This window comes from Castanea sativa, chromosome 6 (assembly GCF_040712315.1).
Source record: "Castanea sativa cultivar Marrone di Chiusa Pesio chromosome 6, ASM4071231v1".
Lineage (NCBI taxonomy): Eukaryota > Viridiplantae > Streptophyta > Magnoliopsida > Fagales > Fagaceae > Castanea > Castanea sativa.
The window spans coordinates 61,286,927-61,341,901 of NC_134018.1; the positions used below are offsets into that span (position 1 = coordinate 61,286,927).

At 34.9% G+C, this 54,975-nt stretch overlaps 1 protein-coding gene and 2 long non-coding RNA genes across 4 annotated transcripts; 1 reads left to right on the top strand and 2 right to left on the bottom strand.

Annotated features, from left to right (window-relative positions):
• Window positions 1-18,675: 18,675 nt before the first annotated feature.
• LOC142641605 (uncharacterized) lies at window positions 18,676-20,209 on the bottom strand. The gene is made up of 2 exons (XR_012845429.1): window positions 20,069-20,209; window positions 18,676-19,160 (listed from the first exon to the last, which is right to left on the bottom strand). It is a non-coding gene; the product is annotated as an uncharacterized LOC142641605 (long non-coding RNA).
• A 17,303-nt stretch (window positions 20,210-37,512) lies between these two features.
• Window positions 37,513-42,121, top strand: LOC142638866 (uncharacterized). 2 transcript variants are annotated; one of them, XM_075812931.1, is made up of 4 exons: window positions 37,513-37,782; window positions 39,488-39,651; window positions 41,286-41,761; window positions 41,891-42,121. In XM_075812931.1, exons 1-4 carry the CDS (start codon window positions 37,620-37,622, stop codon window positions 41,928-41,930), a joined length of 843 nt encoding a protein of 280 aa, XP_075669046.1. In that variant the 5' UTR covers window positions 37,513-37,619; the 3' UTR covers window positions 41,931-42,121. The 2 variants fall into 2 exon arrangements, with proteins under 2 accessions (XP_075669046.1, XP_075669045.1); XM_075812930.1 differs by having other exon boundaries at window positions 37,516-37,782; window positions 39,452-39,651.
• An 8,153-nt stretch (window positions 42,122-50,274) lies between these two features.
• Window positions 50,275-51,890, bottom strand: LOC142641743 (uncharacterized). The gene is made up of 4 exons (XR_012845453.1): window positions 51,871-51,890; window positions 51,611-51,790; window positions 50,997-51,320; window positions 50,275-50,501 (listed from the first exon to the last, which is right to left on the bottom strand). It is a non-coding gene; the product is annotated as an uncharacterized LOC142641743 (long non-coding RNA).
• Between the last annotated feature and the right edge of the window lie 3,085 nt (window positions 51,891-54,975).

The window sequence follows — 54,975 nt, forward strand, 5'->3', positions numbered from 1 at the left end:
AATTCTTTTTGTTAATATACATATTAGTATTTTTTTTCAAAGGTTTGGTGGGGGGGGGGGGGATGGCCCCCTCAGCCCTTGAGTAGTTCCGTCCCTAATAATTAGCGATTATTATATATTAAAAAAAATTATATGATTAGCGATTGCTCTATTTATGCAAGTTGAGATGTGTTTAATATTTTTTTATTAAAATTACATTCATATTATGGAGAAACAAACAGAATTTTTTTTTTAATGTAGGACTTGATATTGAATTTTTTTTTTTTATAGAAAGTTTCAATCTATGACGTCTGTTCCTGAGATCTCTTATTTAACTATCAAATTTTTTATCAGTTGATCTATTATTCCTTAACAATACCTAATATGTTATGTTTTCATACAAGTACAATTTTTTTTTTTTGAGAGAAAGTATAGCTATTATATAAAATGAGAAATAACTTCTCCTCAAGAAAAAAGAGAGGAATAACTATACCTTTTAATGTAATAACTATTCCTTAAGCTACCAAATAGGGTTCTAAAAAAATAAACACAAACATACCTAATAATAGCATGTAGTTTACCATGTGTATCTAAAGTGTACCATTCTTTTGTTAGAGAAGTGTTACGTCCACAAAATTTTCACAACAAATCATAATTGGTAAGTTTTTATAAGGTTTTAATTTGAATCCACCGCTGAAATTACTTTCTTGCCCATTAATAATAGCTGGTAACAATCTGCTACATAAGATTTGTTGTGAAAGTGGTGTAAAAATATTGTGGACATAGCATTTCTTCTTTTGTAATGTTTTTTTTTTATTTTAAAAAATATTGGTTCAATAATTAGTGTTGATTTAAATGATTTTTTTTCCTTGTAAAGATGCATGGTTGGAATACTTAGCCATATTTGTGATTATACTAAAATAGAACTAGTAAATTATAATTGGGATTCCTTGCAATCACTTATTAGCTCACTTCAGGCTACCTAAATGCCCAATGAAAGACTCAACATACTTCCACATAACACACACATCCAATCCACATAAGTCCTCATTAGGTCTCACGTTGTGTTACAGTGCCCCTAATGCTAGTCACATCTACAATTATATCCCAAAATGACTAGTCAAGTTGCTATTAGGAATATAATCCTCATAATACTTAAATAGCCCAATTCAACTTAGTAAAGGCTTAATGTGGGACTAAGTATACATTCGCACAATACACACTTATTCAATCTCATCCACATAATTTGTGGTATCATAATTACTCAGGTTACTCTGAGCCTTTAATACTATTTGTAGCGACTTAAGAAAAACATCAATCACATCTATACTTATAAGCCGAAAAGATTAGTTAATTTACAATAAAAAAATCATTTTTTTCCTGAAAAGATTTTATTTTGAAACCATTTTCATTAGAAAATATTTTTAATTGAAAAAAGTGGAACATTTTTTTTTTGAAAACAAACTGTCATTCATGTATTCATTAAGAGTGAATCCTGGTACATAGCTTCCAAGGCAATCAGAGGTGCATCCTTCATCCAAATACATATTCTCAACTAAATTTCTAGCATGTCTTGCTAGCACATGAGCTACCCTATTGCCACCCCTCTTAATACAACTAGTGGAAGCCCTCCTTAACCCATAGAGATGACATTGAATATCTACAGTCACATTTCCAAGCATAGACAGGTTTGGAGTTGATGAAGAAATAGCTCTCATAACATTAACATTATCTCCTTCAACCACTAGCTCTAAGAAGCCCGCATCAATAGAAAATTCCAAGGCTTTCTTGCAAGCCATTGTCTCAGCCTTTGCACTACAGGTTACTGATGGCCTTATGGCAGGCATTGCAAGCATCACCTCTCCTTGTTCATTCTGGATCACAACACCAAATCCAAACCGATTACTCTCTTTAAAGATGGCAAGATCAAAGTTCAGTTTGAAGAGTGACTGAGGGGGCGGATGCCACACATTCCCATCAGACTACCTCGATGGAACAAATAAGTGCTCTTGTGCCTACTTAAACTCCACCAGATACTCCGCAGCACGTTTGTTCAGCCACCCTGGATCCTTAAGCTTCCCTCCATGTAGCACGCCATTCCTTTGATTCTAAATAATCCAAGCTTGAACCAAGAATAATTCAACATCCTCTAAAGCCAGTCTATCCATCAGATATTCAAATAGATGTAGCATGTCTTGTTGACCGAGAGAGCATTTCTGCAACTTAATTAGACTCCCAGCCCACACATCCTGAGCTACAACGCAATCCCATATAACATGTATCTCGATCTCAGGAAATTGAGTACAGATTGGGCAAACATTACCACCAATAATTTTTTTCTTTTTAATAAATTAACCCATGTTGGCAGAATTTTGTGGCATACTCTTCAAACAAAAACTTTAATCTTATTTAGAACTCTCAATTTCCACAATGCTTTCCATACCTTCTATACTTCACATCCCCTAGAACTCTCTGCCCAATTCTCATTCTTTAGGACTTGTCTTGCCACATGATAACCGGATTTAACGAAGTATCCTCCATTCCTACTGTGTAGCCACACTATGGAGTTAGCAACCTGTCTACAGCTTAAAGGGATTCAACAAATAGCCTATATATCCTCTCTATGGAACACTGTCATGATGAGATCTCGTCTCCACTAGTTCAAATCCGGATCAATGAGGTATGAAACCATCCAATTCTCCACATCTTCATTGGCCGAGTAAAGGACCTTATTAGTTGGATGATTTGGAATCCATCTATCTGAGTGAACTTTTATGGTTGATCCATCTCCAACTCTCCAATAGCAACCAAACTTTAGAATGGGTAGGGCTGCCTTGATGCTTCTCCAAACATAGGAACATTAGGTGACTCATCAGTATGAAGAAAATGAGAACGTGGAAAATATCTGGCTAAAAAACATTTGCAAAGAGGCAAATTCTTTTCTTGTAGCAGTCTCCATCCTTGTTTGGCTAGCATAACTAGGTTGAAAGTCCTCAACTCTTGAAACCCCATCCCACCCTCATTCTTTGTAGTAGTTAATTTATCCAAACTTTTCCAATGAATCTTCTTGTCATTCCCCACCTGTCCCCACCAGAATCTTGCATGCATTGAGTTTAGCTCTTCATACAATTTCATTGGTAGTTGGAACACTCTCATAGTGTAAGTGAGAATAGATTGATCTACTGCGTTAATGATGACTTCCTTACCAACCCTAGACAACAGCATGCCTTTCCATCCCTGTAATTTTCTCCAAACTCTATCCTTTGAAAAAGAAAAAGTTTGGTACTAATGTTCCACTTATTTCCCAATTCAATACTAATGTTCCACTTATTATATTGAGAAATAAGTGGAACATTAGTATTGCATTATCCTATTTTCTAGAATCTATCTTAGTCTGAAAATTGGTTTAGTTAAGAAATGGATTTTGTGATGACTATGTTATCAATTTTTTATTATATATAGGCGGTAATTACAGACGCCCTTTACACACATTATGTCAAGGAAAAAATCAACTATACTAATATAACTATCTAATGATTATTAGTATACGATTGGCGATGAAATCTATAAACTTTTGTCTACTTTGATACCAGAAAAAGGCAAGAGATTGAAGAATCTTTATACAACAGAAATTAGCAATCTCTCAGCAAACTTTCTAAAAGTTGAGTTTTCTGCAGTTGGCTACTTTTTTATTTATTTATTTTTTAATGTTTTATTCTATATTGACTGGCTCTAATTAGTTTATTGAGAATTTATAGTTGATATCAAAATTTTGAAAATAAGGTTTTGTTGGAGAACTTAAAACGCAGTTGTTGCAAATTAACTAATTTTAAGCCAAGCTGGTTAGATAAATAAATTATGCTTTAAGTCTGTGATTATTTAGTCACACATCAATATTGCAAAAATAAATAATGTGGAGAGTATATTTAAAAGTTTATAGGAACCCTAGGCGTACCATACCATACGTAGTTCTTCAAAAGTTTATTTAAACATCCTATATGTGTCCTTTTATATTCTAGCAATTAGGCCATGAAATTCTAGAGATTAGATGACCTGTTAGGCATGATCTCCTGAAATCACAAGTCTCGATTGATTGATTGATTTAAGTAATGCAAGTATTGAAAATTGTCTCGACTGATTGACTATGTGTCGAAATTCTAGAAGCTTTAAATAGTTTTCGAGCTATTTTGAGCATAAATCTTGTTCAACAATTACACACTAAAAACATTCTACAAGACAAATTTTGATCATGGTTTGTTAACTTATAACTATGAACCTAACATATGCGCATTTTATGTGCAATATATATATATATATATATATATATATATATATATATATATATATATATATATATATATATTTGCACATTAAAAGGGCATATGTTAGAAATTTCATGCTAAAATTTTCTGATTTGGTTTTCTTATACAGAGGCCTATATTGCATAATTTGCTAAGGAATTGTAGTTAAGCATAATATATAGATTCTTATTAGGACAAAATTAAGATTCAAGAATTGACCACAACCCTATATTATTCTTCATAAAATGATTTTGTCACCATTCAGCTTATAAGTTGTAAAATGTGTTAAAATCACTTTTAACCTAATTCATGCCAAACCTATCCAAAAAACTTGTATGGTTGCCTAAGCAATGTGCAAAGCAATATTTGTCACTTAAGTCTTGCGGCCGCAAAAGTAATGTGATGACTGATGACCAGTACCGATATTAGAGATGTGGCGTGATCTTTGGTGTCAAAGAAATAATCATGGAATGTCTCCAGACTCCAGACCTTTATATCATTGTACTACTCGATTGCAAGAAATGGACTGAGATCATCCAACTAGATTGTGGTGGATGATCTACAATTAATATCAACTTTCTACATTCTGAAAAGTAAAATTCTAAACGATGACATGATCCTATACAGTGTTCAAAGGTTTGAGGGATTCTGGCATGGGGTATAAAAAAGGAAGATATTTGAGTGGCTCTCAACTCTTTACAATTAAGAATGGCGACGTGTCAAAGTTTAGAACAAAAAATAGTTTTTCAAACCTAAATACTCAACCCCTATCCGTTTATTCTTACCATGAATTGAGTCACACAAGTTGGATCAGAATGGTAGAAGAAGAGACATACTTATTTTTGTTATAGAAACCCTAATTTTTTGTGTAAAGAAAATTAATAATAGAGTTATTTTAGTAATTTAAACATATATATAATCGAATTGGGTTCAGACTTCAGATACTTAAAGGAATAACAACTACTTCCCAAACGCTAGCAAGTTCAAAAATGTAAACTCGAACCATTTCCCAACATAATAAGTTTAAAAATATGAATCCCAACCAATCCCATCCCATCCCATGTTTACTGTTCAAAATTTTTATTCCCATCCCCTTCATTATCTACCTATCAATGAAACAACATGAACCCCAACCCACCCCAAACCCATTTAATTATTTAAAAAAATCTCAAACTTCTATTAGCTAGAATCGGGTTGGGTTGAAAAAACCACCAAACCAAACTCTGTCATCCCTATGTATGATAATCCAATCTTTTAGAGATTTTAGCACCAATGGGGTTTAGCTTAACTAGTAAAATATTTTATTATTAAATAAAAAATTTAAAGTTTAAATACCGCATACGCTAAATAATTAGCAGGTTGAAATTCTATCATGAAGTAGTCTTGCTTTGATGATAAAGAATAATTATTATTAAACAATTCAATTATATCTAAATAATAATAATAATAACAAAAAATCAATTTTAGTACCAGACCAAGGACGCAATCTTATACACGTTTGGGAATCTAAAATAATCTTTAGATCATATTTCTGAATGGGGACATAGGTAATGAGTGAAAATGTGTCCAGTTTTGATGCATGATATTGATGGAATATTTTGAGTGGTGCAGCTTTTTGACAGGACAAAGGCCAAAAGATCTGTGCATATAGATCATAGAATAATGAACCCCCAATGAAGAGCATGAATATGTTGACATTTGTGTCCTTCGTATATGACATTCAGTATTGCACCTTGCATTGGCATTGAAGTCAATGGAGAGCAGGTTATCTGTTAGGTCTATGGGCAGTACAAAGCATCAAAACAGACATGGACATGTCTACAGAAGTAGGAAAATGAAGTTTGTTTTAAATACTCTTCTGCTGAGAAAATTTTTGTAAATCAGCAATAGATCTGCCATTGAGAAAGTATATTCCTTTTCAGCATTACAAAAAAATAAGAGCACAAGAATATTCCTGTGCATTTTTTTTATGTAATTCTAGATGATTAGGCGAGGTCCTTTAAGGTAGTTTACTTTTGGTAGATAAAATAACTTATTAACTGTACTAACTTGTAACCTTGTATATACACACAAAAGTCTTCAACAATAAACATACATACATATTAATAGTACTATTGGTGTTCATTTTTGAGTCTTGTCAACTCTTAAAAAACCTTATAAGGATATTATTTGGTTGAGTATACAAATTGTTAGTTCTTGATTGCTCTTTTGTTGCTAGAACAAAAGAAAAGGGCAATTTTCCATTTTAATTTAAAAGTAACTTTTGTTATTGTGATGCAATGAATTTATTTGATGCTTCTACTTTTCAAATAAGTTATGAGAATTGAGTAATTATGAAAATATATTAAAAACAAACAACCAATTTTTTAGAACTTGGTAAAAATTTTCATTGATATTTGTATTAATAAATGTTGGTAAGAAAATTTTGATTGGTTTCAATTAGATTAGAAATAATTTTAAATGAGCATTAGATATTTTTAATGAAGTTTTAATTGGTCTAGGACTAATTTCAACTTGAAGTGACACAAGACACATACTTAGAGCAAGTGAATCTTAATTAGAATGAAACTTGACACATAATTATAGTGAAATTAAAATCTAATATGTATTATTTATTGAGCTTCATACTTTAATATATTACGGCCAAAATGGGCAAATGCCCTTTTTGTGAAAAAAACCAACGTTTTGCCTCTTTTCCCAAACTAATTAAGGAAATGCATCTATTTTGAAATTCGATTATCTCAAAATCGAGTTTCAATATAAAACTCAATTTGTAGAAAATCGAGAATGGGGCGATCAAATTAAAAAAAAAAAAAAACTTGCATGGAACTCGAGTTCATGGAGCTCGAGTTCCATTTAAAACGCCGCTATAGAGTTTTAAAACGCCACTATAGGGATCTCTGAACGCAACTATATGATCAAACTTAAAAAAAAAAAAAAAAACTTGCATGGAACTCAAGTTCATGGAGCTCGAATTCCATTTAAAACGCCGTTATAGGGTTTTAAAATGCCATTATAGTGGTGTTTAGATGGAACTCAAGTTCATCCATGCAAGTTTTTTTTTTTAAATTTTTTTTTATTATTATTTTAAGTTTGATCGCTCCATACCTATAGCTTTCAGGAAGCCCTATAGTGGCGTTTTAAAACCCTATAGCGGCGTTTTAAATGTAACTCGAGCTCCATGAACTCAAGTTCCATGCAAGTTATTTATTTATTTATTTTTTTTTTATAAGTTTGATCGCCCCATACTCGATTTTCTACAAATCGAGTTTTACATTGAAACTCAATTTTGAAAAAATCGAGTTTCAAAATAGGGGCATTTCCCTAATTAGTTTGGGAAAGAGGGCAAAATATTGGATTTAAAAAATAAAAAAATGGCAAAAGCCCATTTTCCCCAATATATTACTAGTCAAATCATGCAATGTACTAGAAAGTTCATTAAAATATATTTTTATATTATATATGCTTAATTAATATAGGTATTAGTAAATAAAAGGTCAAGTTAGAGAATTTGAGGAGGGAAAAAATCAACTAATTTAACTGAACTTGTTTAGAAAAATCAAAACATTTTAATTAGAATTTTTTAATATAAGTTGTTTATTTTAAGTTCAAATTAATTTAAACTAACGTAGTTTAGGATTATTTATAAATTATAAATACTAAATTAATATATATATATATATATATATATGCATCATAGTTTTCAATTACTTTGTTTGAGTAATGCTCGAGATACAAATATTTTTATAAACTGTTAATGTGGTTAATTTGGTATTAGAAAATGAAAAAATGATGTTAATTGTGGGTTTAGATCAATAAGAAGTTGGACACATCAATAATTTGTAAAAATGTTGTAAAATAGTTTGTGACTGTAGCATTACTTATTTTGTTTAGGCAAAAATGCAAAAAAAAACCTAAAACAGAAACAAAAATTCTACAATTTGATCCCTTAAATGTGAGTGAATTTATTAAGGGAAAAAAAAAGTGTGAAGTCAGTTTACACCCCATCTTCATTAGCACGTTTTAGATGATGGGGGTATTATTTTTCTGGCTGTGAGTATGCACATAATTCCTGAACTGAACTGTATTTAAACAAAAACTTCAATATATAAATAATTTAAAAAGACAATTAATGAAATAAAAACATGAAACTCGGTGCCAAATTAAACGAATTTCTGTAGCAGTCCTAATTTAAACAATTACAAGGAGTTGGCCTAAAATTCCACTATTCCCATGTACAAAATATGTGAAGCATGCTTGTCCAAGAAAATGTTGTCTTTCTGATAAGAAAATGCAGAGAACAAAAACTTATAAAAGAGACAGTATAAACAAACATGATTGTTACTATATAAGCGTGTCTGAACGTATCTTATGAGTTGTATTGTCATGTTAGGCAAGGGAGTATTTCTGGTCTTTGTTATCATATCTTGCTCACCTAACCTACCAAGATTCTAAGGAAGACCAAGAAAAGGGAGGGAAAGAAATAAAAATGAGCAAAATCAGAGATATTACTAAATCATTAGTCCAAGAAAATGTCTGAAATATAATTTATACTAAATTAGGGAATATCTTAAAGTTTGCAATCAATGTCAACCAAGAAGCAGCTAAAATTATTTCAGAAATAGGCCAAGGGTTTGAATTTAATTATATATATATATTTGAATAGTTATTTGGAAGCTGTGTATCAAAGTTATTTGGAAGCTGACTTAAGAAAGAAAGCTCTTACACAGAAAAACGTTGAGTTCTCACTTGTTTTAGCAGACAATAATTCTATCAACTACGTAGGAAAGTCTAAGCAATTTAACCAATATGATGTAGAAAAGTACTAAACTAATAAGCAGTTGGTAAATATTGAGTAATATAATAGTCTTGGCTGGCCTTTGTGTTTATGTTAAACTAGAGGTGGTGTTTATGTTATTACTTATTGCCATTTGTTTAATTAAAACCCTTGATTTTATGTGAGCCATAGATTGAGTTGGGCTGTCATGTCTTTCTTTTTCTTTGTCAAAGTTTGGATGACATTCTAAATTAGGTCAGAGGCCAACTAATGATAATGTTTCCAAGTAATGACAATGTGTAATAGACACTTGCGGGTCCAATTGCACCAATGGTGCCCAATTTAAGCAGAACAATGTTGCCCCATTATCATCAGATGTGTTTACTTAAGCAAAAGGTCATTGATTATTCTATGTCTAGCTAGGTCAGTTCATTTAATTTGTGTGGTTAAATTTCAATGAAAGTCCAAGATCAAATGTGATTGGATTTTCAAATAACTAAGTTCTCTCTAATGTCAGAACCATTCATGAGCCTCCAACTACTAAAGTGTTTAATTAGACTGTAAGGGAATCTATTCAACCTAAGCTTTTCCACTGTATTTGTTTTTTTCCATATAAAAAACAATTTTTTTCTGAATCATTCAAACATCTGCTCCACCAATGAAGCTATTATTCTTTAGGGAGCAGACAAGGGAAAAAAGATAACGAAATATCAATAGGTTATTAAATTCTTATGTGAACCAGCAGAGCCAATTTATTGGACAATTTGACTATTCTTGGCTTAATACTCTAAGCCTAGGCTCACAAAGGTCAAAATTCACTTAAGACTGTTGTTTTTAGCAGTTTTAAAAAACAGTTCTTTGATTCCACCGGAACAAATTATTTATTGAGTTGGAGGGAGAAAGAGAGGCATCTTGACTTGGCTAACCCGTTTATGAATATTTTATAATGACATTCTATATTTATTTTTCATCCTTCCATAAAGAAAGAGATAGATCTTGACTTAGCATTATTGTTTCATAAGATTCCTCCTACAACATTCAGTTTAAATCCCTCTTTTAGGGATGACGAAAATTTCTTGTCTTGCTTAACCTACCTTATTCCACACATATGGGTTTTTTTTGCTCCATCTTGCCTCGACTTGTCTTGCTCCACCCAAATGGATACATATATGTTTTTAGTTTATATATATATATGGGTTCAAGTTACACCTGGTGTAACTCTACAAAAGTTACAACTTTTTTAGACCATAGATTTATAAAAAATCTAATGGTTAGAAAATCACTATAATCAATGTCATATTTAAAATTAATTGTTTTCCATATTAACTAACCTAATTAATTTGAGAGAATATTATCTTATATTGTTTATTATTTTCTTTCTCTCTCCTAATTAATTCATCCCTAACCTTGCACAAGTGCCTATTCTCAATTTTCTTTGAAATAAGTCTTTTTCCCGTGAGTTTCTGTAAAAAAAAGTCTTTTCCCCATGAGTCTTAAGGCTAGAGAATTTCTTGACTAGTCCTATACCACCTTGCATGTGCAAGAATTGTAAAATGATTCAACCGCTTGTTTATGTATAGTCCAATTAAATGTTAAATGCGTTTTGAAGTAACAATAGTGGTGACAATCATGCCAAAACGCAGAAAATGCGTTTGAAGTTTCAAAAGTATTTCCTCCATACTTGGAGTTGATGTACACTAGAAAATTGATTGTTGATTAGAAGCCCAAATGTAATTAAATTATAGGTATCTTCTCAATGGTTATCCAAAAAAAAAAAGTGTCTTCACAGTTCACAAACGTACAGCCTTTATGCAAATCTCTGCCTTCTTTGTCTTTATCATGTTCTCTACTTCCCTTTTTTATATTTATTTTTATTTATTCATAATTGTTTTGTTCTGTGTGTTACTGAGTTCGTAATAGAAATTTAACATATAGGTAATATATATATATATATATATATATATGAACTACTATTTGAAAATGAACTTGTTCTTCTCAATCGATCAAATAAAAAGTGAACTACTATTTCCAAGCACTTAGCTGAAGTTACTTGCCATTTTATTTCTCACCGATTATCTATTTCAGATATTTTTCTTGTATATTTTATTTTTTTTCAAATATAAAAATGCAAGTTGTTAAAAATGGCAATGAGCCCTTTAATCAAGAAAAAAACAATAAATAAGGAGAGAGAGAGAGAATATATTAGTATTAATTATGAATGAGATGAAAAGTAATATCATTTAATAATATTTTTTTAACCGTTAGATCATTTATAAATCTACGGTATAAAATTGTGTAATTTTACAAGAGTTATACCAAGTGTAACTTGAACCCATCTCATATATATATATATATAAATTATTTAAAGATATATAGTATTTTTTTTACACATATTCTATTTTTGAATATATATATATATATATATATATATATATATATATATATATATATTACATATTTTATTATCGTCCTCCAAAATACTTGCATTCTTCATCTCTTAGCACTCTCATGATTGCTCTTCTATTTTCTATTTTGCCTCTATCTCATTAGTGTTGAAGCCCACTCATTAGGGATGGAAAAAAAAAAAAAAAAAAACCATAACCCATACCTAACTTGAACCTATCCCACACATGTTTTTCTTATTCGAAAGAGGTAACGAGGTAGGGATGGGACACCCCTAATGTAACTTCACCTCACCCCATTGCCATCCTTAACTTTTTTTTTTTTTTTTTACTAGGAGATATACAAACACCTTTTTAAGGATGGCAAACATAGAAGTGTAAAAATGTGTTGTATTAAGGCAAAAAAAAAAAAAAAAAAAAACTCTAAACATAAAATGTCAAGAACTTTTGTACTTATGTATATCTTTCTTAAATTAACATGTTTTTTTTTACTTACTTTTTGAACATTGCGTTCTTTTTTTTTTCTTTTTTATTATTATTATTCTTATTATTATTATTATTATTATTGTTATTATTATTAGGGACAAATTTAGACCCACTTGTGCCAAATTACCAATTTTAAGACAAGTTAAATTAAATAACCAATTTTAATTAGATCTGTTTTGGTTAATCATTCACACACCATATTGTAAAGTATAAATAACAGAAAATTAAGAACATCGTGATATGATATGACGAAGAGAAAATCCAAGTTGAGAAAAACTCTCTAAAGGATTAAAAGCCAATTCCAGAGGAAAATAAATCCTCCAAGATAAAATGAAAGTTTTATAATAGATTAAATTCTATATCTATTGCTACCTAATCATGTAATACTTACTAACGTGACCCCATTCAACTTCAATTGGATCATTGAATTGTGAAGAGTCTTCAACTTTGACCTCTGGATGATGCTTTAAGAGAGCTTGAGTAACCCTAATCCTAGGTGTATAGTGTGCAACTCTCCAAAAGCCCTCTTTGATGTCCTCAAGGTTTTCTTTAATAAATTGGCTTTGGAGGCACTAAACCCTAAGAGTAGATGACTAATTAGGTTGGATTTGAAATCTGTCAGCACGATTCTTGATCTATTGACATGTATCAAGCCAGGTATTAATATATCAGAAATAGAAATTTTCTTGAACGGTCTTGGGGCAGAAGTCTTGGATTTCAACTAAAAATAAAACACACTCAAAAGACACAACATTTATAATATATCTTTTATATTAAACTTGAGTGGATCTTCAAGAGTTAGAATGAAGTTTAGATGGTTAAGCAATGGTGACTGTACTGACTTCACTGTAGAATAGAGCCATATGGCTGTTGGTGACAAATTAACATTTCGATGTCCTAATTTCCATAATTCACAAATGTATTAACGAAGCTTACAAGAATAATTAGTGATGCTTCATACATTAACCTTATTTTCATTATAAGCAAATTCAAGATTTTTTAATTAATTATTATTTAATTTGGATGAATAAAATATAAACGTAGTTGAGAGTTGAGACAAGCAATTTATTTTTTCTCTAGCATTCTATCGTGTCTGTCAATTGTTCATTTGTAATAAAGCATTAAAGATTTAAAAAAAAAAAAAAAAAACTACAAGTATGATAGCTTTGTAAAGATTTCTAATGACATTTTTTTTTTGGTGTGTTTTCAACAAGTCTGTCTAAGAGTTAAATTTTTCTCTCCCAATATATATATAAACAAAACCGTAATCATAGTCATAGTACAAAGAAACTTCAATTCTCAAACTAGAATGATAACTTCATGTTACCCCTTAAGCTTAATGTTCCAACAGGATATACCAAATAAGATGACTTCTTGTCAAGTCGTCAACTTCTAAATATGGACAACCAAGATATCTTCTTTTTTTTTTTTCAAGGGAGATATCTTTAGCTAAAAATATCTCCCTATAGGTTCAATTGAATCATGTAGTAAACGTCAAATCGCATGTATCTCTTTCTTATATATTATGATTAACGGTATATGACTATATTCTCTTTTCTAGATTCCTACTTTAGTTTTATATTATATATATATATATATATATATATATATATATTATTTATGATGTGCATTTCATGATGATATATTAATCTGTTTTATTTTATTATGACATTAATCAACTTCAAAGATTATAATTTTATATCACAGTAAACATATTTTTATGATTATTTAAACAAACTTAAAAATTCCGTACTTATCTTTATTTGAGTTTATACCAAATTTTATTAAAAGATGCCTTCAATTTTTTTTTTTATATTAAAAGATGATACTTTTCTTAAATTCTTTCATAAGGTAAATTACAATGATCTCCCTCATTGGGAAATGACAAAAACCTCATGCCTTGAGTTTTTGATTTATATAACAAATAATCCCCTGCGACCATTTATGTTCATTACAAATTTAGTCAAAATTCATATTTTTCAAATTAAAATTCTCATCCAAAATAATTCTTTTTGACTAGATAATAATAATAATAATAATAATAATAATAATTGTGGGGGAAGATCTACCCGTAGTCAATTTGTCCGCTTTGGGGCCGAGGGACCCGCACAGCTTTGTTTTTTGCAAGCGACGTGAGTAATTTTTGAGACTTGCTTCCACATCGAAGAAAGATGCGCTCCACTCATGCCTTATAAGCCTTAGCTGAAGGCAAGAGTGTAGCACTGCAACACATGACAAAGCCGTGCGGGTCCTTCGGCCTCAAAGCGAACAAACTGCTTGTGGGTGGATCTTCCCTCACAATATGTTGTAGTCGTAGAGATTTATAAGAGATGAGTGGGGCGCATCTTTCTTCGATGTGGGAGCAAATCTCAAAAACTGCTCACGTCGCTTGCAAAGAACAAAGCCGTGCGGGTTCTCGGCCCCGAAGTGGACAAACTGCTTGCGGAATAATAATAATAATAATAGTAATAATAATAGGGGGCTACATACTTTGTCATTTTTACAAAATTTTATCCAAATTCCAAGACCCCCATTTTTTCATTGGGGTTCTTAGGAGTATCCTGTTCATCCACCACGTTGATATTTCCTTCTAAGGTTAGTATAACTTATCCTATTTCAATAACATTGACTAGATATTAAATAAAAAGATCAAATTAAGATAACTTGAGTTTTTAGCCAAATCACCATAGAATGTCTCAATGTGGATTTATACTAAATCAAGGCCAACAAAACTATTCTTGGTGGAGGAGATTGATGCATCATTTAATATAAAATAGAGTAAATTATACTTTTAGTATTTAAAGTTTATGGTTATTTTCATTTTGACATTTTAAGTTTTAAAAGTTTCATTTTAATTATTCACGTGTGATTCGTTTTTATATTAGCTATTTACGTTTCAAATTTTTTGTCATGACCCTTTATGTTTTATTCAGTTTTTTGTTTGGTTCTTTTTGTTTCAAATTATTTTTTTCTTTTATTATATGTTATTACTTTTATTTGTATGTATTATAACCTAGGGAAGCATATATTTTTTTATTTAAACAAACACCCAATTTTTTGGTGAGTATTAAAGATTTCCTTTCTACAGTCTTGTCATGCCCATGTGAGAAGGCAATTTTAGTCTTTGCCCATGCATGAATGATACATGTGATTGTTTGCAGGTAACCCAATCAGTAATGCCCTCAATGAAATTAGGAGGTTGTCAAAATCAGCTTTTTGGCTTAAAGTTTGGGTGGGCGTTGTTGATGGGAAGGTTATCACGATTAATAGTTGGTTGGTATGGGGCAAATGAGATGACATTGTGTGATTGGTTGAGGATCAATATCATGGGCTATAGTCTTCCTCGATGTCCTTTCATGTGGACCCATTGTAATGATGGATGCAGCCTACCAAATCCAAGAGGTGAGAAGAAATTTGCCCAAGGCAACATGGATTATTTTCTTATTACTAGATAAAACCCCCGAAGTCCAATTAATAAACAATTTACCAAAAGCAAAATAAGATACACATTGCAAGGAATATTTGAAAGACTCCAACCGAAACATCAAAATTTCCATCACTATCTTATTATAGCTCTTGAATTATCGAAAAAAATAATAATAGTTTTGCAATTAATAGAAAAAAAGATTATGTTTATTAGTTAATTTTTGTGTTCCAAAAAGTCACTAAAATCCATAATAATTTATTTATATATTGATTAAGAGGATCACTATTTTTATTTATATATGGTTAAGGATAATATTAATCAAGACAAAAGAGAGGGGGGGGGGGGGGGTGAGACTCATCTCTGGCTTTAAGAAGAGTGATCCAAACAAGAGGAGAATATATGGTTTAGGATTTGTCCTACTTACAAAAAGTAACATAACGAGTAACTTTATTGGACAAATAGTTATGTTACCGTTTACAAAGCAGAAATCCTAATAAATTAGAGAATTCAAGGAGGCCAAAACATTTGGCAAGAAGGGGGAGAGGAAGTCTAGAGTATGAATCAATCACATCACAGATAAGGAGTCCCCTTCAAACTGTATGATCCAACTGGAGGATGAATAATTTGTGAGGGAAGGTCTATTCTAATAATATTGTTGTTGGGGGTAGAGATATTTGAATTGAAGTATTGAAAAATTTTGTGGGCCATAAGCCTATAACTTGCAAGGTCATTACTCCTTTAGGCCCACAGAAGAAGTTGAAAATTTAGTGATGTATAGAAAACATGACCCACTCATCTTGTTGACCTAAGAAATTTTATAAATAAGGTTAAACATCTATTGGTTCGTTTTGTCAAATTCTAGCTCTTGATATGACTAATTGACTGTAGTCTTACATGCGCTCGTGACTCTCTCTCTCTCTCTCTCTCTCTCTCGGACATGCACCAATGAAAGAGGAACACAAGCAGTCCATTGGGCTTAAGGCCTTAAAGAGCAGAATGTGCCAACCTTTACGGCTTTTTTCTCTGGGCCGTGCACAACCCTCGTAGATAAGAAGATGAATAATTTTTCAGAATCAACTCTATAAACGAATATGATTAACTCTACTTGAGGGTAGTGTGTGTCAATTAGTATTGCAACAATCTATATTTAGTGAATCCTTCCGGCGGCTGGACTTAGGTTTTTCTGCCCAATTATCGTTTCTTTAGCTCCGATAACACATCTGGTGTTATCCTGGGTTTGTTTCTTTTATTTATTGTTTATCTTTAAGTTTGCTAAATATGCTTATCAATGGAATGTTTGTTGTAATGCTTAGTTCAATTGGCTAAATACTTACACTTGGCTTTAATTGTTAGTTTAGCCTTTTAAGATTGAATTAGTCGTAAAATTTGAAGTTTGGGAGTCTAAATAATTGCCTAGTTTAATTAGGTAATGTCTCAAGTATCAACATGCTTTAAAATGTGAATTATGTATACATTGTTTGATAAATGAATAATGGAATTAATGTTAGACTAAAAGTTTCTTGTCTCACAGAAAACATGTTACTCCTATTTCATACATTTTCTATATATTTTTTTAATGCAAGGGTAAATATATACTCCAATTCATTGCTATATTATTCTTCATGTTTAGTTCTTCAATGTACCCATATATGTGGATCACATCTTCCATGCATGGAGAAACATGAATTATAATATTTTCTTAAATTCTAGTTACTAAATTTTTTTTTGGGTAAGTCTAGTTACTAAATTAGTAACAAGCAAGATTATATAAAACGCTTAAAGAACAATGAGAGAGTCTAGAGCCAAAGGCGGCTCCAGTCCACATTCAATTAGGGTGTACATTTGACTTAAAAAAAAGTATAAATACTTGGAATATATATATATATAGACGCACAAAATTAATATATTTTGATCACCTTAAAAAATAAGTATAGAACACCCTAACTTGAGAATTACAAAAATTTGGGTTCAATAATATTAGAGTAATAATACGTCTACAACATTTTTATAATAATTTCATAATAAATCCTAAGTATTAAGTTGTTACGAATTCATTGTAATAGTTGATATGATGTTTTGCAATAAAATTTAAGTTAATAGGTTTGTGCAAAAAAAAAAAAAATTTTATTGCAATAAACTCTAGATATTTTCGTGACAACTTTCATGCAATGATATATATGTTGTTGCAATAAAAAATTTATTATTTCGTATATCTTGTAGTAATAGGCTATTATTTCACAAATCTTATTGCAATAGATTGTAAATAATTGACAAAAATAATTTGGATTAAGTTATTGCAACTATATATTTGTTTTAATTGATTATAAATAATTGATATCTAGTTATTGCAATGATATCTCATTGCAACTTTATGTTTGTAATTGCAATAAATTATAAAACAATCGATATTAAGTTATTGTAATGATATCTTCTTTGCAACTTTATATTTGTCATTTCAATAAATTGTAAAATAATTAATATCAAGATATTCAAATGATAATTTCATTGCAATAAGTTATCACATTGAAATTTTTGATGTAATATTATTGCAAAATTAATTTAGATAAAGTCATTGCAATGGTTTCTTCATTTTAAGTTACCGCAACAAATTTTCATAATGCATTAAGGTATCAAAACCTCTATTCCAACTAATAATTATAAGTTATTGCAATAACTTTTAACTTGTAGATAAAATATTGTGTCTAATACCACTATATTATTTTATTGTATTAGCGATTTATTTCGGTGTAGTAATGATTTAATATAATAAGTGTTTATGACACTGGGCTTGAATAAAATTTATGATTTAGAATTTATGCTTTGGTTGAGTTTTTTGATTGAAAAATGGTGACATGTACATGTGTTGCTAGATCTTATATATCTTAGTATAATAAAATTACATATGTTATTCATATATGTAAAGAGAAGAGTATGGTTTAAGTTATTGAACCCAATCTTTCAACATTCATCTTTAAGGAAAACATTTTTTTTTTCTAAAAAAGACCAAAAAAAAAAATCCCTGAAGCAAGGGTGCCTTGCTATTTGCTAATATGTTTAAATTGTAACACCTTATAAGTTATAACTTTATAAGATTTTGAGTTGAGCACTTGTATTCACTTTTTCAATATTGTTTTGGACAATTGCCTTTGTGTCTTCCTTTCCAAGAAGTATCTACATAATTGGACCATGTTCAATTGCGGAAAGATCTCCTAGATGGGTTGATAACCATTAGCTCGAGTTTTGTTAAGCTTTGGAGTTCCTTAATCCTTTTCCCGCAAAAAATAACTAACTGAACACCTCAACTAACATACCAACACATACCAGCTATCTAGTAATACTTACATACAATGCAATACACCAATATTTCAATACACCATTAAACTAGACTCCTAACATTACCCCCTACACTAAAACATTTTGCCCACAAGATGTGGAAATTGCTATTGAAGAGCAAACAAGTCCTCCCATGTAGCATCATCAGAGGAGCCCCCTTGCCTCTAAATCAAAAGCTGAGTAATGGTTCTATTGCGTAGCTGGCATGATCTAGTCTACAGAACAACCACAGGTTCAGAGGCAAGGATGCCTTGGGAATTGACAGAAGGCAAAAGTGAAAGAGGCACTATCTTGTGTCCCAATTTAGCTTTCAAACAAGAGACATGGAACATGGTGAATAAAGAAGGTTAAAGGCCTACTACAAATGGACAATTGAAAGAATTCAACAAATTTTGTTGTTCAGCAACAACAGATTCTTTGTTTTTTTCTAAATATTGATTCGATTGATACTAAACCTGGAAAAAAAAAAAAGTGCATGAAGTTAAGATACTTTAACAGCAGCCCACACAAGCAAACAATAAACAACACAACAGAATAAAAAATCCAACTTACCACTCTTGCATAATGAACAATGGTTCACACAAAAGCATTATAGGGAACATAATTTTGTAATTTAATGCCATAGAGGACATAAATAACTAGCCCACTGTTATTATTCTTTTTCTTTAAAAAAAATAGTATAAGAACTAATTTCTTTGCAAGAACAGAAACACAGTAAAAATTTAAACTATTGGCCTTCCAATAAGTAGGTTTCATAGTGACACATGATATACCAAAATATGCCAAAAGGTAGCCTAGAGCAAATTAATTTTAGAACCTATTATCATTAAAATGAACCCAAAAATTGCTTGAAAAATATGATTAGTGCAGTGTAATGAAAATGGTGTACACCACAAAGAAGGAAAAAAAATAAAAGAAAAGAAATAGAAATAGAGCAATAGCAACTCTGTACCCAGGCCGTGATGTCCTTATACCATGCTAGAAATTAATTTCCTTCTTTATAAAAGGCCTTCCACGGTTCCACCTAAATACAGAGCTACCCACAAGCACAACAAGAAATGTAAATAAAGTCAACTTATCAATTGTTGAGCCAACTACAACATCCATCTAAGGGCTGAGGACACTTGTTACATTGGGTGCAAGCACCTCATATCATTATAATTGTTGTCCATATCAAATCCTAAACAATTAAATCCAAAAGAAAAAAAAAAAAATCAAATTTCAGCACCACACTAACATGAACCCTTAGCCCCTAATAATAAGAACACAAGGCCACAACAGCAAGAAGTTTGGAAAAATGAATCTCTATGAAGCATTTCAGCAAGCAGTTTCTATACCACAAAAAAAGGAACAAAATTGGTACCTTGCAAGTGCAGAACTTGCCAACGTTGAGATGGAAGGAAGTGGCAGCCAAACGGTGGTGGTGATGATGAACACACACAGAGAGAGAGAGAGAGAGAGAGAGAGAGAGAGAGAGAGAGAGAGAGTTCCAAAAGTGAAGATTGAAAATGAAAAGCTTTTTGTTTTTTCAGTTTTTACCTTCATTGAACCCGCCCAATTTCCAAATCAAAATTTGAATTTCAACAAAGGATTAACGTGTCTGGATTAACGGAAGTTAAAATGTGCATTGTTTTTCAGTGACGTGGCAGGGAAGCTGATATCAGCTATTTTTAATGATGCGTTTCTTTTCTATTGGCTGGGACTACAAGGTCAGCAAGCTGACCTTGTAATCCTGGGTCACCTAAGAATTTCCCATGAGAGAGAGTGATTGGAGTGGAGAGATTGAGAGAGAGTACTGCATACTAACTAGAGTCAGCGGCCAGCCACAATGCCGCACAGACCGTCAGCCTCAGTCATAAACATACATATATATATATATATTATGTTTATGAGTAGTATTGATTTTCTTATATTTCCTTCCATTTTCATGGAATTAGAATATTTTAAGAACGATCAAGTTAATTGTTGTTATATGCATTGCAAGAAAAAATGTTTATTACAATTAAAAAAATTGTTGCAATAAAATCAAAGTCATTGTAATAGTTGATACGATGTGTTGCAATAAAATTTAAGTTAATAGGTTTGTGCAAAAAAAAACTTCATTGCAATAAACTCTAGATATTTTCGTGACAACTTTCATGCAATGATATATATGTTGTTGCAATAAAAAATTTATTATTTCGTATATCTTGTAGTAATAGGCTATTATTTCACAAATCTTATTGCAATAGATTGTAAATAATTGACAAAAATAATTTGGATTAAGTTATTGCAACGATATATTTGTTTTAATTGATTATAAATAATTGATATCTAGTTATTGCAATGATATCTCATTGCAACTTTATGTTTGTAATTGCAATAAATTATAAAACAATCGATATCAAGTTATTGTAATGATATTGTAAGTGCACAATTGCACCTGGACCCAAAGACAATCACGGGCTCAGGCCCAATGAGCCTTAAACAATAAAATTTGTAGAGTGTGGGCTTCCAATCTAGGTTAGAGGTACTGAGAACTTGATAACAGGCTAAAAGTTACAAACACTTGTAAATAACAAATGATAATTGCAAATAGACCTCCTCGGACGTAAGCCGAGGGCTACTTCTGTATTATTTCTCTTTCTCTCTTAGAAGTTACAACTCTTAATTTCTTTCTTTGTTACCGACCCCCTAGATATTTCTTTTCTTAGTACTTTTGAATAGTGACCAGAAGTTTCAGTTCTACTGTTCAGGGGTCACTTCCCCATTAATGCGGTCAGGGAGGTAGGTGCAGAGTCTTTAATGTAGTGGTAGCAGCCTTTTCTTTTGGTATTTTTCTAACACCGATGTACCTCGAAGATTCAGGGTTTCTCCCTTTAACCATTAGTCTTTCCAGAGCTGTGCCTTGACCTTCATAATGAAGCTTTGAGTTCTCTTGGATCTGTCCGAGGAGAAGCTCGCCCTTGGCTGTATCCTCAGACCCTCGGCGTATAGGCCAATTCGCAGAGTTAACAAATTCTTAACTCTGGAGCAGGTCGGCCCTCCATGTTACAGTCCAAAGGCCCATATGCCCACTTGGGTCCTTTTACTCCCCACAATAGCCCCTAAAAACTCTATTTTTCATCATCCGAGGAGAAAAATAGGGTTTTGATCCAACGAGGACTTACCTCACACGTTTTGTAAATAATTGCACGTGTGGAGACCGTTTCGCGTTCCAGAAGATGCCACTTGGCGGTATTATTTTCAAAAACGCGCGCATTTATTACTGTAAGTTACGCCTTGTCCCCCATGTTCAACGGTGAGATGAGCATCCAACGGCCCTTGTTACTCCATGAAAATTTGGGCGGGACAAATGTAATTTCGAGACTGCTTCCCGCACGTCGTGACGCTTCGGGAACCTGCGCCTTCATTTATTTCTTCAGAGGCTAATCCCATCAAAACATCAGTAATCACCTTTTGTCTGCACAAATCCGTGGAAATTCGCACAACTTCAAATTTGTAAGTGATTATTCCTTTTCCTTAACCCATTCTCCTCGGCTCCCCTTTTAACCTTTTTCCCTCTTAGAACTTAGTCTTTCGTTCCTTTCTGATGGGAAAGTTTATGTGTCTAGTTGATACCGCCGCTGGGATGGAAGGTTTTAGAGCTAAGTATAACATTCCCAGTGACGTAGGTTTAAAATACTGCCCGGCAGAGGCCGTGGCCAGTTCTAGGAAAACCGGAGAGGTCATTATCCCAATGGTCACCTTCGTAGAAGGTGGAATGACCCTCCCAATGAAACCTATAACCAGGGAGTACCTCCGCAACCACCGGTTGTGTCCTGATCAGTGCGCTCCCAACGTTTTTAGAGTCTTAGGTAGTGTCGATGCTCTAAACGAGCAGATGGGTCTCAACCTTACCTGGCACGACGTTGTTTTCATGTACGAGTGCCATAAACTTAAAAATATAGGTTATTACATCAAATCCTGTTCTAGCGTAGTTAGGTTAATCTCCTATTTACCCAAGTCTAATAAAGGCATGAAGGATGACTACCTCATCGTCTCAGGCAACTAGCACGATGGCCCCCACTGCCCAGTTAAGTTCCCACCCTATAACTCCCACTATCATCTAGGAATGTGCATTTGCATTTACTTGAGCATCTAACTTTAATTTATTACATGTTCTACGAATCTGACCATGTTTGTTTATTTGGATGTCTTTCTTTGCAGATAAGCAACTCGTACGCCCACGTTTAAGCCATTGCAACGTTGTTGATTTGAATCGAGTGCTATGCTTCGAGGTGTTTGTCAGCGAAGACTTACAAGTGAGGGCAGCTCATCTGATTCTAGGGTACAACCCTATCTCCTCGGACTTCCAGGAAATCGAAAACGCAATAATTGCGGGTGACCGGAGGCGAAGAAGGATTCATGTAGCCAGGCCGCACTTTTTGGCCGACCACGACATCCCTGACGCCCCTCACACCGTATTGTACACACAGCCCATAGCGGCAGTCCCCCTCACTGTGCACTCTCAGGCAATTGCTGTCCCAGAGAAGCGAGTGTCTTCCTCGAACACGTTGGACGAGGAGATAGAATAGTTTCAGTTCGAGGACTCCCCACGACCTCGCGGAAACCCGTTCGTTGTTCTTTCCGACGAGGAAGAAGAAGCAGCCGAGGCCTCTGGGATCGAAGGTCTAGTGATAGCACGTCCAGAAGACAGCTCCATTGAGGAAGACATGGACAAGCTTAAGGGCCTCATGATCGCAAGAGGCGCGAGAGTGGCCAAAAAGGGAACGAGGGGGTCCCCAGTTCCCCCTGCCTTGCCACCACCCCCTCCTCCAACCGAGCCCAAACCTCCCACCGACGATCTTAAGAAGAAAAGAAAGGTGGATGCCGAGGGGGCTGGTGGCGAGAAGCCAAAGAAGCTGAAACAGCAGCCACCGCTAGCCCAGCAGCAAAAGCTGGACAAGGGCAAAAGGCGCGCCCGCTCAGTTGAAAGTGGGGAGATCAGAGACGTGGCTGAGGTGCGCCGAGCACCAGCTACCTGGTCTCCTGACTTGAGACTGGACGGCGTACCAATTCCCTGTCACTCCAGCATTAGGGCAGTCCAACAAGGCCACGCCCACCATCTGGCTGAGGTGTTGGAGCGTCCTCTTCTGCTGCCCAAGGACATGGAAACCTTGGAGAAGATGGGTCAGTCTCAGCTGTTCCTTTCATTAAAAAGGGGTTTAGCTCTGGTAAGTTCCACCTCGCACTCGTACTTTATATTTATTCTAACCACTTTACCATCTTTAACCTCCTGACATTTTTGCAGTCCATCCAAGAAGTTTTCGCGGCTGAGAAGTTCGTGGAGGATTCTCGGAAGCGCGCTGGGATGGAGCAAGAGCTAAGGCAAGAGACAGAAAGGTCCCTAAGCCAGGCCCTAGCAGAGAATGGGAAGATCACATCAAGGCTGGCCGATCTAAAAAGAGAGAGGGATGGTGCTGAAGCCAGCTTGAAGACGATGGAGAGCCAAGTGGAGGGGCAGCGTAAGCTTCTCCGCCAAAAGGATGACGAGCTCGCCCAAGTCTAATAGGCACGCTCTGACTTGGAAAAGGAGCTTACGCGGGCGAAGGAGGAGGCTCGCGCCCACAAGTATGCACTAGAGGCCGCGAAGAAGGCCAGCTATCAGGAGGGGGTGACTAGAACGCAAGAACAGCTGACAGAAGCTTTTGCGGCCTTGTGCCGAGAGTACTGTCAGCAGGTCTGGGGAGAGGCCATGAATGCAGCAGGGGTTCCTCAAGCTTCCGAGCTGAGGAAGCCCGAGAACATTTGGCTTCCTCTAGACATACAGGAAATTGAAGACCCTCCTGTTGCTGCCTCTCCTGCCCTTCCTCCTGTGGTGCAAGAACTTGTTCCTGATCCTACAGAACCTGAAGGTTCCCATAAAGAGAAGGACGAGTGTGGTGGTGCCGAGAAGGAGCAGATTCAAAACGTGGAGCCCCTCATTCCTTCAACAGACAAAGGGAAACAAGCCTTGTCCACCTTTGAGCTGGAACTGAAGAGCACTGAGGCTGGTAGCAGCTCCCTCCAAGACCCCCCCTTCCCTAGTTTAGGGCCTAGTATAAGAACTTTCTGTACTCCCCTTTTTTGTGTATAATTAATGAAGAACATTTTTATTCAACTTTCATTCATGTTGTCTTTGTTTTTCCTTATTCTTTTTGTGCTTGCCATAAAAGTTTTCACTAACAAATAGTTAAAGGGAAAACAGAATAAATAAGTCTAACTCCACCATACAAACAACTATGACTTCAAAATAGCCACATAACTTAGTTTAGATATTAAACAATGTCGTAGTTAGACAAATCACATGATGGTTAAACCTTTGTAATTTGACGTATTGCTTTCAGTAGGATATAAGGTCCGAAGACCATTTCTTACAAAAATTTGTTTAACACTTAAAGATGTGGAACGTGAGATCCAAATTAATGAATGGTAAGATACTGATTTCCACAAAACGGGTGATAAGAATAAGAACAGTGACAAGATATTAAGAATAGTAACTTCAACTGTTAATTTCCCCTAAGTAGGAGGTTCGAGGACCCGACATAACTAAGGTTCTGTTTAACAAATGACAAGATATCAATTTCCACCAAGTTTGTGGTCCGAGGACTACACTTAACCAAGTTTCTGTTTGATTCTTAAGAATAGTAACTTCAAATGTTAATTTCCCCAAAGCAGGAGGTCCGAGGACCCTGCATAACTAAGGTTCTGTTTAACAAATGACAAGATATCAATTTCTACCAGGTTTGTGGTCCGAGGACTACACTTAACCAAGTTTCTATTTGATTCTTAAGAATAGTAACTTTAAATGTTAATTTCCCCAAAGCAGGAAGTCCGAGGACCTGGCATAACTAAGGTTCTGTTTAACAAATGACAAGATATCAATTTCCACCAGGTTTGTGGTCCGAGGACCATACTTAACCAAATCTCTGTTTGACACTTAATAATAGTAACTGCAAACCCCTGAAGTATTTATAATTTGAACTACTAACTAACAAAAGCACATTTTATTAATAATAATACCTTCGAAGGTTATTTACATTCCATAGGCGTGGTACAATTCTTTCATTTAGGTCGGGTAGCCGATATGACCCTATGCCCGCTACGGAAATAATGCGATAGGGGCCTTCCCAGTTTGGTCCTAACTTACCCTAAGCTGGGTTCTTAGAAGTGCCCACAACTTTTCTCAGTACAAGATCCCCAGGTGCGAGCGGCCTTAGCTTCACGTGGGCGTCATATCCCTGTTTAAGCTTCTATTGATAATAAGCCATTTGGACTATAGCTGCCTCGCGTCGTTCCTCAAGTAAATCAAGGCCTTTCCCTAGGAGGCCGTCGTTATTCTCTAGGCTAAAAGAACTCGTCTTCAAGGTGGGAAAACCAGATTCCAGAGGTATCACCGCCTCGGCTCCATAAGTCATAGAGAATGGCGTTTCTCCCGTGGACCTGCGCGGTGTAGTCCGATACGTCCACAGAACATGTGGGAGCTCTTCTACCTATCTGCCCTTCGCATCGTCCAACCTTTTCTTCAGCCCACTGACTATGACCTTGTTCACGGCCTCGGCTTGCCCATTTTCCTAAGGATAAGCTGGGGTGGAGTATCTATTTATGATGCCCATATCACCGCAATACTTCCTAAAAGCCTTGCTGTCAAATTGAACGCCATTGTCTGATATAAGCGTATGTGGTATTCCGAACCTAGTGATGATGTTCTTCCAAACAAACTTCTTGGAGTCAACGTCTCTGATATTTGCTAAGGGCTTGGCCTCAACCCATTTAGTGAAATAGTCTGTCCCCACGAGAAGCCATCTTTTGTTTCCTGCAGCTCTCGAAAATGGCCCCACTATGTCCAATCCCTACTGCGCAAAAGGCCAAGGACTGGAGAGAGGGTTAAGAGCCCCTCCAGGTTGATGAATATTAGGGGCGAACCTCTGGCATTGATCACATTTTCTGGCATAGTCCTGAGCCTCTCTCTGCATATTGGGCCACCAATAACCCTGAGTCAGGGCTCTATGGGCTAAAGACCTTCTCCCAGTGTGGCTTCCACAAATCCCTTCATGCAGTTCCTCCAGAAGTGCTTCCGTTAATTCAGGGTGCACACACAACAAGTACGGTCCTGAGAAGGATCGTTTGTACAGTTTCTGGTCCTCGGACAACTAGAAACGTAGCGCCTTTCGACGTATCTTATCTGCTTCAGACTTGTCCTCAGGAAGGATATCGTTCCTAAGAAAAGATATGACCAGGTCAATCCAACTAGGTCCAGGCCTTATTAGATGGATGTGAGCCGCATTGACGGGGGTAAGCGTTGGCTTTAGCAAATCCTTTACGAGGATAATCCTAGGCAAATCCTGAGCCAAAGACGTTGCCAATGTGGCCAAAGAGTCTGCATGGGTGTTTCCACTCCTAGAGATGTGAGCTAAGACGAAGGAGTCAAATTCAGCTTGCTGACGCTTAACCTGGGCCAAATATTCCTGCATTCTTGGGTCTCTAGCCTCCATAGTCCCCGTGACTTGGCCGACCACTAACTGAGAGTCCGAGAACATCTGGATTTCCTTTCCACCCATCCTATGTACCATCTCCATGCCCACCAAGACTGCTTCATACTCGGCCTCATTATTAGTAGCCGAGAACGCCAATCTCAAAGATTTTTCGAAGACAATCCCTTCAGGGGACATTAGGACAAGTCCAACACCAGACCCTTTCTGATTAGCTGTCCCATCCACATACACTTTCCAAGTCGGAGGTACTGCAGCTGTGATCACACCAACTGATTTTTCATCCATGCGCGCCTCTTTCAGAGTTTCTTCTAGTAATGGTTCGGTAAACTCTGCCACCAAGTCAGCGAGGACTTGCCCTTTCACCGAGGTGCGAGGCCTGTATTTAACGTCAAAAGCTCCTAAAATGGTTCCCCACTTTGCCACCCTACCAGAGTAATCGGCGCTGCGTAACACCGCCTTGAGAGGCAATTGGGTCAGAACCACCACAGTGTGAGACTGAAAATAATGAGGAAGCTTGTGCATGGTATGAACTATAGCCAGAAGTGCTTTCTCTAAGAGTAGATAGCGCATCTCGACCTCATTCAAAGACTTACTAACGTAATAGACCGGTCTTTGCACCTCGCTTTCATTCTTTATAAGGACCAGGCTGACCGCATGGACAGCCACTGCTAGATAAGCAAACAAGACCTCGTCCGCCTCGAGGCGAGACAAAATGGGTGGCCGAGAAAGATATTGCTTAAGCTGTTGGAAAGCTAACACGCAGTCCTCGGTCCATTGAAACCCTTTCCACTTATTCAACAATTGGAAGAAAGGACGGCATCGGTCAGCTGACCGAGAGATAAACCTATTCAATGCAGCAATCATTCAGGTCAATTTCTAGATCTCTTTTGGGTTCCGAGGCGGCTGCAAATCCTGAATAGCCTTGACCTGCACTGGGTTCACCTCTATGCCTCTGTGAGTAATCATATACCCCAGGAACTTTCCAGATCCCACGCCAAAAGAGCACTTTGAGGCGTTAAGGTGCAACTTGTACTTTCTTAGCACCTGGAAGGTGTAGGCCAGATCTTTGACGTGTGAAGGTATTGTTTTGCTCTTCACCACCATATCATCTACATACACCTCAATGGTCTTCCCTAGTTGCTGTTCAAACATTCTGGTCATCATTCTTTGGTAGGTAGCCCCAGCATTCTTCAATCCAAATGACATGACCTTATAGTGGTAGTTTCCTGTTGGAGTAATGAAAGCAGTCTTCTTCTGATCATCCAATGCTAATGGAATCTGATGGTAACCCTGGAAGGCATCCAAAAAACTCATTCGAGGATGTCCGACAGTGGCATCCACCAGTTGATCAATACGCGGCATTGGGAACGAATCCTTGGGGTAGGCCTTGTTCAAATTTGTGAAGTCCACACACGCTCTCCACGTTCCATTCTTCTTTTTAACCACAACCGTATGCGCCAACCATTCGGGGTAGAAAATTTCTTTAATAGTCCCAGCCCTCTTGAGTTTGAGCACCTCTTCCTTCACAGCCTCGGAATGTTCTTTGGAAGAACGCCGAGGTGGCTGCCTTCTCGGAACAATGGCAGGGTTGACGTTTAAACGATGACAAATGAAGCTCGGATCTACGCCTGAAGCCTCATAAGGGTCCCACGCAAAAACATTAATAGTGTCCTTCAGAAATTCCAACAACCCCATTTTCTCCTGGTGTGGCAAACGTATGCCAACTTGGAAGAACCTCTCTGGGTCATCTGCTATCAAAAACTTCTCTAACTCCTCACAAACAGCCTCCTCTCCTGTCACCGCTCCAGGTGCATCCGGAGCTATTAATTGCTATGACTCTTGGATGGGCAAAGCTAATGACTCGGCTTCTGTCTGATGAAGCACTGCGGCCGATATGCATTGCCTGGCCACCGATTGGCTGCTGAGGATTTCCTCAACGTATTCCCCAGAGGGGAACTTAACTTTAACATGTAAGGTAGAGGAGACGGCTCCCAGAGCGTGTAGCCATGGCCTGGCGAGGATGGCTGTATATGGGGAGTACGCGTCGACCACAATGAAATCCACCTCAACCGTTTCTGAGCCGGATTGAATGGGCAAACGAATTTGTCCCTTCGCCACAACGGCTCTTCCTTCGAAGCTTATGAGTGGCGAGTCATAAGGAGTGAGATTTTCTAGCTTCAACCTTAACCCCTTAAATAAATCAGGGTACATGATATTTGCATCGCTGCCCTGATCAATCATCACTCTCTTCACATCATAACTCCCTATCCTAAGAGTAACTACAAGAGCATCGTCATGGGGTTGGATAGTACCAACCTTATCCTCCTCCGAAAATCCCAAGACGGGTAAAGTCACCTTCAACCTCTTTGGACTGCAGCCTGCCTCCTCGGCCTGAGAATGGGAAACTGCCATCACCCTAGTGGGACCTGAGCTAGTCCTGCCAGGTGCAGCGAAAATAACGTTAATTGTTCCCAATGCCGGCCGAGATGGATTATTCTTCTGATTGTTCGAGCCAGATTGGCTGCCTTGTCCACCAGGTTGACACAAGTATTGCTTTAGTTTTCCCTCACTGACCAGTTGCTCCAAGTGGTTCCAAAGGGTCCGACAGTTCTCGGTAGTGTGGCCCACGTCCTGATGGTACTGACAAAAGAGGTTCTGATTCCTCTTCGCAGGGTCTCCTGCCATCTTACTAGGCCACCTGAAGAAGGGCTCCTTACGAACTTTCTCCAGTAATTGGTGCACTGGTTCTCGGAACACAGTGTTCACGGCCTGAGTTGCTGTCGAGCCGGATTGACCACTATAATCTCTCCTCGGCTTGTTATTGTGGTACCTGTCAGACCTGAAATCCCTTCTCTCCTGCGAGATAACCTTCTCCTTACCCTTTCCTTGCTGTTGGTCTTCCTCCACTTTCTTGTACTCGTCAATACGATCCATGAGGCGACGTACGCTGCGGACGGGCTTTTTAGTCAAAGACTTTCTCAAGTCATGATCAGTAGGAAGACCTACCTTAAAAGTATTGAGCGCCACCTCATCAAAGTCACCATCTATTTTATTAAACATTTCCCAGTACCGGTCAGAATATGCTTTCAACGTCTCCCCTTCCCTCATGGTCATGGATAGCAGCGAGCCCAATGGCCAAGGTACTCTGCTACACGTAATGAACCGCAAAGCGAATGCTCTAGTGAGCTCCCCAAACGAACCTATAGACCCCGATTTAAGGCCGTTGAACCACCTCATAGCAACAGGTCCCAAGCTAGAGGGGAAAACTTTACACATCAGGGTCTTGTTGTGAGAGTGCACCACCATCCTCTGGTTAAAGTGACTCACGTGCTCCACCGGATCAGTCCGGCCATTGTAGATGGTAAAGGTGGGCTGGGTAAACCGCAAAGCGAATGCTCTAGTGAGCTCCCCAAACGAACCTATAGACCCCGATTTAAGGCCGTTGAACCACCTCATAGCAACAGGTCCCAAGCTAGAGGGGAAAACTTTACACATCAGGGTCTCGTTGTGAGAGTGCACCACCATCCTCTGGTTAAAGTGACTCACGTGCTCCACCGGATCAGTCCGGCCATTGTAGATGGTAAAGGTGGGCTGGGTAAACCTCCTGGGAAGCCTCCCTTTCTCAATCCTCCGTGAAAACGGAGATTTGGAGAGTTGATGCAACGCCCGACTCATAGCATCGTTCCCTAATCCCCTAGAAGGAAGCTTCTTGCGTCTGCGAGATGGCTGGTCGTCCTCCTCACTAGAGGACATTACACTGGGGGGTGAGCATGACCTTGAGCCGTAGCTACCTCCCCGGACCTCCTCTGAGGAAGGATTAGATGAGGACGGCGAAGACCTACGTCTGGCGCGGCGTAGCTTCCTCTTCAAACGATTAATCTCCTTCTGCATGGCTTTAGCACCATCCTCATGGCCCAATGAGCCTTAAACAATAAAATTTGTAGAGTGTGAGCTTCCAATCTAGGTTAGAGGTACTGAGAACTTGATAACAGGCTAAAAGTTACAAACACTTGTAAATAACAAATGATAATTGCAAATAGACCTCCTCGGACGTAAGCCAAGGGCTACTTCTGTATTATTTCTCTTTCTCTCTTAGAAGTTACAACTCTTAATTTCTTTCTTTGTTACCGACCCCCTAGATATTTCTTTTCTTAGTACCTTTGAATAGTGACCAGAAGTTTCAGTTCTACTGTTCAGGGGTCACTTCCCCATTAATGTGGCCAGGGAGGTAGGTGCAGAGTCTTTAATGTGGTGGTGGCAACCTTTTCTTTTGGTATTTTTCTAACACCGATGTACCTCGAAGATTCAGGGTTTCCCCCTTTAACCATTAGTCTTTCCAGAGCTGTGCCTTGACCTTCATAATGAAGCTTTGAGTTCTCTTGGATCTGTCCGAGGAGAAGCTCGCCCTCGGCTGTATCCTCAGACCCTCGGCGTATGGGCCAATTCGCAGAGTTAACAAATTCTTAACTCTGGAGCAGGTCGGCGCTCCATGCTACAGTCCAAAGGCCCATATGCCCACTTGGGTCCTTTTACTCCCCACAGATATCTTCTTTGCAACTTTATATTTGTCATTTCAATAAATTGTAAAATAATTAATATCAAGATATTCAAATGATAATTTCATTGCAATAAGTTATCACATTGAAATTTTTGATGTAATATTGTTGCAAAAATAATTTAGATAAAGTCATTGCAATGGTTTCTTCATTTTAAGTTACTGCAACAAATTTTCCTAATGCATTAAGGTATTAAAACCTCTATTGCAACTGATAATTATAAGTTATTGCAATGACTTTTAACTTTTAGATAAGATGTTGTGTCTATTACCAATATATTATTTTATTGTATTAGCGATTTATTTCAGTGTAGTGATGATTTAATATAATAAGTGTTTATGACACTGGGCTTGAATAAAATTTATGATTTAGAATTTATGCTTTGGTTGAGTTTGTTGATTGAAAAATGGTGACATGTACATGTGTTGCTAGATCTTATATATCTTAGTACAATAAAATTACATATGTTATTCATATATGTAAAGATAATAGTATGGTTTAAGTTATTGAACCCAATCTTTCAACATTCATCTTTAAGGAAAACGCTTTTTTTTTTTTTTTTTTTTCTAAAAAAGACAAAAAAAAAAAATAAAATCTATGAAGCAAGGGTGCCTTGCTATTTGCTAATATGTTTAAATTGTAACACCTTATAAGTTATAACTTTATAAGATTTTGAGTTGAGCACTTGTATTCACTTTTTCAATATTGCTTTGGACAATTGCCTTTGTCTTCCTTTCCAAGAAGTATCTACATAATTGGACCATGTTCCATTGTGGAAAGATCTCCTAGATGGGTTGATAACCATTAGCTCGAGTTTTGTTAAGCTTTGGAGCATATAAATTGCAAACTTGATCGACTTCATACCAATTACCCATAAACCCATGTATCTCAATTTGTTCCAATTGATCATGTGAAAAATCAAGAAAACTCGGTATCTCTGGTTGATTCTAATAGAAGTCTTGCCCCCATACCAACAACCAAGACAATATACCAGAATTCTAGCAATGGGAAGATGTACAAGATGCATATGAACAAATTGCTTCGAGGTTTAGGAGGTAAAATATTTGAACTGTGGGATTAACAACATATTGTAATATCTCTAAAAAAAATGCATATGAAAAAAAATTAATAGTTTGCATATTACTTCAATGCAAGAATACTATTGCAAAAAATAGAATAAACTAAGTATTGACCATGTTGTTTAAAGAAAAGCCTAATGCAATATTGTTTACCACACAACTTCCATGTACATATAACTTGGCATAATTACATTATTGGATAAGGCTTAAGAAAATTATGAAATACTCAGTGAGTACGATAAATGTGTATTCCTTTCTCTTATATGAAAAGTGAGTCTTACTATGAATATAATCAATATAAGTATATAACCCACATTAAATGAGAGGAAAGAGTATGTATTTGTTATACTCCCATAGTATTATATAATTACACATAACTCCAAGGAGGATATATGCACAATGATTTCCAACCTAGGAGGGGACACAAAAATTAATCTTTATTAACAATATATAAAATTGTGAGTTCCAATTATCTTAACTAGTAAGTTTTTCGTTGTCGAATAAGAGATTTTAGATTAAAACTCCTTCTACACCAACAACTAATTGGTGTTTTTAACTAATGATAAAGATCAATCATTATGATACAACTATCATAAGTTGAATTTCCATCATATCTATTAAAATAAAATAAAAATTTATAAGAAAAAAAAAATGATACATGACATTAACCTTTGGAGCTCTCATAGTAGAGTCTTTTGCAATATTCAGCCAAAAGACTCCTCATAGTAACTAATGGAGCAATATTAATATAATATATTGCTTGCACTATGAGGGCCTACTACAATTTTATTCCAAAAAACTTATTAGCTACATCAACTTTTATTTTTATATTTTTAATATAAGTGAACATACATATATATACACACACACACACACACACACTTTTTTAAGGAATATATAAGTGAACATATAATTTTTTTTTTTTATAACAATATAAGTGAACATATAATGATAGTACAGTGGTACAACGGTATATATAATCCATGCGCACTTTAGCTTATAAAATTATTATTGAAGAGAAAATACATCAATAAGAAACAGGCTACCTATCATATAAAATTTCAATACCATCCGTAAGTTCAAGTTTCTACTTCTCTGCAAAACAGGAGTAGCCTTGAGAATAGATAAAACCCACAACAGTTCATCCTTCTTTGAGCCACAACTCAAGTAATGGACAATCATGTTCAATTTCTTCAGATTCCTGAATAATGGCATGCTTTGGGGTATTTCTTGCACCTAAACAAAGGCAATAAAGGGTTAAAGATAATGTATGCTGCTTTTTCATACAAGCTGTAAAAAAAAATTTGTTAGGTTTTAAATATTTAGATTTGTGCTGACAAACATATGAACAAAAACTTGTCTTGTTATAGTCTTTAGAGTCTATAGGAATGCCAAGATAGATGCTCAAGGTTCTGGTTTTCAGTGTGCCAGAACATGAATTTGATTGTTTCAAGCTATTTAGGAATTAATAGTTTCGACCTATTGAACTGCTATTATGCAGATTCGAATTTTCAGCCCATTAGCCTACTGTGTGATTAGAGTTTTCTTCCTACTTGATCTACTATATAATTAAACCTAGCTAAGTTGCAAACTACACCCCTAAAGTTTGGGGGTATTTGGATTTTACATTTTGAAGTTTCAGAATTTAGATTTTACTCCCTGAAAATTGAGGGTATTTGGATTTTACCCCCTAACGTTTAGGATTGTAGAGATTTTACACTCCCAAATTCTAAAACGTCAGGGTGTAAACTTGTGGGTGTCATGTGTGGTTTTTGGGGAGTACGCCTTGGCCAAATGGATTGGGGCAGAGAAAATGAGTCGCCACCTAGTTTTATGGTCCAAGAACCATGAATATAATGCCCTTACGTGGAATGACTTGATCCTGCTACCAGAGTATGAGTTTGGAGTTTAGGTACAGTCTTGGGTAGGTGTTAGCCACTTAAAACCGCCCAACCCATGGGTTGGCTTCTACTCATTGTGTCTTACGTCTAAATCTTATTAAAGGCATATTCAACATTGCATCTTAAACACACACACACACACACTGGCATATATCTAAGCATACAACATGACATTTCATCCCAAACCTTAACATACATCTACCATACATATCAACCATCACAAACCCTAGCATGTTCTTATCAAAAGCATCTCATCTCATATGGCATTGTGTCATGGTCAAGGTAAAACGTAGGCATGGTAGCAAGCAAGCATACATCATATCCAAGGCAGCAAACAAACCATGGAATAATCAAACAAACATGTTATTACATCTCATTATCGAGGAAAAGACAAACAAACAAACCTCATCCATGTTCATCATCCAAACAAATTCAAATCAATGCATGTTCATGTGAATACATGTCTTATCTCGCTTACCTTACTGTGTCTCAACACCTATGTATCAATGGATGGACATGTGAATGCATGATCATGACATCAAAGCAAGAAATAAAAGGAAACCCTAATGGAAAACAAACAATTAAACAGAGGAACAGAGACTTAGAAAGTATAAAAAAGGAACAAAGCACGGGCATTTGATATGAAAGAAACAAAGAGACAGAAGCAGGAAACCTGAATTAGGGTTTCTGGGCATGAGTATGTGTGTGCATACATAGGCTTGCATACACAAGCCAGTTGTATGCGTACACATACTACGAGTTTGCGTACGCATGCATAATCATGCGTACGCAGACACGCCTGAAGAATCCTAACCTAGAAACTCAGAAACACATAAAGCAGAACAGAACCTTCTAACCACCTAACATGCTTTTAAACACGAAAAATGACAAAACCTAAACTAAACAAACATATTTAAACACAAACAAAGTAAAGAAGCAAGATTAAAAAGCAAAAAAGAAAGAAGAGAGATTAGGACATACTTCTCACAACAAAAAGTTCTTTAACTTGATTTTGACTGTTTCCCTCAGTCAAATCTATTTACAACCAAACAAAAATGATAAGTAAACTTCAAAACTAGAGGATTAAGACCAAAAAAGGTCCCAATCAAAATAAAATTGACATGAGAATGTTTTGTGAAAAACTCCCTCTTTGATTTACTATTTCTAGTGAATCTTAGGTTTTTCTTTAGGATTTTTGTGTGTTTTGAAAATGTGTCATGTATGGCTTTATATAGTGAGAAAATATGGGTTTTGGACAGCTCTCGGACAATGTGAAATTCATTCTAAATCTCAATATTAATGTAGAAAAACTAGTCTTTCATAATTTCTGGAACCTTAGATACATGCGCAGGTCTATGCCTGCGTACACATGCATTAGACTTGTGTACGCAGGTTCTTGCCTACATACGTAGGCCGAGAGTTTCCTTGGCTTTTTATTTTTCAAAAATAGATTTATTTGCTCATAAAAAATTATATTATTCATTTCAACATCTCTCAAGTCAATTTGTAATATGATTGGACCTTAAACCAACATTGGGCCTTAAAATTTCAGCATCATTGGAGAACAAAAGCCCGAGTCATAGGAGGTACAAAATACAGTATCTACAAAGCTCCTAAGAAGTCAAGTTGCCAACATCTAAAGCATTCATTTCTTCTATTTGACACATTAGCATCACTTCCTCTCTTAGCAAACAAGATCCAAGGTATGGTTAAGCTTATAAGGCCATAGCTCAAAAAAGCCCTGACCAAAATTCAAGAAATGAGGAGATTTCTCATTACTCATCATGACATGTTAAGATGAAATTTCACCATAAATCTTCAGTTCATGGTTCAAGTACATAAGTTTTCACGGAGGAAATTATGGAATTTGTGATTTGGATGGCCAAAAATAGTGTGTGTTCAGCAGCTCCAACAATTCTTAAAAGGAATTGTGCATGAATCTAGGTGTATCAATCAACTTTTTGATTTCTTGAAAGAGCTAATATTTAATAGGATTTCATTGCCCAAGAATCTTCAATCACCCAGCTAAGCTTAGGTAAATGGGTCCCTATCTCCTCTCTTTAGTCTGATAGAGACTTAATGCCTTTTATGTACTGGGAAATTTTCTGATGAATGTTGGAAAGATCAAACAAATAATCAGAAAACAAAGCTTAGAGACATGAATAGTAGTTTTTCTTATGCATCACAAAAAGGTTGCTAACTGGTTACTACAAATTTGTTCATAGTATACCATCAAATTTATTAGATTCTACAAATAGCAATTTTGGTGAAGATTCACAAGATCAATGTTGGAAATGAGAGTTAAATTTAAAAAGTTACTACATGTCAAGTGAACAAAATTCTATCTTTTGTACCCTTAAAAAAGAAAAAGGAAAAAAGAAAAAAAAAAAAAAAAAAAAAAACCAAACACAACAAAGTTTGGCTACAACTCTGTTTTTTTTTTTTTATTAGATGTGAGTTTTGACATATTTACTATTGTATTATATATATTTTCTTATCTTCCATACTTGCAATATTTTTAAAAAATAAAAAATTAATAGCTATTTTATCAATTAAATATCTAGATTTTAAAATTTTGTAATATAAAATTATACAAAAAAATAAATTTATAAAGCAAATAGTAAGTAACATTTTTTTTGAAAAAGAAATAGTAAATATCATTTTATTGAAACAAAATTTAATATGCCCAAACATACAAAAATTATACAATCAATTTTCAAAATATATAGAAGTAGAATTTGTAGCAAACTTTGTCCTACATTGTAAAACCATTGCTCAGGTCAGTGGGGGATAGGAAGTAAAGTAAAACGCTGGGCTTCGTGCCCCCCTTTGTTCCCTTTTATAGATACGAGAAAGAAAGAGAGAGAAGAAAAAGGAATAACTATGATATTGAACTCAGCTGTATGCATTGGCATGGCTGTCCCTTGCACTTGCAGGCCTCCATTTTTATTAAGGCCCATGTGCTTAAGCTCCAACATTAACACAGAGCAGCTACGTGCCCAGCTTGATCAGCTTCACTCTGAGGCAGCAAGAACCACAGCCAAAGGTATGATAATACATGTACCCATTTGATAATAATTAACCATACCCGTTTGCTCTCTTTGATAATTCTGTTGATAATTAGCCATACCCATTTGCCTTTTCTATGCAAAATCATTTTTAGGATATATTTTGTCACAGTTTATCTCTTCTTTGATTATTGAGTGTTTCCCAGATAATTGTTTGGCCAGTTGAATTGGAACAGTGACTTAGTATATCATATAGACAGTATATGAAATCATTCATTAGACAGTAATAGTATTGAAATTATGACCACATGAATTGCTCATGAATAGGCTTATGACTTTTTAGAGATGATGAATTGGGTTGATGGGTTTGTAACCCAAAATGAATTTTAATGTTATGACATTTGTACTGTAAATTTTGCATATTTTTACACTTTTGCTGGGTAAATCAGTCAGAACCTTTGGCCTCTATAGAAAAAAAGGGATAATTTCTTTGATGGATTTTTTTGAGGATGATTGACTCCAGTTCTTGAAATGGTAGAAGCAGGTTTTCTGTATGACCTTTAATAAAAGAAAAATGTAAATTTTCTTTAGACATTTCAGGATTTTTAATAAAGAAATATAAGTAATAGAGATTTTATTAAGAAACAATAGAAAAAGTACACAGGAGGTGCACACAGAATCCTCCAAGAAATTACATTCTAAAATTTAGAGGAATATTCTGAAAGTGAATGGAACTGGATGCTGTCACAGCATTCATGAAACCATAGAGCAATATTAAGAGCATAGACTTTAACTAGTTCAGGTTGAGCTACACAATGTTCAAACTGTGGTTATTTCTGTTTTGCCAGAACATCTGCATATGATAAAGGCAGTCCAGCTCTCCAAATACTGCTACTATCATGATTCATGATAATCAAATCTTTTTTTCTAGCATGCTAAAAACACCAAAATCGTCCCTAGGCATCAACCTATGTACTTTAAATAGAATTGCACCAGCAACCAGCTCCCTCACTATGGCACAATGTAGTATTCTTACATATCCAATGCTATTTCATAATAATTTCCTTCTCTGATCATACAGTTACAATTAGCCCAAATTTTCTGGCCAACCAAATAATGCTATGTTTTGTTGGACGTTTGTACACGAAATGCTATACACACTTTCACATATATTGCACCACTTTTTTTTACTGAAGGATATAAGTTTTTTTTTTGGTATTCATGTGATTAATAATTTTGGTTGTGAACTTTAAATATGGTAATAAGATTGATTGTAGTGTTCATGATAGACTGGGGGATGTCTTTGCAGTGATTTTTATTTGATGCATATTGAGCACTAGTCTTGGTTTGTTGTAGTATTGTGTCCCTAGGGAATTTTACTGCTTTTCATTTTTTTTCTGAATGCAAAATCAAACCTCAACTTGTCTGAATTTAGACGTAAGAGGAACTTAATGTTGGATATCTGAATGACAAATTTTCTTTTCATTACTATTATGAATTTATGGTTTATAATTATTTTATATTTGTTGGCGAGCTCTTCAGGCATTTTTTAGATATCAAAGAATTTATCTTCTCCATTTAATTGCTTATATTTGATATTTGACAATTGAAAAATTCTCCATTGCTTTTAGTGCCAAATATCTGAAAAGCATACTGCATATAATTGGTGACATCATTTTAGAACACTTTGTCATCATTGATTTTTAGCAAACAGTGCAAGATTGAGGCTTCTGCGATTATCAGAAGCAGCTGAGAAGATTCAACGACAAGCAGCTATTAGTGTCCAAACTGGGAAGGAAAATGATGCAAGAGAACTACTTATTCAGAAGAAGAAGGTTAAGCAAGCTTTGGAGAAGTCAAAGAGCCGCATTGAATTGCTTGATGAGCTTTCCACAAAGCTTAACAAGGTAGAATAAAGTGTTAATTATTAGAAAAGCATTACTTTCATGTTGAATTCAACTGAGGAACTTCATGGACCTTTTAATACCTAAAATTTAAGTAGCAAGCTGAGTCACATCAAATTTTCATAATAATTCCTCCCCCAACTTTGCAAGTGAGATTGTGTTGCTAGTTGTGTTATATGTTATGCCTATCAGGCAGTGAATATACTAAAGGAGGGAAGGCGCACTACAACTAACATAACAGCCAGCTGAAAAACGCTAGCTAGCTAGGCTAATTGAAAAGCAATTTGAGGTGGAACCTAGGATCAATTAGGATTAGGGATTATATCTTGAGGCAGCTATGCATGATAGGATATTGCAAGAATGATCATGAAAGTAACTGTAACTTGTGCATAGAGTGTGCAAGTGATACAGTGCGTGTCTTTTCTCATTCCTCCTTCATGCTTTAGGAAATAGATGTCTGCCATATGGAGTGTTGGAGGCTCTTGATAATTTTAGACCCAGTTTATGGTTTTTGAAAGGAGGTTCTCTTTGTCATGTTTAATGGTCATAGTTCCTGTTTTAATAAATTACATTATCTGTTATAGACTTCAGAGAAATTTAGTTGTAAGATAATATTTGATTTATCTCATGCATGCTCTGATTTCCTTTGAAATTGAGCTATCAAAAGAATTTTACATTGCAGTTCAGGGGGAGAAGGGGAGGGGGATAGAATGTGTCCAATATGGTGCCAGTGAGGAAAATGGGACATCTTTGTGAGATCATATTTTCTGTACTTACCATCCATGCTACTAGTCCACCATTCTCTTTCTCAAATTAAATAAAAATTAGAGGAAAATTCTGGAATTTAAGGTTATATAAGTTTGGATGCATCAAAATGTTTCTCTTTTTCAGAGAGAACAATCTGAATTTTTTATGTTTGTTTTGACAGAGAGAGCTCGTGGATATTTACAAAAATACTTAGCCAGTATATAGCAGTTATTAGTGTGAATTAGATATGATTTTCCTTAGTGTACAAAAGCTTTTCTCGAGTTTCTATCTCACACTAGGCCTCATGTGTTGTAGTATTTCTACTTATCCAAATAAACCCTATCCTTGTAGCAAGTGCTACCACAGGGTTTATCACAAAAGCATAGAGATTGGCTGCTGACACCATGTCACACATGCTATGTTAAATAAGTGCTTCATAAGACCCTAGCTTAGAGAGGAAGAGAGATTAGATAGCTCAACAATCCATCCATCTTATCCCTATGTCTTAGACCAAACTGATTCCACTATGCATCAGCACTTGTTATGCAATCTAAGTTCATGTAAATATAATTAGTTTAAGACAGTTGTTGGGCTCATGTAAATAAATGGTGGATTTTATTAAATAAATTTGTTTTGTATATTTCTTGTACATGATTGTTCAACCAGATAAGATTCTTGACATAATTTACATATATGTCTTATTATGGCCTGAAAGATCTCCACCATTTTAATCAGTGCATAAAAGCTTCTTATGATTAAATTTTAAATGTGTTTCTTTTCATGTCACTGGATTTATTTTATTTTCAAATTTTATATCTTTGCTCAATCTCATTCAAGAGCAAAATCTTTCAGCCAACCATATGATCAGAAGAAGCCTAATTTGGTTTCAGGCCATATCTCTGAAAGAAAGTCAGCTGGTTGGGAATGTTGCTTTGGATTTTGAAGTCGGCAATGAAAATGCACCCAGTCCTGTTCGGATTATAACACCAAAGCAGGAAAATAAAGAAGATCTGAATGAGAACGTAGAAGTTGAGCCTCATGTGCTGGAACTTGATGGCCAACAGGATTTGCAGCTTTGTTCAGAGATTGAAGAAAGCCTACCTGTTGGTAAGGAGCCAGAGGATATTCAAGCTTCTTTGAGTGTTGGCATTTGGGACGATAATGACCCAATCAGTGGCTTGAGTGGAATATCTTCTTATGATGAATTCTTGGAACATATAGATCAAGAGCTGAGCAAAATTGAAGCAGAACTTGTCACCGTCTTGAGGGTCTCAACCTTGGTACTAGATAGCAAAGAGACACCAAAAAATTCAAAGGTGCAGCAAACTCAGGAACTTCTTGAGAGCATCTGTGGGATTAGAAAAAGGTATGCATATTAATAAACTTAAAAGTTGATATATAAATATTTTGAAACAATTATAATTGTTGCTGAGATTTATATACTAGTGCAAATTAATTTAATATTGAGAATGCAAGTTTATTTTCTCCTCCACAGAATTGCAAGTATCAAGTTGACAAAGGTAGAGACCAGATGATATTTCATCTTTTTCAGCAGGCAGGCGAGGATTGATTCTATGTATTGTGGTGCTGACAGCTAGAGAGAGAGAGTGTGAAAAGATTGTGAGAGCTCAATCCTAGACTGGCTGGTTTTTCTTTTGATGTGTATTAGTAACTATATGATTACAAGTTTTCCCTTATATATAATATCCATAACACTTTCCCCAAACTGGAGCATAGGTATCCATCTTGCCCATCTTACTAAGTTCCTTAGTAAGTACATCTCATAATTGATCCCAAGACTTAACAAAGGAAGTAACAACTTGTTTCACATACCATACCTCAATTGATGTGTCAGTCCACCTCGATATGGTTTATGGTCTCATGTATAAGATATTCAGCCATAACATTTAGCATGTTGTATGAGCCATAGCCCTATACTCAGCTTTGACTCTAGACCAAGTCACCATATTCTACTTCTTGTTTTACCATGTTACCAATTTATCACCAACAAAAGTACAAAAGCCTGTGTCTTTCAAAATGACCTCAAATTCAATCTACCCAAGAAAATCCAACAACCTCCAAATGAATGAACTAACAATTTCCCAAACACTCACTGGATGCTTGTATGCAAGTTTGTTTAAGCCATATGGAAATATCTGTTTGGTAACAGATTTTTCTTTAATCTTTTTAACCTATATATATATATAGCTTTGTAAAGTCCTACTTTTAATTTAAAATTATATTTTAGCCTATTTTTAATGAAAAAAAGAAAGAAAGAAAAAAAGAATCTACATCCAAACGTACTTTTAGTAAAACCGAATCCTTCATTATGGATTCAGTTTCGAAACCAAAATCTCCTTACTATTAGGAGGGGCAAAAACATTTTTTAAGAAATTAAGATACTATTTATAATACTAGAAATGAATGGATTAGAAATGAGTTTTAGGCTTTTAGCTCAAATGAGAAAGGAAACAGTAGATAGAATAAAAAATTAAGATTTTAAAAAGAAAAGGGAAAAGGAAAATGATTGATGATTTGGACCGACCTTCAAAACATGTCTTGAGTTATTTCTTACAAAATTTTGATAATTAAACCAGATACCTAAGCCTGATAGTATATTCCCCTATTCATATAAACCCATAGACACTTGCCAGCTTAAAAAGAAAATCGAAAGTAAAAAAAAAAAAAGGATAAATAAATTAGTAAGACAATGAGCAAAATAGGGGGTTGAATCAATCGATAAAGCCAGAAATATAACACAAGCCATTGTAATCCCTTCACTTTACTTGTGGTAAAATAATATACCACAAATCAGAAATAACTTCCTTGCAATCAGTTTGCTTCTCATAAAAGCAACAACACCAACTATGCGTTAAGTGATAATGGCCAATCAAACAATTCACAACCAAACCCACAATATGGGGGTCCAATCTCAAATACCAGGTCTTAATTATTGAATGCTAACAAGTATGAAAAAAAAATGAAAGAAAAAAAAAACATGAAGTTAGAAATTCAGTTCCTTTTTACTTTCTAAGGTATATAAACCACAAGATGCAGATTCTCCTGCCCTTGTATCCAGGCTAGATAATCCAGCAATATCTTGAGTATCACCGGGTACTGGGCAGACTGTAGCTTGCTTCGTCTTCTCCTGCACTATGAGAGATAACTAAAGCTGTTATTGTTCAATAATTTAAGAAGCTTCACCATAGTTCCATTAAGGACAATAATGATTTTCAAACATAATCTGGCAAATACATAGTAAATTAGTAATAGCTTACAAGGGAGAAATTATTATTTACATTGGAAGGATTGCTGATGTGATCCTCCCTGACCAATGAGATGATTTCATTTACGTAAATATATCTGTAAGCTTCCTAATCAACACAAGAAATAAAAGATAAAAATTACCTAATGATATCACATTTGCATAAATGACAGCATTTTATTGGTTGAGAGGTCAGGGAAGACAATATTAGCAGTCCTTCTAATAGACCTAATAATTTCTCCTTACAAGGAAAGCAAGACAATGCAATTTGATGGATTGAATTAATTAAGGCAACTTGCCAATGTTAGAAACACCAACCACCAAAACAAGTAGAGTAGGTTCCCTTGAAATCACTTCCTTTAGCTTGTACTCCACAAACTCAAGAATCTTTTGGTAAATGATAAAATCATATGACTGCTTTTAAATTTTTTTAAAAAATAAATGATAAAATTCTTTTGAGTCTCTTGACTTTTACTTCCATTGCCAATTAGTATTAGTCCTTAACATTTAGTTTTTGTCAATTTAGTATCTTACTTTGTCAAAATGAGTCACCAATTCTCCTATCCAGATTTTTTTTTGTGTGCAAATTAAGCTGTTTAATTTTTTTAAAAAAAGAATAATACTCATTAAACAATTAAATCCATTATGATGCATCTCAAGAATATTTTCAAAAAAAAAAAAAAACTTAATATAGAAAGGAATGTTTAAATTGTATCATTTGCTAATAGATTTAGGTTTCGTTTGGGAGTTCATAAATGAATGAAATGGAATGAACTGATCATAAGAGAATGAAAAAAAATGGAATGGAATAGAATGGATTTAAGCAAGGGAAAAGAATGGAATGGAATTAAGTAAACTTGATTGGATGTTTTAAAATAAAAGGAATAGAAAGGAATGAAAATGAATGGAATGTAAGTAATCTTGTTTGGGAGTAACATAGAGGGAATGGAATGGAATGGAATCATTTTATGACAGTATTACTATTGACCCCTATTCTAAAATAAAGGGTTGATAATATAGGGGTATTTTGAGAGTTTTAGTAAAAAAATTCATTAAATCTAATTTCATTCTCTCCTATTCCTCTTAATTTCGGGGAAATGAAAATTTGAGGTTTTAAGGAAATAGAGATGAATGAGTGTTCCCTCCTATTCATTCCATTCCATTCCCTCCCACTTAAACTCCCAAACAAGGGAATTGACTTTCAATTCCCTCCATTAAAACTCCCAAAAAAGGGAAAAAAAGAATATTCTAAAATTAATCTTTTCATTCTTTTCCATTCCATTTGAGTTTAATATAATTTTTCAATTTGAATTTATCTATTGTTAGTGAGATTACACAAGAATGAATTTTTAAGAAACTAAAATTTAGAATTTGAAAATGAGTAAACTACTAGATTTAAAATAAATTAAACGTGCGTTTAAAGAGTGTGCTAATTTTTAGGAAAAAAATGTATCTGGTAGTTTTTTTGTTTTTGAATTTTTTTTGAATTACAATTTTAACCATATTTTTGATTTTCTAAATATAAAGATTATCTAATTAGATTATGGGTACTTTTAATATTTTTTGAAGGCATAACTAACTTTCTAAATTCTCTTAATATATACATATAAAAGATGTATTTTTCCTCCCAAGACTCAACACAAAACAAAGATGCAGAGTGTTCGACACGGACACATTTTTAATGTGTCCATGGTTGTTAACAAGTCAATATAATAACTAACTTTGTGAACAGAGGTTTTGCTATGGACATTTATGGCGGTGCAAGTCTTTCTTGTTCAGAGCAACGATGCGTCGTTTTGAAAACCAATTCTCCCAATTTCAATTTCATTCCTTTCTTTATTATTACTCTCTTTGTCTCTCCCAATCTCATCTTTTTTCTATTTTCTTTTTTATCACTCTCAAACTCAATCAAACAATAATAGTTCTTTTCACAATTCTCCAGATTTGGTGAATGCAAACTGATAGAAGGAGGTTTAAGGGTTTAAAGCTTTTAACCATTAAAAACGAGCTTTGTTGTATGCTTGTTGTTGTTGTTATTTTTTTAATAATTCAAATTAAATTTATTCAATTTTTTGCTTGGTAAATAAAGGGAGCTTGGAGACGGGAAGAATAGTTTTAAAAACTGTAAAAAAAAAGAATTGAAAATGGGGGGTCCATGGATTCAATTGGATCGGGTTGGAATTAAAACAAAGAACCCAAACCGACTTATCCCCTTGAGATATCTCCACTAATTTCATTTTTTTTTATGGGATAATAATTTCAAAATTAAATCAATGCAAGCCGTAGTGACAAGAAAAGAGTGTTTGATTGTGTGAAACACTGAAACCACAAAAATCTATTCTTGTAAGGTTCGTTGAAAACCCTTCAATGAGAGTGTATTGAAGTTTATGGTTCACGTGGAGGAAATCATTATAGAAAGATTTCAAAGGTCCATAGACTAATGTACTAGAGGCAAAGGCAACCAAGAGTGGGTTTGTTTGCAAAGCATGCATAGGGGGTGGTCTATGATATACACATAAAGGTTTTGTAAGTCTTGACTATTTGTAATTGTTCCTTTATTTTGAATTATATAAGACTGTTTCAGTTTGTGTCATTGGAGTGGTATTTCATTTGCAGAGTTTCTTAATTAGTTTTCTACTTAATTACCAAATCTTGTATTTTACTTTATCCTTTATATATTCTTGTTTTATGGTTGCAATCTTTGATGTGTGTTGAAGTATAATAATATTGTGGAGATTTTGAAAATTAATTAATAATTTCACTACAAATTTAACAATGAGGTCTAAACAAGAATTTTTTAAAGCTATGGTGGCCACCTTAAGTGACGAATTTGAGAGTGAGTCTGAAGGTGAAGGTGTCCAACATATGTTTTTTATTTTTTATTTTTTTTAACTTTTTAGTTTATTTTTTTAATTACATTTTTTTAAAGCCTTAATTTTTTTTAAATACAACTATAATTTTTCCACTTTCAGCATATAAGTTTTTTTTTTTTTGGTTGCAAAAAGCATCGAAGAAGACCCAGTCTATAAGTGATTTAAATTCTATTGCTTTTATGTATACGTATTTCTTTTTCTTCTTTTGTGGAATTATTATATTATGACAATTTTTATTAGACTATTAATTTAAGGATTAATGGAATTTTTTCTAGAGTTTTTTTTTTTTTTTACTCATATGGAAATAAATACAAAAAAGAGGTTAAAAAGTATTTTTACTTCATTAACAAATACTAGGCTAAATCACAGATTGCACCCTCTAAGTTTGTCTAAAATTTAATTAGATTATATAACTTCAATTTCGTTCAATACATACAATCCTCTAAGTTTTATGCTAGGTCTTAATAGTTTCTCTACCATGGGAACCTATCTTGATGATGATTCTAAAGAAGGCACGATCTCAAGGTTTGATGATGTGGCTAGATTAGTGTTTGTGAGAATTTGGTAGTGGGGGTTTTGGGTATAATTACCGATTATGAGTGAGGTGTTTTGGGTTTTGTGTGTTGTGTGTTGTGTGTTGTGTGTTGTGTGTTGTATTGGTTGGTTGTGTGTGGTGGGGGTTGGGATCACGATGAGCCACCAAAAACCCATTCACCATCACCCACAAATCCCAAACACTTAAAAACTAAGAATTTCTCACTACTTTGCAATCCAATAGTAGAAGCTACAAAAATAAGGCATTCTATTTTTTAATCCTTCCTTTTTCTTGTGCTCTTCTTTAGTTTAATTATTTTTTAAATCCCAAATAATAATTTATATGATTTAAAATTTTTTTTCAAAAATATTCTTTATTAATTTATGACATTTTTAATGTAAGAAAATAACAAAATTAAGTTGTTTTGGGAGTCATTAACAGTGCAATTTTGACGAACACTAATAGAAGGATTAAATTAAATAAAGTTGAAATTTAAGGAGCCAAATTGAATACAATCAACAATACAAATTAAATTGAGTTTTAGGTAATACTAAAATGAGCATTTTGAAATTTAAGCAAAAAATTATTATCTATACTTCTGAGAATTTCAATCCATAATAAACTCTACTATTAGAATTTCAAATAGTAATAAAAACCTTATCTCTTCCTTTACATTTAAAACACACGGTTCTCTATTTCTCTCAATTTGTTTTTAGTTTCTACCGCACATGCGTCACCTCTAAATCTTTGTAATTTTTTTTTGGTCATTTGCGTTTTTCTAATTCTTAGCTCTGGTCTCAGCATATTATATCTCCAAGGTCCATCTCTTATCTTACCTTCTTTCTTCTTCTTCTTTTTTTTTGGTGTGCTTTTCATTAGTTTTAGTCTTTGTTTAGCTCCTGTGAAATTTGTCATACAAAGTTTTTTGAAGTAGGACACAATTTATTATTTAATTATTGTAATTTATTATTTTTGGTTTTTTTTTTGTTGTAAAAATTCGTTATTTTAGGTTTAGGTGATTTATTTCCTTGTTTTTAGGTGCATTTAATGCTTTTTAGGTGAAATTTTATTCTTATTATGGTTAGATATCAATTAGGAGTTATTTTAGAATATATTTTTTTATCTGTCAAGTTTTATAGAGCCCTTAAATAGGCTCCCAAGTTTGTAAACGTTTTTCATAGATTATTATCAATAAAATTCAGACTTGTGTCTATTGTGTTGTCTGGTGGATTCTAGACCTATCACATTGTTGATTCAAGGGACCCCTCATGGATTTGAGATTAACTACTCAGAAACTAACAGTTTAGTTTCTATCTATCAAATATAGCATTGTGTGTGCTTTCTTCAGGCTTTCGCGACATTAGTTGGTATCAGAGCCTTGACTTACCCTGGTCTGATTGCTAACCGGCGAGATGGTAACCACAACAACAACAAATAACTTAGCAAGTATTATGTGACATACAACAAGCACTCACAAATATCTATGCTAGGATGACGCCGTTGAAGAATGGAAACAATAGGAATAACAGCAGCGGAGACATAACTCACGGGCAACCTATTGGTAAGAAAATTTCATATAGACCTTATAAGAGAATTGCAAGTTTTAATGGTTTTTTTTAAAAGAATAAAAATTCTTGATTGGTTACTTGATCTAGAGGATTTATTTGACTATGAGAATATTTGTGATGAGAGTAAAGTTGGACTTGCTTTGTATAAACTTAGTAAGTATGCCTTATGTTGGTGGGAACGAGTACAATCTGATAGAATCCAACAAGGTAAAAACAAAATTCGTTCAAGGATGAAAAAGATGCTTGCTATCAAATTTTATCATTTGGATTGTGAAGAAATCTTGTCGTATACAATACAAGATTATTATTGGCCAAGAAGTTCATACTTGACTTATTTTGAAGAGCCAAATATTCCACCGTTAAAGGAAGAATTGTATGTTGAAAAAAATATTGTTCTTGAAGAATATGGAGAGGTCAAAAAAGAAAATATAGAGATTTCTGAGGAAATTAATGAAGGCCTTGTTATAGAAGAAGAACTTGAAATCAAGATTATGGAGGAGATTAATGAAGACCCTATTATAGAGAAAGATCTTGAGGTTGAGATAGTAGAGACCATTAAAGAAGAAATTATAGAGGAAGTTGTAAAAAATCTCGATGAAATTAAGTTAGATGATTGCAACATTCAAACTCCTATTATTTTATTGGGAGGCACTGAAACGAAGTTTATTGATTTTGTTGGGGTAGAAAGATTTAATTTGATCATTGACTCTTATTTGGTGAATTATTTGGAGAGGGTTTTATTATTATTATTATTATTTTTTTGAAATAATGAGAACATGGTAATCATTTTGGATGTGACAAAATTTGTTTCTTAACTTTAATTTTTTAAAATCCATTTTTGGAGAATAACTTCTTTTAGAAAAATGCAAACATGATCCATTTTTGGAGAATAACTTCTTTTAGAAAAAAACAAACATTACTTCTCCTCGTGATACCCTTTAAGAAATGCATTAAAAAAAAAAGGGGGAGGGGGGGGGGGGGGTGACCTTTCTTGGACAATGACTTTCTTGCATAATAAGTCAAGGATCCAACATGGGCTTTCCAAATTGCCAAAACGCCGAGTTTCATAGTGTAAGCTGGCGATCATGACAAACCACCAAAATCTAAAATCAATCCTGTTTTGTCTTGTTATAATTTTCAGTTATTTGGTCGGGGTTTTTAACAAGCATCCAAAAAGGATTGCCATTGTTGTAAGCTTCATGTTTGAGAACTATATTCAAGGAAATTTGTGTCTGGCATTCTCGCTTAAGCTTGACACATATCTTAGCCACTGATTTTGCATTTGCTAAGGTACACACCATTAGGCCCCACATGCCATACCTATCTTCATTTTGCATAAAGAAGAAACGACCTGGGCCACATTATCCAAGAGATCCAGCAAGCTCGAGACACATTTCAGAACTGCACTTTCAAGTACCTGAACAGAGACCATAATAAAGTTGCACATGAGCTTGCTCACTTTGCCCGTAGAAATGAAAACACCTTTATTTGGAAAGGGATTACACCCCCAGTTGTGTCATCTTTAATCCAATCTGATCTGCTGTAATGGTCCCAGCTGCTTGCTGGCTCCCTTCTGATGTACTCCTTTCTATTTGGTTTAATGCCATAGGATCCATTTCATTAAAAAAAAAAAAAAGAAACAAAAAAAGGAGATTTTCACTGGAGTGGATACACAGTGTTTGACCACTGCGATCAAAGGAAAATGGAAAGTATTCTTTACTTCACACCCATAATAGGTTCAGCTGGTATCTACATCAAGCAATTCACCTATCTGGTCTTCATTAGTGAGAGGACTTGTCAGTCTTTAACTGCTTGCCGACTGAATTTTATAATCCTCATGGATCTACAGTAATCCATATAGCATCCTGGTTGGAAATGAATCAAATTATGAGTACGTAGAATTCATGACAACTTCATATTCAGCCTTTCAGAATTCCTCTAAAGCAAAGTTAAAATGAGAAAATACTTTTTTATACTTTCGACTAAATTGTTATATGCCATTCAGTTACAAGAATGATACAAATCATGAAAAATATTTGTTCAAGAGTCCAATTAACACGTGTCCTTGGGACATTTATTAATGAACGATTAAAGGAAAGGTTTAGAATCACTTTCATGGAAAATATAAAAAAGCTATTAAAAAAAATTCAGTTACTTTAAAGACCTTTTAGCCAAAAAAAAGTTTTCAGATCTTTCAAGAAGGCCATCTGACATTCTAAAAGACCATTATGGTCACATGCCAGGAATATGTTTCTTTACAACAATGTAACAAGAGATATCCCAACACACAAAGCATAAAACCGTTATGGCTACATGCTATAAAATTGCGGTTTAATCCGCAGCCAAGCAACAAAAATTACCTGGATTGTTGCAGCATCTCTGCAGAGTCAGAATTCTGCAACTAAGCACCATGAGTACAAAATTTCAATAGCAAAGGAAACAGCTGCTGCTATTGAGCAGTAAAGGAAGCTCAACTGCACACCACCGCCACCAATTAATTTATGGAACATATTTTCAGTTGGTGCTGAGAATCCTTGGTGTCTTTTCCAGAAACACATAAAAAGCATATTGCTATCTTCTTAATCCATACGCTTCAAGTCACATGTCGGAGACAGACCAAAGATATGCTTCTTTTTCTGTAGCTCATTTCTAATTCATCCTTTTGAACAATCCCTTCTCAAATCCTACAAGAGGTAAAACAACAGAAATTAATCACCTCTGATAGCTAAACATACTTTTCAAAATAATTTTTTTGCTTCTTTAGTGCATAAGAATCTTCCTGTGGCCAATGATCTCTCTCTCTCTCTCTCTCTCTCTCACACACACACACACACATAAGTTCACTATAATGGGAAATGACCAAACGATTGGGATCACCACATCATGGCACACAGGAAGATGCTAAGGCAAGATCCATAGCTTATTGAGAAAAATAAAGAAACATCTGACTAAAGGATGATGGAAATGAACCAACCAGTACTACGGTCAACTCCATCCCATGTCTTCCTGGTCTTATACCATATCTATTTGGAGCAGCATCTAATCTTCGTTTTAACCAGCTGTGATCAGGAATGTCCTGAGGAACAACAAACCCTGATTCCTTCATTTTCTCATTATCCCCTAGGTTTGGGAGAACTAGTTCAGTGCACTTTTTCTGCACTATGTCAAAGAGATATGTCAAATTAGTATTAAATTCTTTGATTTCAACGACTAAAAATAAGCAAGTGTCTTCACCAAATGTGCCATGGGATCACCATCTCTTATTCTCTCCCTCAGCATTTTGTCAAGTTGAGGGTCATCTCTGCAAACAGAGAACACAGATGTTATTTATTTTTATTTTTTGATAAGTAGATAACGCAGATGTTATTTATTACAAGGCACTAGGTGTACACATAGTAAGACCGGAAAATGAAGGTATTATGCTGTCTCTGCCAAACAGAAGATGGGTAGCTCTATAGTGAAGCACAATTAATGTATTTGTCTATGAAGCACGGGCGCGTTTCGCGATTCGGGTGCGGGTGCGAGTGCGGGACTCGGCAATTTTTGAAAAAGTAGGGTGCGGGTGCGGCGATTAAAAAATTATTAAAAAAATTATTATTTATATTTTTAATATATTTCTAAACATACTTTTTTCACATTATATAAACATATACCAAATTAAGAGTAATAGTAAATAATAACTAGAATACAGAGAATGAGAGAGAGCTTAACTGAAGAGTGAAGGCAGAGAGAGTGGGAGAGAGGCGCAAGAAAAATGAAGAGGGAGAGGGCTGGGTCTTGGTTTTTTTCCAAATGGTGCGTTTGCACCTCTTTTTTTTTTCTTTTTTTTGAATTTCAGCCGTATCGGCCGATTTCGCCGGTATCGGTGTTGCGCCCGATTTGGGTTGAATCAACGCGAATCGGTCCGATTTCGCGCACGTCAGCCCGAATCGGCGTTGTATCGGCGCGTATCGCACCGAATTTTTTTTTTTTTAATGTCCAATGCGGTACGGACGCGCAGGCAACGGCGTCGCCTGCGCGTCCCCGTGTCGCGCTGCATCGGACGCAGGTGCGGCGGCCCAAACGCCGCACCCGTGCTTCCCAGGTATTTGTTGCTTGGTGGTTGTAAAGGAAGTAGAATCTTAGTGACAACAAGGAATAGCTTTGTTGCTACTATTATGGACACAACTAGTACTAATACATACAATCTAAAAGGTCTACCCAAAGTGGACTGTATGTCTTTGTTTGTGAAATTGACATTTAAGGTAAGACAAGAAAATCAATATCCAAACCTCTTAAAACTTGGAAGAGAATTTGTCAAAAAATGTAAAGGAGTTCCATTGGCAGTGAGTACTTTAGCTAACCTACTTTATTCAAAAGTTGATGAACATGAGTGGATATCTATTAGAGATAACAAGATATGGCATTTAAAAAAAAAGGAAGGTGATACCCGTGTTGAAGCTCAGATACAACCAATTTCCATTTCACTTGGAGCAATGTTTTGCATATTGTTCTGTTTTCCCAAAAGATTTTCAATTCGATAATGATCTGTTGATTCGATTTTGGTTGGCACATGGAATTCTTCAATCCCCTGCCAACAAAAGTCAAGAGTTGGAAGATGTTGGTGACTTGTGTATCAAGAGCTGTTGTCAAGATCTTTCTTTCAAGATGTTGAACAAAAAGATATCTCGCATTATACCTTTAAAATGCATGATCTTGTCCATGATCTTGCACTCTCAATTGCCAAAGGTGAGTGTTCGGTAGTGACCGAGAAGTCTACCCTTGCCACAGAAGTTTGTCATCTGTCAATTTTGGAGAATGGGCAAGAAATCACAACGCAATTAGAGAAGTTGAGCAAAGTTCAAAATAGAGCAACCCGCGTCCTTACTTGGAGCATGCATCTCAAGATTTAAGTACTTGCGGATGCTTGATTTGAGAAATTCAACCTTTGAGGTGTTGCTATTGGAACTTTGAAACATTTGAGATATCTCGACCTCTATACGAAAATCGCAAAATCAAGCAACTTCCACATTCCATTTGCATGCTGCACAGTTTGCAAACTTTACAGCTAAGAGGTTGCAGCAATCTTTCTTGAACGGTTACCCAAAGGTATAAGGGACAAAATCAGCCTTAGGTTTTTGGGTGTTACAATAAAGCATACCTGCTTGTCGGAGAATGCAGTATCAAACACCTAATTGCCCTAATGAACCTAGTAATTACGGATTGTGAAGAGCTTAGTTTGACGGATAATGAATAGAATCAAGATCTACAACAGTTCTGATTACAGTCTCCAAGCCAAACCATAAGGCACTAGACTAGTTTGGAATATGGCATACTTTGGCTTTCCCATGAGAATATACTATGAAATAAGCTTTGACACAACAAGCTAAGAATAAGCATAAAACTATGCTCTTATAAAAAATAAAAATAAAAATCATAAAACTATGCTATATATAAGGAACCCAAACTAATATCTTCATCATTCCACTCTAATTTTATTTCCATAACAAAAACTCTATTTGGCATGTTGTTTTCACAAAATGACATATAAAGTAGGGAAAAACCCCTTCAGTTGAGACACAAGTTGAACTAGCTTGAAGATCATTTTGGAATTTACTAGAGTATTACCCCATATCTGTTTCAATTATCATTTTCGAATTTTTGAACCATGGTCTGTTTCAATAACTAATAAGTGGCCTATATCGCCACAATCAAACCGTTCATTAATTAAAACTGAAATTAATCCAGTAGCCAGCACCAATAATGCATTTTAAAAAAACCAACCTCTGTTCAAAGTGTTACTAGTCTCATTTGTAAAACCCTAATACCCAAGCAACTTTCACAAATCACAAATACATCTGTAACCCGGTTACAATAGAGTAATAATTTAAAACAGAGACCACATACTTGGTAAGTGTTTGGAATAGGGCCTACTCAAACAATCTTCAAGGAGCCTTTCTCTTTTCTCACAATAATTAAAAACCCTGCTTAATTTCCCTAGAGCCAAGAATGCAAGTTTCACATAATGTAATCACTTATAAATGGATAAGGATGTGAATGAAAGCTTCCATGGATATCAAATCTTGATGTTTCATGCTATTGATCAAGTAGGAAAATGAATAAGAAAACATTGAATGATTACTATTTTAGAAGTCCAAGCATAAAAACTAAAAACAAAAGGCAATATGTGAAGTGCCTTACTAAAAGAATGTTAAAGGAAATTCCAAGTTTCAAGTTATATTCTCTGTCTGCATCATCACAAAAAATTTGAGGACTTATTGTCTTATTCCCTGAAGCCTTCCGACAGTATTTAGATAAAGAATAGCAAACTCCGAAATCTAAAACACAACTAACAGCAGA

Excerpts from the sequence above, each read along its gene's own strand:
- LOC142638866 (XM_075812930.1), top strand. The coding sequence starts at position 37,620 with ATGATATTGAACTCAGCTGTATGCATTGGCATGGCTGTCCCTTGCACT. Across the intron at positions 39,652-41,285 it reads TTTCCACAAAGCTTAACAAG|GCCATATCTCTGAAAGAAAG; the intron begins GTAGAATAAAGT and ends ATTTGGTTTCAG. Across the intron at positions 41,762-41,890 it reads ATCTGTGGGATTAGAAAAAG|AATTGCAAGTATCAAGTTGA; the intron begins GTATGCATATTA and ends TCTCCTCCACAG.